This window comes from Mercurialis annua, linkage group LG7 (genome assembly GCF_937616625.2).
Source record: "Mercurialis annua linkage group LG7, ddMerAnnu1.2, whole genome shotgun sequence".
In the NCBI taxonomy this organism is placed as follows: Eukaryota; Viridiplantae; Streptophyta; class Magnoliopsida; order Malpighiales; family Euphorbiaceae; genus Mercurialis; species Mercurialis annua.
Genome location: NC_065576.1, coordinates 2,950,419 through 3,011,547, shown reverse-complemented (window position 1 = coordinate 3,011,547; position 61,129 = coordinate 2,950,419). Strand labels below are relative to the sequence as shown.

Sequence of the window (61,129 nt, the reverse complement as noted above, 5' to 3'; positions counted from 1 at the left end):
TATATTAAAATAATAAGTGTTTTGTCTTAAATTATAAAAATAAATACGAATATAATTCTATTAGTTAATAAATACATTGTCAATTAACTCATAGAGTCATTTATTAAGAAGGAATAAATTTGAAAGATAATAACTAAAGTCACGTTAAAATTTTAAATAAATAATTAATTAGAGATAAATATATTTTGTTAAATAGACAATTAAAATAAAAAAAAAAGGAGGGAGTAATTATTTTAACTGTTGAGATATGTAAATGCTTTAATGCTAAAGTTCAAGGTTATGTAATATATATATTATATATATGCCAAAAAAATTCACAACTCGTATTTTGATGGAACCTTCTTCAGCCTATATAATTTAATGGACATTTTATAATTCTACACACATTTCACGCGAAAATATGTGATTGGATTGATTTAACAGTTTCTTTACTAAAAAAGTATCAAACTTTTCCTGGAAACATTCTGTATCACATATTCATGTGTAGCATTTTATTGTTTTTCCTAAACGAAATGATGTTTCAATTATTTTTCATGAAGTCTTAAAAGAATGAGTTAATTTCTAAGTAAAAACTTTAATTGTAGTTATTACCAATCCAAGGTCAGTATCTATTTTAGAATAAATAGATTCAACTTCATAAATACATAAGCAAGTATTGAGAAATTGAGAAATTTTTAGATAGATCGAGTCTACACGTCATCCGTAAATTAAGTCATTCATAATGCAACACCTCATTAAAATAATGACAATATCATAATATCACCATTAAGATTCAGATGTATTTATTGCAATAATTATTACAAACCGACCAATACATACCCCCTGGTTTTGATCCTTTTTCTGAAAATAGTGGTTGTAGGGTCCAAGTAACAACCTATCACATATGAATGTCCAATATTACAAAAAAATTAAAGAAATTTTGTATGAATAGGAAATATATTAAAACCATCTAACTCGAAAATTTTGCTCAAAAAATAACGTAAAAAATGTTCTTTAAAAATAGGCTGAATCACCAAAAAATGCAAAACCTATACGTTTTGTGTCAATTATAGCCAAATCTTTAAAAATCACCAGATTTAGCCAAACCTTATATGTTCTGTTTCTTTTTAGCCATTTTTGAATCGAACCGGTTTTTCTGACACTGTGTCGTCCACGTCACCGCCAACTAAGCAATTGGCTGACATGGTAGCTGAAATATTTAAATAAGGTTTGGCTAAAACTGACACAAAAGAAATATGTTTGGTATTTTTAGGTGAATAAACCTAATTTTAAATTCAAACCAATTTTTAAATTTAATAATTAGTAAATTAATTATCATTTATAAAATTTATATATATCCTATTTAATACTAATTAAAATTAATTTTAAATTTTTTATTAAACCTAAATAAATCTAATAAATTTATATTATAATATATTTTAATGAATATGTAATAAAAAAAGTATTAATGTATTATTTAATAATTAATGTTGAATTAAATTTGGTGAAAGTGTTTAATGTTCATGATGATTTTGAACTTGATTTATTATTTTTAATGTTGTTGAGATCTTATTATGACTGAGTTTAGGTAATAAATAAAATAGTTATGTGTAAATTAAGGTAAGTTTTTTACTATGTCGAGTAAAATGACATATGCGTTTATGCTTATTGATGGAGTCTGCCTTCTGAACCGGTGAGCGAACCTGCAAAACAGGGTAGAAGCTAACCGGACGGTGGTTGTCCGATTAACTCTCCGATGCTAAAGTCAGTTTAGAGCTTTGAGCAGCGTTTTGAGTATATGAATGTAATTGTGATTCTAGGCATACCTCGTGCTCCTTTTATAGTAGTCGAATATACCTAGTAGAGTTGTATTAGGTAGGTGAATCCTACTTTGTAGGGATTCGGCCGTATCTTAAGGATTCTCCTGATTTGTCGAGATCTACCTTAATCTGATAAGAGTCCTATTTAGGAACGTCTTCCTAAATAGTCTTATCTTCCTAAAGTAGAGCTTATCCTTCCATATGTAGTGTTTGTGTCCAAATAGGACAAGGTTTCCATATTTAGTCGTTTATCCGAATCCCGGACCTGACGCGCTCTTGGCGGATCATGTGGGATTCGGTCTTTATTAGTGTATTACCGAATCTTAGAGATTCGGTATCTCCTTCATATCTTTCCGTCTTCAGGGGGAGTTCGGTGTCGCCTGAGAGTGGATCTCCTGCAACTCGGCTCCATTATACTTACAGTAGGATTCGGTATCCATCATTAGCCCCCCCGCAAGTGAGCTGAAGTAGTTTGGCATTTATGCCTTAGCGGATTTTAGCTCTTTTGGAGCTGAGTTCTTTTATGCGGGCGAGTCGCTTTGTATTCCGGGCGAGTCGTTTTATATGTTTGTGGGTGACGTTTCTTCTTTAGTATGATTCTGTATTGCCACGTGTTGTCCATCAGTAGAGGGTTATGACTGGATGAATGACAAGTGTCTTCGTGCGCCATTAGTATTATGGGATCTCGTCTTTTCAGTTTCTTTGGTTCAGGCTATATAATAGTTCATTTTCTTTCATTTTCTTTCTTTTCCAACCTTTGCTTTCTCTGCAACTGCTAACCTTCAATTTCTTCAAGCTTTTCGTGGGTTTCCTTCTTCTGCTGTCGAGATTCCTCGTTTTCAAGTTGCTCCTTACCTTTCTTTTAATCCTGCGTATTTGCTTGCGAGGTATTTTACCTTTTCTTTAATTTAATTTCCTGGTAGTTCTTCATTTTTGATTTTGTTCCTTCTGTTCTTGTTCTTCGCATTGTTCTTCGTCTTGTTCTCCTTCTTTTCCCTTCTTTTGATCTTTTAGAGTTTTAATTTTTTCATCATTCCGTGTTTCCCCCCCATTTAAAAATTTTAAAATGTCAGAAGTAACTGAGGGGGCGAAGGGTGCTCGTGACGAGCTAGAATATACGCGGAGCTCCTTGTCAAGAGAGCAGATACTCGGTTATGCCGAGGATTTTAGCTTCCCCGGGTCGTATGTTATTCTGAGGCCAGCGAAATCGTATCGGGCGAATCATAGCACGGATTCGCCTTCTAAGATAGTAATTTTTCACGAGCAACTTTTAGCGGGTCTTAGGTTTCCCTTAGAGTCTTTAATCGTAGAGGTCTGTCATAATTTAGGTGTTCCTTTGGGCCAACTGCATCCGAACGCGATTCGCCTTCTTTGTTCTTTTATGGAATCGTGCAGGGTTCGGATGCAGGAGCCTTCGCTTGCTCTTTTTAATTATTTTTATGTTTTCTCCCGCCGAAAGGGTGAGGAATTTATTTTTGCTGGTGGTCGACCGAATCGGTCTCTTTTTAGTCTTCCTTCTTCTTTGAAGGGCTGGACCCCTAAGTTTTTCTTGGTTCAACACTCTTCTTTCTCCTCTTTTTCGCGGAGTTTTACTTCTAGTAAGGTTTCGCTTACTAATGTACCTGATTTGGATGATGGGGAGAAGGACTTCGCCCTGTCTTTGCTGTCGGATTGTCGTTTTGACAAGCCCAAGCACAGCGTTCTTTTAGAGCAGTATTTAAGTCGCCGTGAAATACTTTTGGCGGATCTTCCTTTAGAAGGTATTTTTCTAATCTTTGTTGTTATGTTTTGTTTTGTAGGATGTCGACTTCTCTTGAACATTTGCTTGATAATTTTCATGTCGATATGACTGTAGATATGGGCGAGGTGACTAGCGGCGTTCCTAATCCCTCTACAACTGCTGTGCCGAATCCGACGCCTGATTCGGTGAATCCGGATCTTGATCCTGCTTCTGGAGATCAAGTTCCTGCTGCGACTTCCGAGTCGCCTCTGCTTCCTTCGAAGGAGTCAGGTCCTTCTCTGAAGGGGTTGCCTACCGCCGGCCAGAAGCGTCCTGCTGAGGACCAGGCTGGGGCTTCTACCAAGCGTCCCAAGAAGAAGAAATCTTCTGGGGTGTCTTTCGAGGAGGCACCTCGGTTTGCTGCTTGGGCGGACGCGCAAAATCCGCCTCGTCTCTCAAACGTCGCCATTCTTCATGCTTGCATGGAGAATATTATGATAAAAGAGGACATTGAGTCCATTGATCGCGAACATGGCGATAATTTGGCTGAGTTCGCCTGTCTCGGCGGTTTTTCGGTATGCTTCTTTCTTTTTTATATTATGATTTGTTTCTCTTTTTTCTTTTGTTTTTCTTATTTGTTGTTTTCTTTCGCAGGTGGTCCAGTCCATCGCTGTTTTGGAGCGCCGCCGAAGGGATGCGGTGGATCAATTGAAGAAACTCCAGAGAGATTCCGAATCCTGGCTCTCCGAGAAACAAAAGATGGAGGAGGAGGCTGGCGAGGCGACCGGTCTGATCCAACAGCTGAGGTCCTCCGTATCTACCAAGACTCGGGAGATTTCCGCTTTAGAGGCTCGGGTTCGAACTTTGTCCGAGGAAGTCGAGTCTCTACAATCTTCTTCAGGTGCTCTCGCTAAGGAGAGGGATGATCTGAAGAAAGAAGAGGGGCGTCTCCGCCGGCGATTGGGTGACTCTGGGAGCTTTTATTCCCAAGTCATGACTCAATACCGGTTGGCGATCGGGGCAAAGCTGCGGGAGCAGAATCCTGGCGTCGATCTTTCTGGAGTCAATCAGTTGGATCCTGCTTCTTTAGCGAAGGAGGTGAAGGCGAAGCTTGATAAGCAGAAGCAAGACGCTTTGAATAAGGCTTAGTTTTTATTTTCTCCTTTTTGTATTTTTTGCTTTTTAGTATTTTTTGCTTTCGCCTCTTTTTTTTGTATTGGATCGTGGGCGGATCCTTTGTAATTTTTCTTCTGTTAATATAATGATCTTTTGACCATTGCCTTTCTTTATTTGTAGAGTTAATCTAAACTCGTTTGTTATTTTGAGAAGTTAATCTAAACTTCTGCTGGTGTAATTTATTTGTAGGTCCGAATGGATCCTTTTATTTATTTGACTCGGACGAGTCTAAATTATTTTTTAACTAAGATTCAAACGACTCTTGTTAAGTTGTATGTATCAGGTCTCGAGCGAGCCTATAAAATTTGTTTCGCCGAATCGCTTTTTATTTCAAAAATGGAAACAAGTACAAGCCCTGAATTTATTGATAATACTTTCTCAGGTGTTCTACATTCCAATATCTGGGTACCATGGACCCATTTATTGTCTTTAGTCTATATGCGCCTTTGCCAGTAGCTTCTTCTATGATGAAGGGGCCTTCCCAATTAGCTTGCATTTTCTTTACTCCTGCGTTTCCTCTGCCAACTTCCGCGTTTCGTAAGACCAGATCGCCTCTTTGAAATTCTCTAAAATTCATTCTTTTGTTATGGTATTTTGCGGCTTGCTTCTTGTATGTAGCGGCTCGGGCTACCGCTTCATCCCTTCTCTCTTCTAGTAGGTCTAGACATAGTCTTGTTCTAGCCTCATTGGTTTCTTCTTCTAGATAGTTTACTCTGATACTGGGTATGCCAATTTCTACTGGTATTACTGCTTCAGTGCCGTAGGCGAGCCTGAAAGGTGTTTCGCCAGTTCTTTTTCTAGGAGTTGTTCTGTATGCCCATAGAACGCTGTATAATTCTTCTACCCAGTTCTCCTTGTACTGAGAAAGTCTCTTTTTTATGCCTTGTGCTATGGTTCGGTTGGTGACTTCTGTCATTCCGTTTGTTTGGGGGTGCGCCACCGAAGTAAATTTCAAATTGATCATTAGTCCTTTGCAAAATGCCTTGAACCGCTTGCAATTGAATTGTTTGCCGTTGTCTGCTATTACAGTGTGGGGTATGCCGAATCGGCATATTACTTCGTTCTTGAAGAATTCCTCTACTTTGGCTGCGGTGATGGTTGCGACAGGTGCTACCTCTACCCATTTTGTAAAGTGCTCTATTGCGACGATTAGGAATTTCGCTTGATGTTTTCCCGTTTCGAACGGTCCAACTATGTCAATCCCCCAAGTGGCGAACGGCCATGGGCTTTCCATTGATCCTTGAGGCACTGCCGGTACACGACTGATGTTGTCGTGTCTTTGGCATTTATCACATTTCTTGACTAATGCTTTTGCGTCTTCTTTGATGGTTGGCCAGTAGTATCCCTGGAGTATTGTTTTTCTTGCTATGGTGACTGCTCCTTCGTGCGCGCCGCATATTCCTTCGTGGATTTCCTTTAGGATGGATTCTCCTATCTGAGGCGAGACACACCTAGACCATGGATGAGTTAATGAGGTTCGGTAAAGAACTCCATTGTGAAAAGAGTAGTTGGCAGATTTTCTGATGGTGCGAATGGCTTCGACTTTGTCTATTGGTAACTCGCCGCAGTCTAGATATTTGATCAGTGGAGTCATCCAGGAGTCGGCCTCCTCGATTGCCATGACCTCTGTTTTTCTGGTGCTTGGTGATTCGAGAATTTCCTTTAGCTGCATTTTAGTGAATAGATCTCCGAGTTCTGACGCTGATTTGGCGATGGCGTCGGCTTCGGTGTTTTCCTCTCTCGGGATTTGAATGATTTCCCATTGTCCTCCTTGTGCTTCTAGCTGTTGAAGCTGTGTTTTGACTTGACTCAGGTATTCGATCATCCCTGTTTCTTTGGCTTGATATTCTCCCTTGACTTGATTTACCACCAGCTGGGAGTCGCTATAGATCTTTAGGATTTCCGTTCTTATTTCTAATGCGAGGCCGAGGCCTGCGATTAGGGCTTCATACTCAGCTACATTGTTGCTGGCGGCGAATTGGATGTTTACTCCATATTCAATCTTGATTTTGTCGGGTCCTTTGAGGATGGCTCCTGCTCCAGCTCCTTTTTCATTTGATGCTCCATCTACGTGGAGTTCCCATACCAAGGCTGGTTTGGGTTGGCCGGTCTCGGTTGGAGTTATTTCTGCTACGAAGTCCGCCAAAGCTTGTGCTTTCAGAGTTGGGCGAGGTTCGTATCTTATGTCGTGTTCGCTGAGTTGGATGGACCAGTGGACTAATCTTCCGGAGGTTTCTGGTCGTTGGATCGCCTTTCGCAATGGTTGATTTGTCCTTACTACAACATTGTGACTTTGGAAGTAGTATCTCAGCTTTTTAGCTGTGGTCAGTACGGCAAGTGCCATTTTTTCGATCTCGGGGTATCGTGTCTCCGCGCCCTTCAGGACTCGACTAATGTAGTAGATTGGCTTCATCTCGTTATCTTCTTCCCTTACCAGTACTGTCCCGATGGTCTCGTTCGTGGTGCTGATGTATAGGTATAGTGTCTCCCCTTTCAGCGGTCTGCTTAGCAATGGTGGGGTGACGAGGAATTTCTTTATTTCTTCAAAGGCGTTCTCGCAGTCTTCATTCCATTCAAATTTTTGTGTTCCTTTGAGGGCTTTGAAGAAAGGCAAGCATCTTTTTGCTGAGCAAGACATGAATCTACCGAGTGCTGTGATTCGTCCGTTGAGTTTTTGAACTTCATTTATGCTTCTTGGTGCCTTCATGTCCATAATTGCTTTGATCTTCTCGGGGTTCGCCTCTATTCCTCTTTGAGATATCATGAATCCCAGGAATTTCCCGCCTTGTACGCCGAACGTGCATTTGTCGGGGTTCAGCTTCATTCCAAACTTATTCAGTATGTTGAATGTTTCTTCAAGATCTTTTGCATGGGTTTCTTCCTTCTCGCTCTTGATGATTAGATCGTCTACATACACCTGGACTCGCTTTCCTATCTCGTCTTTGAACATGAAATTCATAAGTCTTTGGTACGTTGCTCCAGCATTTTTCAAGCCGAAAGGCATTGCCGTGTAGCAGTAAGTTCCTCCCTCCGTGATGAATGAAGTTTTTTCTTGGTCTTGCTCCTTCATCTGGATTTGGTGGTAGCCTTGAGCTGCGTCGGCTAGGCTATACATCGCGTGTCCAGCAGTAGAGTCCACTAGTTGGTCGATATCTGGGAGAGGGTAGCTATCTTTAGGACACGCTTTGTTTAGATCGGTGTAATCCACACACATTCTATTTTTTCCGTTGGCTTTCTTTACAATAACTACGTTAGCTACCCATTCGGGGTAGTGGACTTCTCGTATGAATCCTGCTTTCTCCAGTTTTTCTACTTCTTCAGCGATTATTTTCTGTTTTTCTTCCGAGAACTTCCTTTTCTTTTGCTTCACTGGGTTCGCCGCTTCTGCTACATTTAGATCATGAGTAATGACCTGGGGGTCTATTCCGACTATTTCTGATGCGTTAGCAGCGAAGGTTTTGACGTTGTTTTTCAGCATGGCTGTGATTTCGCTTTCGATCTTTGGGTTCATGTTTGCGCCGAGATTTACTCTTTTCTCCTTGTCGAGTTGGAGTTTCTTTGTTTCGCCTTCGGGTGCTGTTTCTTTTTCTTCGATGTCGTGATTAAGGATTTCTTCTATTGCCATTGCTTCGCCTGATTCTCTTATTGCTTGTTCGTAGCACTTTTTCGCCTCGGCTCGGTTTCCTTGTATCGTGATAATTCCTTGTTTCGTCGGTATCTTCATGGTTAGCGCCTTTATGCTCGTCACGGCGGCTGAGTCGTGGAGGAAAGGTCTCCCCAGTATCGCGTTGTACGGCAGGTCGATTTCTACGACGCTAAACCGTGTAGGTAATTCCTCGCTCTTCCTTGTCCTTCCTAGCTTGACGTCGAGAGTAGTTGTTCCATTGGGCTTAATTGGCAAGCCCCCAAATCCTACCACAGGCGTGGCATTTCTCTTTAGTTCCGCTAGGTCTCCTCCTAGGCTTTCGTAGGCCTTTTTTGTTATCAGGTTTATTGCGCTTCCTTCATCGATTAGGATTCTCTCAACGTTCCAGTGTTCGATGATCATGGCCACTACCAGAGCTTCGTTGTGCTCTTCGGCTATTCTCCCGAAGTCCTCTCCGTCAAAAGTCACTGGAGGAGGAGTTGAGAGTTCTGTTGCTTTTCGTTTTCTCCGTGTCGCTTGATCCTTCAGGTTTACTCTTTCAGAAGTCATCTTCTTCAATGAGATTTGTTTTTGAGTTCAGAAAAGCTCCTTCTTTTGAAGTTTAGTTAAGCTTTTCCCACAGACGGCGCCAATTGATGGAGTCTGCCTTCTGAACCGGTGAGCGAACCTGCAAAACAGGGTAGAAGCTAACCGGACGGTGGTTGTCCGATTAACTCTCCGATGCTAAAGTCAGTTTAGAGCTTTGAGCAGCGTTTTGAGTATATGAATGTAATTGTGATTCTAGGCATACCTCGTGCTCCTTTTATAGTAGTCGAATATACCTAGTAGAGTTGTATTAGGTAGGTGAATCCTACTTTGTAGGGATTCGGCCGTATCTTAAGGATTCTCCTGATTTGTCGAGATCTACCTTAATCTGATAAGAGTCCTATTTAGGAACGTCTTCCTAAATAGTCTTATCTTCCTAAAGTAGAGCTTATCCTTCCATATGTAGTGTTTGTGTCCAAATAGGACAAGGTTTCCATATTTAGTCGTTTATCCGAATCCCGGACCTGACGCGCTCTTGGCGGATCATGTGGGATTCGGTCTTTATTAGTGTATTACCGAATCTTAGAGATTCGGTATCTCCTTCATATCTTTCCGTCTTCAGGGGGAGTTCGGTGTCGCCTGAGAGTGGATCTCCTGCAACTCGGCTCCATTATACTTACAGTAGGATTCGGTATCCATCACTTATAAACATCATGATATATATTGATTACACCACAATGAGCTTCACTTTTTAAAGAAAAAAAATGAGAAAAAAATTACACTCGTTCTTTAAATAAGCAGTCTATTAAGTGATTATTTTTATATTTATGTGTGTATAGTTGAATTATAAACATTGTCGTATGTTTGGTGTGTATATTACTGTCAGACGAACAATTGGGTCTCAAACGGCGGCGATGTCAACGAGTCGACGACTGAAACTTAAAAATAAATAAATTTTAAGATGAATATGACATTTTTTTGTTTTTAATAGAATTTAAATTAATTATATATCCATCAAATATGTAAAAATATTTTATTAGAATTAATTAAATTTAGTAAAAAAAATAAATTAATTTTAATTAGCGTTAAATAAAAATATTATTTATTAAATATATTTGAATTTTATTATAATATAATTAACCATTTAATTATTTAATTTTAAAATTAGTTTTATTCACCAAAAAATACCAAAACTATACATTTTGTGTCAGTTACAGTCAAATCTTATTTAAATATTTCAGCTGTCATGCCAGTCAATTGCTTAGTTGGCGGTGACGTGGACGACAAGGTGTCAGAAAAACCGGTTCGATTAAAAAATGGCTAAAAAAGAAACAGAACATATAAGGTTTGGCTAAATCTGGTGATTTTTAAAGGTTTGGCTATAATTGACACAAGACGTATATGTTTGGTATTTTTTGGTGATTAAACCTTAAAAATAACGTAAAAAGTGTTCAACATAATACAGTCTGAATTTTAAGAGAAATTCATATGGAAATCTAGCATTATTATATTTTAAAATAAAAACAGACGTGGCAGACTCGGTCTACCTAAGAATTTCTCTTGAGGAACATATTAACCCGAATGAAAATATTAATCGCGATATTTGTGGAAATGTAAAAAATCAGGATCATACTCTTTTTGCTTTGTTCTTTTGCAAAATTGGCTTGGGATATGGTGTTCAACAAGTTTGGATTGTGTTGGATTATGCCAAAGACTTTTGAAGATTTTTTAATTCAGTAGAGATATTTAATTTAGCCGGGTGGTTATTTTCAACTTTAATATAAATTGGGATTCGATTATCTGGAAATTATAGAAGCGCAGAAATGAAAGATTTTTTAACAAAAGGCTTCAGATTCTTTGGCTATTGCTCAATGAATTTTGCTAGATCTGTTTTTATTTTTAAATATAATAATATTAGATTTTCATATTTTAGCATGGATTTCTTTCGAAATTCAGAGTATATCATGTTGAACTATGTTATAATCTCCTTTCTCAAAGTCATTATTTTTAGTGCACGCTTTTTACGTTATTTGTTGTGCGAAATTTTGGAGTTAGATTGTTTTAATATATTTTCTATTCATAAAAAAATTCTTTAATTTTTTTTGTAATATTGGACATTCATATCTGATGGGTTGTTAGTTGGACCCTACACAACCACAATTTTCAGAAAAAGGATCAAAATTAGGGGGTATGTATTGGTCTGGTTCGGTATAAAACCGAATTAATCGAATCCAAAATATTAGAAATTTCCATAATCAAAATCGAATTAAATTTTATTGAATCCGAACTGAAATAATATTTTGGTTTAATAGGTTATTTTGGTTAACCGAAATAACCGTATTTTATTAAAATTAATTATTAAAAAATAAAATAAAAAATAAAAACAATAATTTTAATATTAATTTATAACTAATGCGTTTCAGGGTCATCCAGTTACTAAATTCTAAAAAATTTACATAATTACCTCAACTTTTTAAAAAAATTACAAAAATAATATTATAATGGCCTAATCACCAAAAAAACCCTTACCTTTTAGCCCTTTTTCAAATGCACCCTGACGTTGCAATTTTGTCAGATACACCCTAATTCGCACCTTTGGTTTTCAATTCCACCCTCAAGTACTAAATTGATCTCTTCTCCATTTAGAAAAGTTTAAAATAAGTCATCCATTTTTAAATTTTTGTGTGAAAAAAAGTTCAAACGAATACTTATAAGGGTTTTTATAAATTTTTCCCGAGTGAAAAAAAGTCCAATTTGATTTTGAGGATGGAATTGAAAACCAAAAGTGCGAATTAAGATGCAGCTGACAAAATTACAATGTTAGGGTGCATTTGAAAAAGGGTTAAAAGGTGAGGGTTTTTTTTTTGTGATTAAGCCTATTATAATATATATAATTCGTTTATTTCAATCAGTTTGGCTAATTCAGAAAATTAATTACAATAATCATTTAGAATTTGGCAAAAAATAAAAAACAATATTTTTAATACTAATTTATAATTAATGTGTTTCAAGGGCATTTAGTTACTAAATTCTAAAAAATTTACATAATTATCTCAACTTTTCAAAAAAATTACAAAAATAACATTATAATATATATAATTCGGTTATTTTAATCAGTTTGGTTAATTCAGAAATTTCATATTCCAGGGACTATGGGTGTATAAAGTAAGCTTCTTCATGAACCAATAAAAAGCTAAGCTAGTTCCTTACATAAACATCACATCAAATTAACCAAATGGGAAATGAAAAACATTTTGTTTTAGTTCATGGAGCTTGCCATGGAGCATGGTGCTGGTACAAGCTAGTAACCCTACTTAAACAAGCCGGCCACCGTGCCACCGCCTTGGACCTTGGAGCTTCTGGTATTCATCCATGGCAGCTTGATGATGAGGTTTCTTCAATTTCAGATTACTTGCAGCCTTTGACAGATTTCATGGCTTCTCTTCCTGAGAATAACAAAGTTGTTCTTGTTGGTCATAGCTATGCTGGTCTCTGTATTTCTTTAGCTATGGAGAATTTTCCTGAGAAAATTTCTGTTGCTGTGTTTGTTTCAGCTTATTTGCCTAGTTTCAATTCTTCACCGGGAAATCTCATACAACAAGTAATGTTAATTATCTTCCACTTATTTTGATATACTAGTTTCCTGTTACGTGCTATGCACGTGGCTCGTAGTATAATTCGTCGCTTTATGTATTAATTAAATATATTACAATTATATCAATTAATTTTAATTATAATCGACATAAAATTAATTTAATAATATATAACTAAATTTTTATCTTTATTTTATAATAAGAATAATTGAAAATGAGAATAATAAAATTAAATATATAATTTCCATAAATTGAAAACTCGTAAATACACATATTAATGTAAAACTAAATTTTCCTTGAAATAAACTACACCTGATGTCATCTTTAGTTTTATTATAAGTTATATATTAGTTAATTAAGAAGAATTAATGAGCAAATTAATAATATTTTTTTAAGAAAGAGAACAAAGTTTAGATATGGAATGAAAAATTTATTTGTAAGACTTTGAACTGTAGAAGGAGGCAAACTTCTAATCATTAAACCACAACTCACTAAAAACCTTTATAACGGATTATAATGTATATCTATTATAAATAGGAAACCATAATGGTAAACATTTGTTTTAAAATATAAAACGTAATGAAACTAATAGTTAGATTTTGAGTTTTACAAGAATTTAGCTATCTTTATTTATAACTTATAATTAAAACTAAATTGGATATTATTTAGCTACCTATTCTAATTAGAACTTTAATTACGATAGTGATTAATTAAATAACTAATTAGTTAATGACTATAAAACCTTTGTTTAGTAGTAAACTGAAAAGGATTATTCAGTAAATTTGTCTGTCCCACCCCCATCCGCGCGTGCTACGCACGTGAGCTGTATTTATATGACCCGTTATATACATATATTAATCTTAATTAAATATTTATTCTCAAAATTAATTAAAATAAATCTAATAAATACATATTTAAATAAATTTTTAAAAATGTATTCTCTTTGACATAACCCCCAAAGGCGTTTGTCACAGTAATACTATAATCATGCCTTTTAAAATTTTATTATTATCTTTTCTTCATTAATCTATTGTTTCCTTCTAGATATGCAAAGTTCGTATATGACTAGCAAGATCATAAAACGTTCCTGTAAATTAAAGTCTTATTAAAATTTATTCTCTTACTGATTTCAACGTGATTTCATCCTACTCCTCAAATTGAAATTGCTCCTACCAAAATATATAACACTTTCCATGATACTTTGTATCGTAATTAAACTTCATTTCCTATCAATTTTATATTTAAATTAAACTTCTATTAATATTATAATTTATAATATCAATTATATCCTTAATGAAGTTTATTATCATAACTTTGTCTGTCCCCATTCTTACTGTGACCCTTTTTTGAATAATAATTAAATTTTTAAATTAATTTAAATAGCAAAGTAAATTTATTTAATTTAGTTCTTTTTCAAAATAAAAAGGAATTTTATCGTACATTTAAGATGAAAATAACAAAAATTGCAAAAAACTGTAAGTAATATACTTCTTTAGTAGGGGGATCAACTTCTTCAATTGAAGAAATCTGATCAAAATTTGCCATCAACTCTCACACTTTTCTTAAGAAAATTACAAATCAAACAAATCAGCACAATACAAGAAAAATAAATGCATCTTAAATGAACAATTGTCTACAATAACAAACTATTTAAAAGATTTATTCTTTAGGTATTAAACTTTCGTATAACTCAAACTCATGTATTTTATTAAAATTCTATTTAAACTAAAACTTCTATTGAAACCAAATGTTTTTTTTTTGAGGAATTGAAACCAAATGTTTGATATTATTTTTTATTTAATTATATATTATCAAAAAAATAAAATTATTTCTATTATAAATTATGATCATTATCTAATTATTGTTAATATACTCTATCAAAAGTTTTCTAAAAGTTTTAGAAGCTCAGAAAAATAAAAGTCTTACAAACTGCTTTGTTAAAACAAAACAGAAAATCCTTTCAGCTCAATAATTCCTATTAAGATGTGTACATGCTACAATATTTGTTTGCTACAATATATTTAAATCGTTGTGGCCTCAGAGAAATTCTCCCTAGCATCCTGTTAGCTCGATATTTTTTATATGAATCCTAATTATTGCTAAGTCTTATATTCCAATTAAACTTCTATTACAATTAATCTTGCACATTTTATATTTTTAATATCAATTACACCCTTAATAGAATCTATTATCGTAATTTTATTGTTAAATAAAATAAGCCAAATGAATGGATTTTTAAAATATTTATACATGATACACAAGAAAGATTAAAACTATGGTCATTTCAATATTTAATCGATTCTAAATTCGAAATTAAAAATGCAAGAAAATTAAACTAAATACATACCTTTTTTCAGAGCCAACAATTTTTTTTCCAGTTAGAGCAATATCAATAAAATTATCATCAGCCTGCACACCAACAAATTTTCCATAAAAACTACAAATTGTCAAAACAAATAAACTAAATCAACATAAATCTATAATAATGCCAACAACAAATATCAACATATATAAATATACGCTCATCAATACTAACAATAAATAGTTATGGATTTATGAAAATCAAATTTGGCATGAACACTAATCAATATATGGTTTATATTTATAGACACTAATAGTCCAACATTGCATCACGTACAAATACTCAAATTGAACTCCTATTTAAATAGAACTCTAATTTAATTATTAATCATTATCTATATCACGGAATTTTAACAGAGTCCTATTAGCTATATTATTTTCTATTAAAATAAACAAGATCATCACATCTCTATTATTGCATTTTATTTATATTATTTTAATGTGGTGTAATATATTTAATAATTAATATGTTTAGCTTTCTACCTGACAATTAGGACAATAAAAAACTAATATATTTGCTTAATTTATGATTTTATTATTGCATAGTAATTTTAGAGGCATGCCCGATACATTGGTAGTTTGGTGGTGGTAATCTAAATATGCTAGGGGAATTGGACACAATCACTACAACTTCTTGAACCAAAGGAGTTATCGACAAATCTTAGTATACTGAAATTAGAGTCCTATTAACTTTATTATTTCTTATTAAAATAAATATTAACATTAATTTAAATTGAATGTAAAAATCTGATATTAATAATATTGCTTTTATTCCTCTCAGAAAAAAATATTGCTTTTATGAATTGCAATATGCTATAACCCATTAAATAATTGGCTGTCATTAATAATTTCTAACAAACAAAAATAGTCCATAATACAAAATTTACGGATCAATGTTAGAGATTGACACAAATACCACTTGAGTACATTGTAGTTGCCTTAACCTCTTAAAATTATAGACGTAAACCAATTGCTTTAACTCTGATATTTTCCTCTAAAAAAAACTCTAATATTTTACTTTTACTGCTTTAGTTTTCTCACATTAGATTTAGACTTTTAGTAGAACTATACTAACTAATTTATATTAGTTTTATTAGGATTCGTATTTCTTAGTTAATTTACTCTTATTGTAATTATTAATGTATACTGATTCTGATATCGTAATTTTGCCTGTCCCCCCCCCCCCCCCCACACTTATAGAATAGTTATAGATAGATAGATAATCTGAAACTATTACAAAACAGAATTAACCGATGTATTTTGATTAATTCGGTGAAAAACTTTCAACTAATTTAGCAATTCGGTCTACTCAATTATATAGTTTATAGGCAAAACCTATTTTAAGGTCCATGTACTTTCCATTTTTTTCTTTACTTTGTCCTTAGGCGTTTTTGTTCTTTTACTTGATCCCTATACTTTTGAAAACAATAGGCTAAACTTATTTTGAGGTCCCTAAACTATACATTTTTGGTTTATTAGATTTCTTAACTTCTATTTGACTTTTTCGGGTCATTAAATTTTTATTTTTTGATTCATCAGGTCCTTCAATTTTTATTTGCCTTTCTTAAGTCCATAATTGTTTATTTTTTGGTCAATTGGGTCCTTAAATAGATCTTTGTTTAAGGATCTAATGAATCAAAAAACAAAAATTTAAGGACCAGAGAAAGTCAAATAGAAATTGAGGGATATGATGAACCAAAAAAATGAAAGTTTAAGAATTTGATAAAGCAAAATAAAAATTGAAGAACTTGATGAACCAAAAAATAAAAGTTTAAAGACTATAAAATGGGTTTAGCCAAAACAATATTATAAAATTCTTTTGTTAATAAAAGTAAATAAGTGTGAGGACCAAATAAAATTGCTTTTTAAGTAAAAGGATTGAGTAACGAAATAAAAGAACTTTGTAAAATTGCTTTCGAAAATACAAAAAGTAGCGAAAAAATAAAAACGCCTAAAAACAAATTAAAGAAAAAATGAAAAATATACAGACCTTATGATAGGTTAAGCCTAATTTATAATTATTCTTTGTATTTGTATCGGTTTAATCAAATTAACGGAATTAGCCGACTAATTTGGTCATTTTGTACATTTAAGATTTCAGTAATTTGGTTTTATTTAATTATTTAATTTAGTCGGTTCGGTTAAAGAGTTAAAATAATTTGGTTTATTTAGTTTGATTTTCATCGAACACGACCCAATGATCACCCATATGTAGGGGTGTGTACATATTAAACCAAACCAAATAATGGAATTGAACCGAAAGATTCAAATTTGGTTTTATTTTAATTTATAAAGAATAACAACTTTTTTAGTTCCGTTCAGCTTTAAAAGTTAAAATGGTCAAGTTTCGATACAAATTGGTCCAAAAACAAAAACAAAAACAAATAACAAATTAACTAAATTGGCTTTGATTAAGTTCGGTTATATATTTTTATAAGCTTGGTTCGATCATGTTTAAAGATTTTTTTTTAAAATTCTGTTCGGATTGAATTCAAAACCCCCTAAATGTATGTACTTAATTGATTTGATGATTTTTTTAAATAGACTCAAATTTGATAGTAATTTAATTTCCTCATTTTGTGTTTATCATTGTGAATTATTTATCATTAGTATTTCAAAAGAACTTCGGTGGAGTCATTAATGGATTGCCAATTTAAATTTGGCAATGGAATAGAAAAGCCTCCAACTTCAGCAATTTTTGGTCCAGAATACATGAAGATTAAGGTGTACAAGTATTGCAATCCAGAGGCAAGAAATTTATAAATTTATAAATTCATATTTAATAATTAATTTCATATCTTAATTAAGCAAATTCAAATTTAATTGCTAGTTATTAGTGGTGATGTTTGTTAATTGCTTATACTAATTTACAGGATCTTGAACTAGCTAATATGTTGATAAGACCGACTGGATTATTTGTCGATGATTTTTCCGGTGATTCTCTGCTAACGGAAGCGAAATTCGGGTCAGTTCGTCGAGTTTTTATAGTGTGTGAAGAAGATGAAGTGATGGATGAAGAATTTCAACGGTTGATGATCAAGAATAGCCAACCTCATGAAGTCAAAGTGATTAGGGAAGCTGGCCATATGATTATGCTTTCAAAGCCGAAAGAGCTTTATTTATGCATGGAAGAAATTTCTGAGAAGTATTACAATTAAAAATTACTCCCTTCGATTAAAATTTTTTTGTCGCATTTGAGATTTTTTTTAGTATATAATATTTGTCGTATTAGCATATCAAAAACTCATTAATTATTATTATTTTATGTTTTCCCCCATTAATTTATTAAAAAAATATAATAAACAAATAAAAATAGTAGTTATAAATGTAAATAAGTTTTAATATAGGGTTTAATTTAGTAAAAATATTTATAAATTAAAAAATATTAATTGTTTTTTAAATTTTTATATTAAAATCAAATAACACAAATATTATAAATTAGAGTATGGGGGTAATCAGATAGCAGAGAAAAATTGACTTATAGCACATGAGATAACTCAGTGGTATTGATTATTAGTTTATCCTCTCAATTTGTCATATTTCATCTTTTAGAGAGAAAGAGTGTGCCGTACCTTCCCAGAGCACTTCATCATACTTAATATTTGAAAAAAAAATCAACGCGTTTCCTGAACTTGTAACACGGGGTCATCTAACCTGATTTATATTTTTTTAAATAATTAATTTCAAATTTTTTTATTTTTTGATCAAATAACCCAATAATTTATATTTTTATTTTAAAAAATAAATTTAGGACAATTATATCGCAATAATTAAGAACATTTTTGCATCTCTCACATTCGATTTGTATTTTACGCATTTTAAAAATACAATTATGGGGCTATTTGACCCAAAAATGAAGAGTTTTGGAGTTAGTTGCTCAAAAAAGTATAAATTGGGTTAGATGACCCCGTGTCATAAGTTCAGGGGGTGCGTTGACCCTTTGTTCCTTAATATTTCATCCACCAATACTTAATGAATAAAGGATCATATTACCCCCTCAAATTGACGCGAAATATCATAAAAAGTCAATTTAACAAAAATCGGTAAAAATAGTCTTTATTTTATGGTCGAACTGATTAAATTGATTGGTCCATTTCAATTTTTAAACAAGTTTTCCAATAATAGCATAATTATATTATGTGTCACACTGACCTTCTCAAGAATAAGAAATGATAAAGAGAAAAGGGGCAAATACACTTCTAGCATTTGAGGTCGGGAGTAAATATGTCCTAAAATCTAAACAGGGGCAAATAATCCCCTAATGTCTTTAAAAGGGAAAAAATAACCCCCTAACATCATTAAAAGGAAAAAAATAACCCCCCAACATCATTAAAAAGAGGTAAATAAGGTCTTTTTCTAAATGGCGTGTTAACAATGAGTGTAAATTTTGCTAACATGTCAAACATGAGTCCTATATTGTATTTTCTAAATCCACAAATTGTTTTTTTTAGCTCTCTTAATAAAGGAAAAAACTATTTTAAAATTAAAAATTCTAAAATTCCAAATTCAAATTATTCAAAAATCCTAATTTAAGATACAAAAGTAAAATTGAAATCGTTTAAATTAAGTTTCTTGATTGATTTGAATTTGAAATTTTAGAGTTTTTAATTTTAAAATTGTTTTTTTTTATTATAAAGATAGATAAAAAGATGCAATATGTGGATTTAGAAATGTCATGTAGAATTCACGTTTGTCATGTCAGTAAAATTTACACACCGTGCAAACACGGTTAACACGCCGTTTAATAGAAGGGCTAATTTGTCCCTTTTTAAATATTTTAAAGACTTATTTGTCCCTTTTTAAATTTTAGGGGCATATTTGCTTCGGACCCCAAATGTTAAGGGCCGGTTTGATCCTTTTCCCAATAATAAACCATATTGTATAAGTAAATGATTACAGAATAAGACAAATCAATAGTAAAAATAATAGCAACTACAAAACAAGACAAAATCAATATTAAACGAATCAATTATCAACAAAAAAATGGAATCATAAAGCTCTAATAGATTGAAAAAGAGCTTATAAATCATAATTCATAAAGCTATGAAAAATAGGGAAAAAATAATGGAGACCACAAAGCACTTTGTTTTGGTGCATGGAGCTTCTCATGGAGCTTGGTGCTGGTACAAGCTCGTAACCATGCTCCGGTTAGCCGGCCACCGAGCCACCACTATAGACCTCGGTGGCTGTGGGGTTAACCCTAAGCAACTAAATGTTGAAGTTGTCTCCTTTTCTGATTACATGGAACCATTAACGGAGTTCATGGTCTCTCTTCCTCCAGAGGAGAAGATTATTTTAGTTGGTCATAGCTTTGGTGGGTTCAGTATTTCTTTTGCTATGGAGAAATTTGCTGAAAAAATATTGGTTGCAGTTTTTGTCACAGCTTATATGCCTAACTGTATTAACCCACCAGCAACTCTCATAAATGAGGTAAATTTTCTTCATTATATGCATGGCTCATAACTTAGGTTTGGATAAAAATCGAACCAAATTGAATAGTCAAATCTATAAATATGTTTTCGTTTGGTTTGATATAATAAAAAGATTATCAGTTTTGGTATGGTTTGATTTTGGATATAAAAGAATTTTTAGTTGATCTGTTCAGTTTGGACGGAAATAACTAAATCAAACAGAAAATTCAACTGAATTGATATGTTAATTTGATTTTTTTAATTTTGTAAAAAATTATTTTAGTTTGATGTAAAATAAATAAGCAAAAATTCTAGCACACACCTGGTGATTATAGCATGTAAATTAGAACTTGGAGAATGGTGATGTGAAATGCCATAAATAAATGGCGAAAAATAAGATGAGATGGATTTTAGACATTCATATAATCAATTATATTTTTGAAAAAATGATTTTAATTGCAAATAAATGGAAGTTAGTAGTTTAAAAAATAAGCTTAATCACCAAAAAAATGTTAAACTTTTACATTTTGTGTCAGTTATAGCCAAATATATAAAAATCATCAATTATAGCCAAATTTTATATGTTCTGTTTTTTATTCCAGTAATTTTTAAATTGAACCGAATTTTTTGTCCACAAGTCATTCATGTCACCTCCAATTCTGAAAAAATTAGCCGATGGCATACCACAAATCACTAAAATAAATTAATCAAATTAAATAGTAAATTAAGTAAAATCAAATCCAACTAAATCAAATTATTTATCAATTAATTATAAAAATTCATATTTTAATTACTTTAATATTATAAATTGAAATATGAATTTAAAATTGGTCAAACAGAAGGTATTAAAATGTGATTGTAATATTTATAGAGATTTTTATAATAATTTATCTTAAATATAATTATGCTACTATAATTTGAAAAAATTAGTTTTTCAAGTGGAGCCCATTGGATTCCATGTATGATTGCCAAGTCAACTTTGGCAATGGTTCAGAAACCCGACCAACCTCCTCTTCTTTCGGGCCGGAGTTCTTGACCAAAATGGTCTATCTGAGATGCCCATCGGAGGTAACTAATTAATTGTCCTATTTTACAGTCTCGTACTCATTTTTGGACTCTATAATTAAGAGTTTTAATGCTTCAAAAAATGATATTTAATTAATTAATTTACTATTTGATAAATTCAGGATTTGGAATTAGGTAAAATGCTGGTTAGACCGACAGGAATATTTATGGATGACCTGAGCAAGGAATCTCAACTAACCGAAGCTAAATTCGGGTCAGTGAACCGGGTTTTTGTGTTGTGTGAAGAAGATGCTGTGATGAAAGATGGGTTTCAGAAATGGTTAATAACTCATAACCCACCCAAAGAAGTGAAGGTTATTAGAGAAGCTGGCCACATGGTCATGTTATCCAATCCTAAACAACTTTTTCAATGTTTAATTGAGATTAGTCACAAATTTGTCTAAATTATCGGATTTGTACCTAATGCTAATAGCTTGCATCTAGGTCCTAAATATGGTTAAATTCAAAGAATTTATCTTTATTATCTTTACTAATTTATCAAAATACTTTTGCCATCATACAACAACTGTTACGGAAGATATAGAAGGAGGGGGCAGCGGGGGAGGGGGCAGAGACGGATGTAGGGTAGGGCCAGGTTGGACCCGGGCCCTACCTCACATTGAGAAAAATATATTAACCTAATTTTATATCCTAAGTTTATAGGTTAATACAAAAGGAAGTTTATGGGTTAATTATAGAGGAAATTAGGCCAAGCACTGTACATGTGTATTTTATTTCTAAATATACCGCCCGGCCCATCCTTCCCTATTATTACTGTAAAAGCTGAGTTTATTTGATAATTAACTTATTTTTCTTTTAATATCACTGTTAACTAACTTCATTAACACAGTGCTTCTCCTAACCACGAAGACGACGTCGACAAAGATGAGACCGACGAAGATGAGACCGCTGCTGAGGAAGACTACCATAAAGAAGACAACACGTTTGTTTTTGCTGCTCCTCGAATTTTCCGTTCATCGTCATCAACGCTGCTGCTCCTTTTTGTTTCTTCGAAGAAGAAAAAAAAAACGAGCGGTTCAAAAACGGCGATGATTTAATAGGCGAGACATGGAATTTCTGCAGCGGTGATGGAATTTCTTCTTCTGATGATGAGGTGCCGTGATCGTGATGTGATTATTTGTATTGCTTTGATTAATGGGTATGTGAAATCTGGTCACATTTTGATTGCACAGTGACTGTTCGATAAAATGCCTGAGAGAAACTCTATTTCTTGGAATGCCATGATTTTTGGAATTTTTGGGTATGTTCAAGTTAGCTTGATTTCTGGGATTTCTGAGATTCGAGTGTATGCGAAGTTTGTTAGATTGTACTGTAAATTGAAGAGAAGAAGCAGTAGATCTGGTGTTTCTTCTTTTTATTAACTAAAAATAAATTAATTAAATCGTTAGTAAATTGTTAGTGAACCGTTAGTAAACTAATAGTAAAAAATTATTAGTAAACTAATAGTAAATTAATCAATAATTTATTTTTATTTTATAATTCAAAAAATAAATTAAAAGTAAATTTATAAATTTTTTAGTAAACTACTACTAGTAATCCGTTAGTGAACTGATAGTAAATTTTTCTTGTTCTTGCTAAGTGTTGCTAAAACATCTAGGATTATAATTGAGGTTAATTAAACTCTAAAAGTAACATTATTTATATTATTCTCTATTTATAAATTTCAGGAGTCTGATTTATTATTCAGTAAAACGATAGTAAACTGTTAGTAAACGGTTAAAATATATCTATACTTTATATTTAATAAATTAGCTATAATTTTTAGTAAAACTAATAAACTGGTAGTAAACATATGGTAAATTAACTTATCTTTTAGTAAATTGATAGTAAACGATTAATGAATTAACTATACGGTTAAAAAATAAATTAATATAAACTGTTAGTAAACAGTTAGTAAATTGATAGTAAATTTTTTGTTAGTAAACCGATAGGATATTTACCGTATTTTAATAAATAAAAACCGTTAGTAAACTGTTAGTAAATTGTTAGTAAACTTTTTGTTTGTAAACCGTTGGTAAACTGTTAGTAACCCGATAATAAACTTACTGGTTTTTTAAAAATAAAAAACCGTATTTTTCAACTCAAAAAGTGTAATTTCGCAACTTTTAAAAGTCAAACCGTAAAAATCAACCCAAACTGGTCAAACCGTATTTTTCAAAATATTTATACACAGTATGGGTATTTTTGAAAAACTCTCTTAATTATATTTCCTAATTCTGCACAATAGTAAAAGCAATGAACGTACCATTTAATATATTGCTCAAACTTGATTAAAAAAAGTTCAGTTGAAAAATATGTATAATGAAGTCTAATATGCAATTTAGATTAGCCTCAAAAACTATTAAAATTAGAAAATGTACATCAAAGCGTAATTATTATATAAATCAACATAATCTTTTTTATATTGTACAAACTCTATTCAAATTAAACTCTAATTTTAAAATTTTCAACATATAATTTTCAAAAACATACTCTTAATTTTTTAATCTTTTTCCAATTTAGTAAATTTAATGTGTTTGTTTCCTTTTTATTAAGACAAATTCATTGTATTTAAAATAAAATAGAAAATAAAAAAAATCGAATTGATTTTTTTTTTGATATTGTTGACCTAATCAGAAAAAACTTATTTATTTATATAATGTTTTGTTTTATGATCTTTTATTTTTTTTTTCTAAATTAAGTTTGTGCCCTATTTTAATTTTGGGACTGGCTTCGTCACTGGGAGGGGGGGCTTTCTACAAATATTACATATAGTTTATAAATTTTTTATATTTACGATGTAATTTCTCTTATTTTTCTAAAATTTTCATATATAATACCTATTGTTATTTAGCCCCTCTAATATTAAAATCATAACTTTTGTTATTGAATGCGAGGATTCGGTAATAGTAATTACAATAAGCATGCACACATAATATTTTACCATTTGATCTTTTAATTATTTTATATAAATTTTTTATCAAATTTTTTTATATGAATTTTAATAAATAAATATATGTAACATTAGAAAAATGTCACTCATGATGTCATTGTGGATATTTTATATAATTTTATGAAATATAAGTTAGACTTAGCTCATTAAATTGTCTTTTTTCTCCCCAAAGATAAAAATCATTGATAAAGATAAAATTACAAAAGGAAGATCATTATAAAAGTAACGTATGATCTTTGAATTGTTAATTTAGAAAGTACTAACAAACCTAACACATAATCTAAGTAAACCGAAAGAGCGGCAAATCTAGTCATCGATTCCACATTAAATTTTGGCCGAACAAGAAGCAAGGCTTCCGTTAGAGCGGAACTTGGATATTGCCATTTACTCGGATAGGGCCACAAACACGACCCGCTTAATCCGTTGAAAGTTTGTATTTCCGATCATGCTTGTTAATGGAATTTTTAGAATTTAGATCAATAGCGTTTTAAATTTTAAATGTACAAGAGATTAACTCTAAAACCTGAACAATCACTAAAAATTCTTGAACGATATAAGAAAGAATACTATAAAAAATCCTACAAACTATATAGAAATTCGAGAATCCATACCGGATAGGTAGGTTTTCTATCGAAGAGATCTTATTGAAAAGAAGATTAAAACTATATATTACTTATTATTTATGATTTAAGTGGCAATTTGCCTCTTTAACTTGTAAGCAACAGGCAATTAACATATAAATTAACTTTGTGAGCAAATTAGTAACGAATTTGTTGATTATGAGCAATTAATCTCATTTTGGCAATTTGCTCCCTCAATTTGTAAGCAAATTGTTTTTTAAATGGTAATTTGCCCCCTCAACTTGTAAACTAATTTGCCCAATTGGGGTTAATTGTCCATAATTACCAAATTCGTAACTAATTTTCCCATAAAGTTAATTTATATATTAATTGTCATTATTTACAAGTTGAGGAGATAAATTGCCATTTAAGTCTATTATTTATAGACGGAGAGAAGGTGATTTTAATCTTTCAAAGTGTAAAGATGAAGAAGAGTTTTTTTTAGAGAGAAGAGAGACAATTTAGAGAGAGATTAAGGATACCTGGAACCTTGTGTTTCTCATAAAATTGTCTTTCTATATCATCAAAAAGAAGAAAATATACTCTCAAATCAATCAGGAAATTTTGATGTTTAATGCTTTTATCATGTGATAATTGAAGTAAAAAAACAAATTATGGAAACTTCTCCTTATTGTGGATTTTATGGTAAATGTACTAACTACTAAATATATACTATATTCTTTGCTTTTCGTCCAAGGCAACCCAAATAGAATAAAATCATAAATATTCAGTATGTTGACTCCATCCATCAATTGCTCTTTTGGTTAAAAACTTAAGTAGCAATTTCTCCTCTCAACTTGTAAGTAATGGATAATTAACATATAAATAAATTTTATGGGCAAATTAGTCATGAATTTGCATATTATGAGCAATTAGCCCTATTTTAACAATTTACCCCCTAAATTTATAAGTTATTTATCCCTCAATTGGCAATTTATCCCATTAAATTTTAAGCTAATTTTTCAAAATGGGGCTAATTGCTCATAATCAGCAAGTTCACGACTAATTTGCCTATAAAGTTAATTTATGTGTTAATTGCCCATTACTTACAAGTTGAGGGGCAAATTGTTACTTAAGTCTTTGGTTAAAAGTGATAAACTATACTAATTTAAACTACTCTACTCTAAATCTAATTAATTCTTAAATGGTGAAGTGGAAGTAGGTGATTATAATTAGTATTTAAAAAAAATCATTTAAAAAAAAAATCAAATTATCTACCACCGAGCTAGTTGCTAGAAAATAAAATAATAAAATTAATTAATATATCAAAATTTATAAAAAATATATTAAAAATATTTTAATTAAGAATACTTTAATCTCTTAACTATTTTTAATGATAAATTATCCCATAATTTGAGAAAGTCTTCTGAAATTTTAGGAATTATCAGTTTAATTTTATCAATATGTAAAAATTCAAAAACGGTCATTTATTTGAAAATTTGTTTTTCCAAATAAATTTTCATTTAGTGCCTAATAAATTTCATTCACTACATATTTTTTTTTAAATGTTCTGTATCAGAAATTTAACAAAGATGTATCGTCTATTCGTCTATGCATCTTTGAGGTATCAAATACATATCTACCATGTATTTTAATAGTAAAAATTAAATAAGTAAAATGAAAAAGGATAATATTTTTTAGGTAAAATTGAATGGACTTTTTACAAAAATATCTATTTTCAGCTAAATGTTTGCAAAATTATGCTCTAATTTTTTATTTATTTTTTGCAAAAGATGCTTTTTAGTAGATTATTGGTAGATCATTGGTAGCTTATTGAAAAATGAGGTATTTTAAATAAAAAATAAACACAAAGTTAAAACATATTTTTATAAATTTTTTAAAAAAGAAGAGCGCAGAGTGTAGTTTTTCCAAATCGAAAATCTGTTTTGACTTGAAGCATATTCTTAAAATTTAAATGATTTTTTAATAGTTTTAAGGTTAGCATTATGTTATTCTATTTTTTTTAATACTTATGTTCTTATCAAAAAATAATTATTCTCTGAATTTGAACTATTTTATCACAAAATATTTACTAATTTTTTAGCCATAGCATCATAATTATGGATATATCAATTTATTTTACTAAATAATCCGTTTTATTTATATTTTCTCTCAAATAAAAAATTGATTTGTCTATAATTTTTTTTTGCCACCGCTAATAATTACTCCCTTCATCCCAATAAAATTGTCTATTTTGGAAATTTTTTTGTTCCAAAACCCTTGTCCACTTTCAAAAAGTAACAATTTGTATACTCAACTTTTTTATATTACCCCTAATGAAAATCCACTAATAAATAAATTAAAAATAAATTGCAAGTAGACTCTATATTAAATAAGGGTATGACAAGAAAAGTAAGAAAAAATTTACAAAACCTATAAACAATGATTGTTTTTCTTAAACTGTTTGATAAAGGTAAAGTGGACAACTCTATTGGGACGGAGGGAGTATATTTTCGCTAACGAACAATTCTTTTCTTAAATTTTATTATTTTTGTAAAATTAATAAATAGTTAAATATTTTTTATTTTTTATTAGGATTCATCAAGTACATATAAAATATATATATTCGAATCAAGAATCGAAGATAATCAAAACTTTTGGAAATATAGATGGAAATATTTAAGGTCGGAAATATTTAAGGTCGGAAATATTTAAGGTCTACAATATCTTTACTTTTTAGAATATTTTATTCTTAGTTATCTTTCATATAAAAATTATTTATACTTTATTTATGAAAAAAATATTTTTTAACAAGGAATTATCAGTCTTTTATTATAAAATTAAGTAACTTATATTTTTATTTTTTAAAACATTCATGTATTTAGTTTAATTTTATAAAATAATATACAAATAATTCTGTACATATTATTGGTCTCAAACAACTTAATTTTATGCTAGGTTATTTAAAATAATTTAATTTTTTTATTTATAACTCAATTAAAAAGATGATGTAATAAAGGCAGTTTATTTAAGAATTTCCTTATAAAATAATGTTATACAAAAATTGTCGCCACATGATCCCAAAATTTTAACAAAATCTGAAGAACTCTTAAAATTTGTTTTAACTTTTGGGAAATTTTCACCTCGATCTAATCTATGAATTTTCTATGAATCTATCTAATGAGATGTTAAAATTTTTAATATAAATTTCTTTTTTTCCTCTAATTTTTTCTTTTTTCTCATTTTTTTAACATCTCATTAGATAGGTCTATTATTTTTCCATACACAGGATCTAGATAAAAATCTTCACTTTCTTGTCATTTACCAGATCACATAAAATAAATATTGCATACATTCCCTATGGTCAATAAGGCAGCACAATCTCCCTTCTTTTTCAAAAGACAGATCTTCTTCTTATCTTCAAAACTCTTAATACAATTCTTTTATTTATTTAATGTTTTAGAAGATTTCTTTTTAGAGAGTAGAATCCATCTTTTTAACCAGATAAATCACCACCTCATATATATCAATTTTTTAATTATTTTTTCCGTTAATTTGTTTTTTTAATTTCTAATTTTTCCTTCATTGGTGCGCATTAAAGAAATTTTCTTCTTATTTGTTGATTTTTTTGGTTGGATATGTAGATTTTTAGTCAATCAAGAGTTATTTTAAAGTTCCATATTGAAGATATTTAATTGAGGATGTTTTTGAAATTTAATTACAGAAAGTTAAAAATAAAGCATTTTCACATGTAAAAGCTTGAAAATTATAAATGGTGCAATAAATTAAAAAAATGGTGCAATATAATTTTAAAGTGAATAAACTTTCAATCCATCTTACTCTGTTTAAATTTTATCTTTTATCTTTTTTGATTTCACTTTAAAATAAATCAAATGTTAAAAGTTAATTTTTAGTTTGTTATCATTTTTCATTTCATTTCCTTTGATGCACTAGACTTTATCTTTATTGCATGACAAAAAAAGAACATCTATGGTCAATAATTAATAAATTAATCTAAAAGTATGAAATTAGAAGAAAAAAATCAGAATATGATGAAGTACGATCTCTTGAAAAAACTTAATTCCATATATAAAGAGCACATAGCACTAAAGCAGCCCTATAACATCCAAATACATGTGAAATAAAAAGAGTAAAACTACAGTCACTAATTAGAAAAAAAAATATGATAAAAAGGAAAAATAGCCAATAAATTATCGCCGAAAAAATGTATATATGAAGTAGCATTCTGTAAAGTTGTGGGGTCGAATTTTTTCAATACGCTAATTTTTTTTCTTTTTAAATAATAGCAATAATAAAAAATATGAGTAAACGACACGATGAAAAAGGCGGTCATCCATTCTATCTTTATTTCCACCCTTATTTAATAATTTTCTGATAAAATAATGTTATATAAAAATTGTTGTGGTGTGATTCAAAACATTAACAAAATTTGAAGAATTTGTGAAATTTTGTTTCTTTCTTCACTTTCTTGCCATAAAATAAAACCACATAAAAATAAATATTTTGCATAAGTGGCTTACATCCAATCTATCTCTTTGTGTAATAAAAAAAACAAATTAACCTAAAATATAAAAATAAAAATACAATAAGATATATAGGATAGGATAAAATAAAAATTAATAGACGCTCAGAAAATATTATTTTATTTTTAAAATTTCTTATTAGTATTATACATCTTTTAAAACTAGATTAAATCTATTTTCTTAATTTCGAATATTAAATAATCAAAATTTTCTTTTCTAAAAATTATTTTAATTAAATATAATTAAGAATAATGCTGAAAAATAATAATTTTGATTTAATTTGAAAAAAAATTATAGTCCAATGATCTTATATAAAGAGCACAAAGCAGCTTTACATGACATACTATCAAAATATGAAAAATCTTAAAAGCCAAAAGCATTTTGTCCTCGTACATGGGGCAGGCCATGGAGCTTGGTGTTGGTACAAAGTCAAGCCACTGCTCGAGTCCTCCGGCCACCGCGTCACAGCTCTCGACATGGCGGCTTCCGGCGTAGACATGAGGGCAATACAAGATGTTCATACACTTGAGGAATACACTAAGCCTTTGCTGGATTTATTGGAAAAATTTCCAATAAATGATAAGGTTATAATTGTTGGACATAGTCTTGGTGGCCTCAATTTAGCTCTTGCTATGGAGAAATTTCCAGAAAAAATTTATGTTGCTGTTTTCTTAACAGCTTTCATGCCGGACATTGATCATCGCCCGTCTTTTGTCTTGGATCAGGTACGTATATACGATATCCGTCGCTTAAAAAAATAGTTTTTACTCGTAGTTTCGAATTTTTTTGTTTTTATATAATAAATTTTTAATTTCAATTTACAATCATAAATTCTTAAATTTTGAATAAATGACGCCAAAAATTCTTTTCATTTAAAGACATCTCCAACCCAAAACCCATAAATGAATTTCAATTTACATACTTTTAGGTTTTTTTACAGTGTTTCTACTCCAACCCATTACCCCATTTTTCACACTAAAAAAATATTATCTATATATTCTCTTTTATATTCAATACTGCTACATTTAACATTTTACCATTTTACATATATATTTATATTTATATTTTAACCACATACATCCTCATCTATTAATTTATTTGATAATGTTTAAATAATATTAATTAAATATTAATTTTAATATTTAATATTTATTATTAACTATTATTTTAATTTCTGTTCTAGGATTAGTTTAATTTTAATATTTATCTATCCGCTTTAATGTTAAATATAACGTAATTTTTATGTTTCAATAAAATAATATGTTGTTTAAATTTTATGTATAATTTAATTTTTTTTTTTATTTTTACGAATAAAAATAATTTGGATTAAATTGTTAAAAAATTAATTAGTATTTAATGAAAAGTCGGACTAAAATGAGTATTTACAAAGTTAATTATATAAATTGTAATTAAAAAATAAACATTCAATTAACCAATAAATGAGTTGTGCGAATAGTGTATACCAAAAAATTAGTTTTTACTATTTATAAACAAAAAATGGGGTGGAAAGTGAGTATGGGTTGAAGTGGGAAAAAAAGACCCATATTTAATAATGAGTATGGGGTTGGAGATGGTTTAACTAATACCTTTATATGATGCATATATAGCAGATATTTTCACGTGTTAAAAGTTCTTTTTTTTCAGTATAGTTGTTTGCTGTTGTTTTAAACAATATTTTAAAAACCGAATAGGTGGCTGAACCAGTGAAGTCACGGGTTTCTGGTTGAACCGCTTCAGTAAAAAAAATTAAAAACTAAAAAGAATTAAAATTAGCGACAAATGTAAGTATACAAATAGGAGTAAAGGAGTCATGCCGAGTTTGAGTCAGACCAAATTCGGATTAAACCTTGAGTGTGGTATTTAAGTTCAAATATGAATGAGTTTAAATTTTTAAATTTAATAAAAGTATCATTAAAAGATTATCACTTTTAATTTATTATAAAAAACATTTACTATAAAATATTTTTTTCAATTTTATTGAGATGATAAATATCAAAATTTAGATATATAAAAAGTCGATATAATAAAAAATATTATCTTATGTGTAAGTAACTTATTTAATTTCGCAAAGCTTCATAAAGAATTGGTATAATAACGTGAAACTTAATTTAAAATATTTTAATTTTATTTATTTTTGAGAAATTGCTCTTTGGTATATTTAATTTTGGGTACAATATTGTTATGGCCCCCATCTTTTCTAATAATTTTTATTTTTTAAGGAAATATTTCTTTATTTATGGGAAGTCTTGAACTTCTTGTGATGGTGTTAAAGATAATTCCACATTATTTAGGAGAATAAATATAAATGAGTTTATTCCCCATTTTAAGGTCCTTTAACTTTCATTTTTTGGTTTATCAAGTCCTTCGACTTTTATTTGGATTTCTCAAATCCTTAAACTTTCATTTTTTAATTCATTAGGTTCCTCAACTTCTATTTGACTTTCTTAAGTCCTTAAATTTTATTTTTTGGTTCATTAGGTCCTTAAATGAAGATCCATTTAAGGACCCAATGAACCAAAAAATAAACAATTAGGGACTTGAGAAAGACAAATAAAAGTTGAAGGACCTGATGAACAAAAAAATGAAAGTTTAAGGACCCGAAAAAATCAAATAGAAGTTAAGAGATCTAATGAACTAAAAATGTATAGTTTAGAGACCTCAAAATAGGTTTAGCCATATTTTTAATAGATGGCCGGTAGGCTGTCCATCTCTACCACTTATTCAAGTTTGACTGGAGTTGTTGTATTTGGATTCTTTATTTCTTAATCATTAAATTAAGAGATTTAATAAGATACATATCTTTATTACTTCCAAAATGATATTATTCTATTAATAAACTATGATTACATGATATACCATTTTAATGTGGATCCGGTTTGCTATTAGGCTATGACACCTGACGATGTAGATTTCTTTTATTCATCATTTAAAATGTTTCTGTTTGATCATTATTGGTACTTTAAAGTTTAAACAAAGTTATGTACTGATTTATTTGTAAAGAAATATAATTATTTTTAGTTTACATATTCATTTAATTGTTCTATTTCTACTTTAAATAAATTATCATATTTTCATTAAATAGTTTTACTACAAATAAAATTAATCATTATATAGAATTAAATCGAACAGCAAAAGATAAAAATCAAATAATTTTTTTATCAGCATTCTCAACATTTATTTTTCTTTTATTATATAGTCTATGAACTTTAAACTGTAATGATTTTATCTTCAACTAATTTTAAGTATAATGTAATCTCCCTAGCATCGCAAAGTTATATTTTCATTAAAATTGAATGACATGAAAACCATATAAATTCATAGACATAACAAAAATATTTCAATAAAAATATGATTAATTAAAACACCATAACGTCGTTAAATTCTAATGAAAATTAAATTAAATTATTTTCTAGAATATTATTGATACAACAATCTCGTAGTGAGAGAATATATACTTACGAATTCAAATTTAAAGACTTTTGTGGAAAACGGACAAACATTGAAAAACAATCAATAAAAATTACCCGATAAAAATATTTATTTATTTCCCTAAAACTATTTTTTGAGACGATGTAAAAGCCCTCTAAGAGTCAAAATAATTTTGTTGCCTAATCATGATATTGGAAATGTATTAATCCTAACTTAATTTCATGCATATGTAAAGTTTAATGAAGGGAAATCAACCGAGCATTGGCTTGATACTCAATTTGCACCCTACAGCAGTTCTCTGCAGCATCTCACGACAATGTCGTTTGGTCCCAAATTTATGTCCTCCAAGCTCTATCAACTAAGCCCTATTGAGGTACATTTTTCTACTATGTAGTTGCAACGGATATATATTACATTTTCACTCAATTTATAATAAAATTGATATTCATAATGGATATATGGATTCATTTTTTTCGTATAAATCTAACAAGAAAATTTCATTTCGATCATTTTAATCCTCACTATAAAGACCAATGGTAATTAGTAGAATTTTAAAAATTGCTTAATTGATATGTGATGGGATATACAATGAAAATTACTATTTTTAAATAAAGTAAAATTTCAAAAAAAAGTATGTGTAATATTTTTAATAACGGTCAATTCAGACCGTACAAATTAGGACAAAGGATTAAAATAGTTTAAATTCGTTATTTAAAAAAAATCATTGGATTAATTATAACTACCTTTGATCATCAAAATAGACGTCAGATTAAGGCGTAATTGATCTAAAATTGACAAATTGATGACTTTTTTCAAATCCACGTACTTGAACTATTTTGACTTTTATTTCAAGTCGAAGAGTCAAAATGAACTTTTATTGATTTATCTTTCATTTGTCGTATTGAATTAATTTTTTTAGTTAGTTTTGTAAAAACGATTTTATATTTTTATCATATCGCTCTAATTACACTCTGCAATTTCGGGAAGGATTTTGAATTGGCAAAGGCTTTGGCAAGGCCGTCGTCGTTGTTCATAGATGATTTGTCAAAGACGAAAAATTATACAATTGGAGGATACGGATCCGTGACGAGAGTTTTTATTTTATGCGACGAGGATAAAGGAATAACTGAAGAATTTCAGCGGTGGATGATCGAAAATCATCCGGTTAAAGAAGTTATCAAGATTGACGGTGCAGATCATATGGCTATGTTTTCAAAACCAAAAGAATTGTGTCATTGTCTCTTAGAGATTGCTCATAAGTATGCTTAAATATCTTGGTGATATGTCAACTTTTTAATTCTTGAATTTAGGCCACTAAACATTATGTGATATCATAATAATGTGGATATAATTGTAAGGGAAGTTGTTTTCAAATTTAATAAAAGATAAATAAAATTGTAATCATAAGAGGTAATGTTTGTCCATTTTCAATGTAGTTTAAGATTGTGATCAAAATGAGTACAATACTATGTCACATTATTCGTGTCTAGAAAGCTATTTTTATGCCGTCTTAGGTAATGAATGATGATGATATTCAAAGATGTAAACAACTTGTTAATCAGAACATTAGTGATTGCTACTTTTATAATGACACCTGGCCTAAAACAAACTCTCCTTGTCTCTTATAAAACTCTAGCCATCAATAGATTCTCTCATATTTTTTCTTCGGTTACAATTAATAGTTTAATTTTCCGTTCTTCGGTTACAATTAATAGTTTAATTTTCCGTTGACAGTAGAATGTCAAAATAGATCATGACACGATAATATGATTTGTCTAACACGTAAATTTGACGAATCCAAATTGAAGTTTAGCGAGTTTGTGTCGAAAACGTTTCAACTCATTTATGACACAAAATAAATGGGTTGTGTCATGGGTTGACTCGCGAACTGATAGGTGTATTTTACTCCTATTTAGAGTGTATTTTCCGCATGTTTTCATTATATTTTATCACGGTTTTATGGTATTCTAAATGCCTTATTATGTGTTTTAGTATTTCAGGTACTTGAGAGCATTGCGGAAGCATTTTGGTGCAAAAGTTGGAAAAGTCGACAAAAGAGATGCGGAAGCTCATTTGCAAATCTGAAAAGCTGACCCCCGTGCACTATTTGACAAATTTGGACCAGCTAGAAGCTTCAAATGAATTTGTGTTCTTCATGAAAGTTAAAGTAGACGTCCTAAGCTTTCAGAATCGACTCAATCGAACATTTCTACACCGAGTTATGAAGGTTTGAAGATCGCGATCCGGAGCAGCAAAAGACAGCTCGAATCGAGCTCACCTAGTTCACAATGGAGCTCGATTCGAGCCACATGAAGCTGAGCTCAGAATGGCTGAGCTCGAATCGAGCTCCTCACTTGGCCAAAGTGAGCTCGATTCGAGCCAAGGTTAAAAAGAGGGGGGATTTCTGATTTCAAACATCACAAGACTTGATTCAATTGCCATTTTGGGCCCAACACATGTGTAATGAATGTTTTCCTTTCCTCTTTTGTGGGTACTATAAAAACAACATTAGCTCTATTTTTAGGTCATAACTTTACTCTAGAAAATTATTCCCTTTTGCTATTACTTTTCTTAGAATAGAATCTCTTTAGAATTAAGTGCTCTGTAGCTTCCTCCATTGTTGAAGCTCTTGAAGCTTTATTTGCTTTGTATGAACAAGATCTTCATTATTATTGCAAGATTATTTATTATTGAATCTTCATTATCTCTTGTGATTGATTGTTCTACTCATTTAATTAAGGTAACCCATCTTTACTTTCTAATGCTTTATTACTCTTATTCATTGATTGCTTGTGTTGCTTTAAGTATGAGTGGCTAAACCCCCCTTGTTAGGGGGTTGGTATGATAACCTAGGGTTGTATGATTGGTTGGTTCATAGTGTTGTATGCTTATGTCTTTCTCCTATTGCTTATTGCTTGATTAGGATTAGCTACCCTAATCATGTTTAGAGTTTGATTAATACACCGAGAGGTGGTTGATTAGATTGTCTAGGTTTGAAAATCTAGATTTTAGAGCGCCACGAGAGTGGATTTGAACCTAGGTGGCCCTAGAGTGGATTGATTAATCGCTAGTTAATGATTTGGTTTTGCCGTGTAACACGAGAGTGAGCTTGGTATTGATTAGATGATTAGATAGCGGTTTTGTCATTCTTTGAGGCTCGAGAGAGCGGGAATGATGTTTTAGACCTCGCTCAGTCCTTAGCAACTTCCAATTTGACCCACCATGAAATGCATAACCTAGATGGGATTACCAATCCCTTGACGTTTTCCTTTTATTGAATTACTTCTTTGATAATTAGTGTTTCTTTAGTTGTTAATTGCACTTTCGTGCTTAGTAGAATTCTTAGTTAGTTATCAGATACTTGAAACTTCAACCACTTTTGTTTTGCTAAACGAATTGGATCATAACTAGATTTCATTCTCGTCAATCGCTCTTATTTCACTCATTGTGGGTTCGACCTCGTATTTAACGAGTATTACGAGTTGGGTTTATTCTCAACACGAACTCATCTAACCCACCTAACTGTTTACAAATTATATAATTTACAATATTATAAAATAAAATAGTTGTTATTATATAAAATATAAAATAAAATTATTATATTTATTATATTAATATTTTATAATTTGAGTAATAATTGATAAATTTAAGGTTAAAATTATATTTATATGGTTGAAATATTTTAAAATGTTAAGTGGGTCGTGTTAGTCGTGTCATGTTAGCCATGTAATTGTGTTAATCGTACCCGTTTATCTTCATGTGTTGATCGTGTCGTGTCACTCGTTTAAAATTTGTGTTGTGTTAGGGTTGTGGATTTTGACACGATTAGTTAAATGGGTCGTGTTCGTGTTAACCCTGATCGTGTCAATAGAATGGGCCGACACGATACGAACACGACCCACCAATTCATTTTGACACTACTAGTTGACGGTAGCCATTTTTTTATGTTGTTTTAATTGATAAAATAATAAATAGCTAACTTTTTTATCTTAATGAATTAAAATTTAGGATTTTACCGCCCCTAATTACTTGACACCGCCCCTAAAAATACCTTTTTGCCCTTGTTTAAAAAAAATATTCTCAATTACATTCGAATACGTCGATGAAAATGACGGATAACAATTACAATTCGTCGGGTAACGAGTACCGACATTCCGCAACAAATTTTTCCGACTTTCCTGACGTAAAATCGGTTTTTTAAGTTTTTTTATTAACTTTTTAAGTGGGCCGACGCCACCTGCTGAGACGTCCTATGGGGAAACGTCATTCTGGGACGTCTCCCCAGTTTGACGTCCAAACGCCAATCGGACGTCCCCGGTCGGCGTCAGCCCGGAGGACGGACGCCGTCCGGAGACGTCCGTCCCCCAGGCTGACTGTCACGACCCAAATTCATGGATCGCGACCGGCGCTAGGGAATGGGAGTGGTTGCTCCGAAACCCGTAGCAAGCCTAAAAACCTTTATAAATTTTTCGCGTTTTAAAACATAAAAAGGTTTGCAACCTCGTTGCGGAAACACTTTAACACCTTTATTAAAAACGCGATCGCAATTCAAGATCATATATCACAAATGATCTGTTTTCAGAAAATATCGTTAAAAACTTTCTCTCGTTTAACGTAAACACATTTTTGAAAACCGGGTCTTAAGACCCTGATTGTATTTAAAGAAACTAGAGCGCAAACATCAATCTCAGTTGACGCACCTGCTCTGTTTCCAATACAATTATAAAATGCTAAAGACATAAAACCAGTGTATCTCTCAAACAACTGGTCATAGCATTTAGATAACACGCAGCTTTTCAAACATATATTATATACAGTAGTTCAATCAGAGTTTATCAAAATAGTTTGAACTACTGTAAACAGAAAGACAGACTTCCCGTACCCAACTACTTGCAGCTCTAGAGGTATGGTTGACATTGACTTCCAGAATTATTGTGGAAGTCCGACCTTGTACTTGATAACCTGAAAGATGAATATTGGGGAGGGTCAGAAATATAAATATTTCTGAGTGAGTTTACGTATTTACAATTGAATATTTAAATCGCATATATGTAAAGCATTTGTACATATCAAAAATATTACTAACTACTTGATCCAGATGAAACCCTACAAGGCAGACTATTGTATGGGTCTCAACCTACACAACATGGGCCTTAGACCGTGAACTGAATCACTGCCGTCTAAGCCGGGTGTCTGGACCGTAACCGTGAAACTGCCATCACAGTACTGCCTGTGACCGTAACCGTTACTGCCGTCTCAGACTGTTAAGTCAGGGTCGCTAGCACTTCCAACGCCCAATGACATTAACTGACCTCTATGTCAGACACAGGCTCGTATCTAGCGTACTACTGGTGATCACACAGTCCTATTGAAAACCAATAGGAAGTTTGTTCCAATGGATCTTTCATGGTTAATTATACTAGTGCGATTTGTTATTTAAAAACAGTTTAAATATAAATATTCAAAAGTAAAAACCACAAAGTAAAACTCACAGAACCGATGCCCCCATTTTAAAAACGTAAGCTCCCATCAACCTCGTCAGTCAAACACGTTGGTGTTTGGCTCGTTAGATCGACCACTCGTCAGATCTAATTTAAATTCAAATGTCAAAACAAATCAGACATTGAATTTCTAACTCTAGTTCTATCGTATAAACGATAGACATTAATACCATTGCTTATAGACACTCTATAAACATAATGTATAAACTAATCTCAATATTGAACTTCTCGTTCAATTCACAATACCACTCTTGGTATAAACTCATAATCCCTTTTTCATTTATCGATTTAATCGATCGATAAATTAATTAAAACGTCGTAACGTTTTAATAATTTGAATATCTTTACTTTAATAAACGTTTTAACTCTTAAAACGTCCTAGTTCGCTTTTTAATAGTCCACTTAAATTCTTTTCGGATCGATTAGAACTAACCAGATCGAATCAAACCGAATTAGGGCGAAAGCCCAAAACTTATTCTCCCACTAGCCTACTGTGCGTCCGCACAGTAGGGACTGCGTTCGCACAGTCTACTGTGCGCTCGCACAGTAGGGACTGCGTTCGCACAGTCTACTGTGCGCTCGCACAGTTTCAATACTGTGCGCCCGCAAAGTACGGACAACCCCGGAATCATTGATTCCGGGTCACACCGTCCTACTTCCAATACTCTGAAACATCCAAAATTACTAATTCCATAACAATCCAATCCAATTATGTAATTAAAACGTCGAATCGATACGTACGTGATCGATTCGATACGTTTACCGTTTAACATCGAATATATAATTAATATATATCGAAATAAACTTCGTATACGAAATTAATATTTCGATTACTAATGGATTTGTTGAAGAATCGGAGTCGGAATCGCAAAATCGGATCGAAACCCCGAAACCTAACTTGCGCTGCCACTGCTACCTATAAGCTAGCACGTCACGAAGAAATGAATTGGGGCTGTCCCCACTCTTTTCTATTTATAGGCAAACTTAATTGGCTAAATTGCCATTTAATACTAGCTCAATCATGCACTTTAACTCTAATTTTAATTTGTCGTCCGTAGTCCAAACAGAGACTAATTCCAAATTTCGCAAAACTTTACCCAAAAATTCAATAAAATATAAAACGAATAAAAATATAATTTTTATTCGCATTCGGCTTATATTTTATTTTTAATAAATTCCAGAAGATTTATTAGGTCCAAATCAGTCCCACTTGAATAAAATTACTATATCCAAATTCCATAAAAATTTGACGGTAGCTTCGTCAAATTGTTTCGCGAATATTAACATCAAAATTATTCGCTCGGGACGTATAAATTATTTTATTTTAATTTGGACTAACTAATATATTTAATTAGTTAATAACTGCAACTAATTAAAGAAAAGAAATCAAGGACCAAACCATCCCTTTTTCATATCTTGCCCTCCACTCCACGCATCTCACCATTCCTCTTATCTTATCTTTTTTATTATTATTTATTTAATATATATATATATATATATATATATATATATATATATATAAATATATATATTTAACTTATTATCTTTAATTACTCGTCGAGACTTCCGAGTTTCGACATTTTAATTTCGGGGTTTTATCCGAAATAATAAACTCTCCAATTAGAGTGGTATATTGATATATTAATTATTAATATATTTTTATCTACGACGTCCAGTCGTATTCACTGTTCTATTAATCCCGTTTATATTCCTTTATTAAAATTTAAATTCCCAATTTAAATTTTAAACTCATATTATTACCATACTCTTTTACGGATACATATAAATTAAATTTACGTTTAAATTTAATTTACATATTCCGAATTTATAAATCACTTTCCGTAATTTAATTTAATAACCTTAAATAGTCAAATCTTACTATTATCCTTTGACTACTAAACTTAGTCTTTTCGAATATTTTTCTTAATATTCGAAACCTCAAAATATTATTTTTAATATTTTGATTACTCCAATTTGACCTCGTGGCATATTCTAATCACTTAAAATTACGGGGTATTACACTGACGCCAACTGGGGACGTCCCGGACGGCGTCCGTCCTCCGGGCTGATGCCGACTGGGGACGTCCGGCCGAAAATTTAAAAAAAATATAAAAAACATCAATACGATAAAAAAAATTAAAATGGAATGCTCACCAGCAGTTCCCGACCTCTATCTCGTCCAAAATCCGACATTTACACTATAGAATATGGTTTTCATTTGATAGTTTGAATGAATTCAGAGAATTTGTTTTTTTTTTTATAAAGAAAAGGGTAAAATGGTAAAGTTAGGGGACAGTGCCTAGTAAAAAGAGACGGTATTTAGTAATCCAAAAAATTTATCGACGAAATATATATACAAGGAAAATCAAGAATCGAAGATAGATTTAAAATTTATCAACAAAAAAGATGGAATGGTTTATGGCTATAATAATTTTATTTTTAATATTATATTTAATTTATTTGCCTTTTTTTGAAAAGTTTATTTTTATCCTTTATTTATGAAAGAGTTAGTATTCTTTTATAAAAAGTTTGTTGTCCTTTTTAATGAGGGATTTGTGAGGTGGTATTGAATCGCGTTTCATGGATTTAATTGAGTTTTTATTTTCATAAGTAGATCTGCCAATTAGACAGTATGTTGTCTTTTGCATGTCAGGTCATCGGATTTAATTTTAAATTTTTTTTAATTTTTTTATAAATTTAATTGTTTCATATTCGATTTACTTAAACTTGATAAATTAAAAAAAAAACATTAATGATTGCTGCTTTTTAGAATTAGGCTAAATGATCTAACTTTTTTGATTTTTTTTTAATTCTAACTACTTTTTTTTTTAATTTACAGTACTTTTGGAAAGACTTAATGATACTAAAAAGTCATATTTTTTAGTTTTTACAAATTTATTCAAAACTTTTAAAGTTATAAATATATCCCAATTTAATAATTATGTTACAACTCTATTCAATTGATTTAATTGTCTTAATTTTCAGTTGAATTTTTATATTGACTTTTCAGTTAGAAATAATTTTTTCAAAATTGCAAAATATAATTTCAAATCAAAAAAACTCAAAATTTAATTTAATATTTTTTAATTTTTAGTGGTTGAAATAAACAATAACAAATTGTGAAGCTAAAAATAGAATAAATAAGATAAATAGATATTATATAAAGTTAAAAGTTTGGCACAATCAATTCAATTAAGAAAAATTTAATAAAATTACAACAACACTGAAATAGATTTACAATTTTATTTTTATTTAATATAATTATAAAAGAGCACAGATTTTTCATGCTGCCTAAACTGCATAAATGCACTTGAACATGCCATGTAGTATGCGGAAGTGAAAAATTGTTATACGCAACCGTTACACTGTCGTTCATATAACAAACCAATAATATAATAGTCATGTGTAAAAATTAATAATAAAATAATTAAATGATTATTAAAATATTCTTTATGGAAAATGCTCATTAATTTACTGTAAATATGATATGATATAATCAATGCATGAGATAAACACTGAAGTATATAGAGCTGCCACACTTGCTTTGTTTCTTCCCATTAAATGATTTATTAACCAATTTAATTTTGGTTATCAACCAATTTAATGTTGGTTAACTAACTCTTTTCAAAAAAATTGGTTTATTAACCATCTGAAAAAAAGTTAATTAACCACTTTAATTCACTACAATTGCATGTTTTTTAGGTTCTAAAAAGTAACTCTTTGTTATTACACTTGTATATTTTAATTTTTAGCTTAATTATTTAAAATTTACCTACCTTTAATTTATTTTTTTGTTTATATCCTAATCTAAAATAAATTCATTTATACCTTTAAGTATGTGTTTATGTTTCACCACCATCCCAATTTTTTTTTTTAAAGAATTATTGAAAACAACTAAATACAAAAGTTATTTTATACTTTTTTCTATTAAAAAACATACAAACAAGTCCTTTATCTTTAAAAATGTTTAAATACGTCCTAAAAATTAATTTATTTTGTACATTTAAAAAAAATACTTCCGTCGAACCCGTCACCCAATTTTCTCAAACCTGCCGCCCGATGACCTCGAGTCCGCCGCCGTGCTCCTTCCATGGAAGAAGAAATTTATTCCTCCTTCTTTTGAAGGAGGAATAGATCGTTGTGGAAAAAACTTTCCTCCTTTCATGGAAGGGGAACGGCGGCGGATTCGAAGTAAGGCGGTGGGTTCGAGAAAATCAGGTGATGGATCTGACAGTAGCGATTTTTTAATAGAAAATATAAATTAATTTTAAAATTTTGTGAGGAAGAATGTCTTTTTGTATTAATAATAATTTTATCGTTTAATTAGAATATATGTTAAAAAGGAAGGGTTATTTTAAAAAAAAATCAAATGAAAAGAGGTCAATTTAATGTCTCGGGGGTAGAGGTGAAACATAAATACATACTTAAAGGTATAAATGATTTTTTTTAATCAGAGTATAAACAAAAAAAAAGTTAAAGTTGGGTGGTTTTTAAGTAATTAAACCTTAATTTTTAGACAATGTCATTTAATATATATGTTTTACTTTCACTTTTAAATTTTTATATTGTGTTATAAATACAGTTTCAATTCTTATCTTTTTCTTTATAAGTAATTTGTTTTTCTGAAAGAGAAGTTATAAATCCCAATGTATAAATCATTTTCTACCAGGAGAAAAATATTTTGCTTAATAAAAGTTTAAACCTCGCATTTCATTTAACTTTTTCTAACTAATATATTAAGTTTTGTTCTTTAAAAATTATTATTTGTGGAAAATTGTATTCTTTAAAAATTATGGTCTTTGCTCTTCTTTTCCCCTCCTTATGTGCAGCGCCTGGGCCATAAAGGCCCAATCGCTGCTCCAGCTAGCACTAGGAATATGGGTTGGACTTTCCATGCTGGGCTTTTAAGTCTAGATGGGCTGGAACAGCCCAGTAGCCTAGGAAGATAAGCTTCTTTCCTGAGGTTTAGATCCTATTTCTTTTACTAAACTATTAAGGGTGATTTACAAAAATACCTCAAAAACTATAAATATTTGTCAAAAATACCTCAAAAACTGAATATTTATTAACGTACCTAAAAAATTTATATATTTATTTTTTTACTCCGCAGTTTATTTTTTTACTCCGCAGTTGCAAACAGTTTCAAAAACACAATTTGAAACTGTTTTACAAAACGGTTTAAATACAGTTTCTAATATAGTTTCAAAGACAGTTTTTAATTGGGTTTATAACTGTTTTTAAAAAAACTAGTTTCGCATTACGTGCTATGCACGTGGCTCGTAACGTAACTCGTCAATGAACATATTAGTAAATTTATTATAATTATATCAATTTTTTTATTTATAATTAATATTAAATTAGTTAAGAATTTTTTTAAAAGTAAATATAATATATTCGGCTATTAAATTTTTTCCACACTGAATTTATTCTTTTTTTGGTTTATAATAAACTTAATTAAATAATTAATTTAATTTTATTAATAATATCTTTAAAAATAATAAGATAGAAATTTTAATAATATTACTAAAAGATATGTATTCCTACTAATTTGGAAACAATTTAGTTATTTTGTACATATTAAAAACTAAATTGGAGATAATTTAGCTACCTATTCTAATTAGGACTTTAATTACAATATGGAGATAATTTAGCTACCTATTCTAATTAGGATTTTAATTATAATAGTGATTAATTAAATAACCAATTAGTTAATGACTATAAAACCTTCATTTAGTAGTAAACTGAAAAGGATTATTCGGTAAATTTGCCTGTCCCCCCCCCATCCGTGCTTTTATATATAGTATAGATATAGATAAGTTGAAACTATTTTACAAAACGTTTCATATACAGTTTCTAATAGTTTCAAACGGTTTCAGAAAATAATTAAAATTTGAAACATTTATAAACCGTTTCAAAGACGGTTTTTAATTAGGTTTCAAACGGTTTATAACTGTTTTTAAAAAATAATTTGAAACCGTTTTAAAAAACAGTTTCAATTACAGTTTCAAAAGGTTTCAATTTTTTTAAAAGTATACATCTTTGAAACCGTTTATAATACAGTTTCAAACAGTTTAAAAAAAACGGAGTATTTTTACAAATTTTTTCAGAGTAAAAAAATAAATTTTCAAAAGAAAAGGTAAAAAAATAATTTTTCAAAAAACGGAGTATTTTTACAAATATTTTTAAAAAGGGAGTATTTTGTGCAAATTCCTCAACTATTAAACTGTAATTGATCAAAAACAAAAAATATTAAACCATATGAACGCCAATTTTTTTTGTATACGTACTCTCAATCAAGCAAATATAGCGACCGAAAACTCCGCTGCTAATATACCTTCATTTGATAAAATGAAATTTATCGATGAATATTTAAATTCTCCAATTGATTTTCCGTACTAATTAGCTACTGATTTAAATCAATAATTTTATTTTAGCTATGGATGGTTTTAGTATTGCAATCCAAATTCTTTTACGATCATTAAAATTATAAAAACACCGAATATAATATAACTAATTTTTTGTGAACTTAGAATTAGAAAATACAAAAACCCCAAAAATAATTGTAATTAGTGATTAAGAAATGCTATTTTGCTTATGTAAATACAAACAATTAGCTCACTTTCAGATCCAACTACTCAACTCGATTATTGCTGTCTGCGGAATTTTTAATTTGCAGATTTGATCCAGAAATATACTTTTCTAAAAGAGACATAAATGAAACTTAAAAATGATAAAAAAAAATGTATATAATACTACCAGAGTAATAGCAGGCCAATAGGCCATTGAACATCACATTAAAATAACAAAAAAATGGTAGCCTTCTCCAAAGTCCACTCTCACCTCCCCATGTGAACTGACCCAATGAATTATTTCTAGATGTGTTCGTAAACTAAACAAATCGAGTAGATGAATTTGATTTGATGTTTAAAACTTAAATTTTCGGATCAGTTCGATAATAGATATAAAATTTAATTAATTTTAATACAAATCAAATTAAAATAACTGTACTAAATAGAAAAAAATCAACAGAATCAACTGGTTCGTTTTGAAAAATCTTGTCTCAGCTCATTTCGATGTTTAAAAAAATTACCGGCTCGAACCAAATGCAAACCCCTAATTATTTAGTACAAATTGATCCCCCTCTCTACACATATATATACATGCACGATGCTAAAACATGTGAGGCAATAAAAGAAAATGGCAGAGGAATGCTACAATAATGGGAAGCATTTTGTTCTAGTCCATGGTGCAGGAGGAGGAGCATGGGTGTGGTACAAGGTCAAGCCGCGACTCGAGGCTTCAGGCCACCGTGTCACGGTGCTAGACATGGCGGCTTCCGGCAAGCACCCCAAGACATACAAAGAGGTCCATTCATTTAACGAATATAATGAGCCTTTGATGCAATTTATGGGGTCACTACATGAAAATGAAAAAGTTATATTAGTAGGTCATAGTTTAGGTGGTATGAATTTGGCTTTGGCAATGGAAATTTACCCTCAGAAGATTTCAGTTGCTGTTTTTGTATCAGCAGTTGTGCCTGATACGTTGAACCAACCATCATACGTTTTCGACAAGGTACGTAATATATAACACATATTTAGTTTTTACGGTTTGAAAATACAAACTTCTATTTTTAGTTTTCATAATTCGACTCACCAATTGTTATATTTGATTTATCGTTGATAATTTAGACGTCGGAATCTATCTTAGTGTGCCTTTTTTCTGGTTAATGACATGCCACTATAATACCGATTGATCGGATTATTAATTGGTGATTCAAATTGTTAAGAAGTGTAAGCCTATGTTTCAAACTGTAAAACTAAAAGTTCGTGTTAAAATTATAAATTTCTTATTTAAAATTTGAATCACCTATAATCGGTATCAATGAAGACATTGGAATTCATTTTACCATGTCTTTTGTTTTTTGGTTTCGACATGCCACATCAGCATCAATTGATCAGATTTTCAGCTAATACCTAATAAATTTTTACTTTTTCAACCATAAGCTGTACGAGACGGCTTTACCGGATGCCGGAAAAGATAATCAAAGATCAATGGAAGAAAGCACCAATGGACCAATAATGTGGGTACACTTTGGTTCCAAATTTCTAGCTTCTACGATCTATGATTTAAGTTCCATTGAGGTACATGCTATATTGTTATTTTACATTAATTTTAAGGGCTTAATTAGACTCAATTTTCATGGTGCTAATAATCAATTTGTGTGATACTTATTACTTGAAGGATCTTGAGCTAGGAAAAATTATGTACAGACCATCGTCATTTTTCGTATCAGATTTAGCTACGGCCAAGAAATTCTCCGATGAAAAATACGGATCGGTTCGACGAGTTTATATTGTGTGTACGGATGATAAAGCCGTCTCAGAAGAGTTTCAGAGATGGACCATAAAATCCAGTGGGATTGAAGATGTGATTGAGATTGATTCTGATCATATGCCAATGGCTTCCAAGCCGCACGATCTTTGTCAACATTTAATTGCAACAGCACTTAAATACGACTAAATATATTCAGAATCGAGCTATTCTAAATTGTGCAATTCATACGGTCCGTTAAAACTTCTATGAATAAAAAAATATTATCATGTATATGGGATGAAATAATGCTATTTGTATATTGGCGTCTGTTTCACTTTTTTGGGGGTCAAAATTGTAGGATTAATTAAACTAATTAGAGTTTAGTCCTATAATCTTCTTTATATGAAATAATGTCACTGAAAATGAAGTTATACCAAACATTTCGAACAACTTCAGCTTGCATTGTCATCTTAAGTAAGAAAATAAAATATAAGATTTAAATATGAATCTGTCCCTTGAAATTATAAGTGATGATTAAGTAGTATAAAATTAATTTTATTACCAAATTAATCAAATTTTCATCCATTGTTATCAATTTTCTCCCTAAACACGCACACGAACCCTAACTCCCGTGCGTTCAATACGAGAAATTCTTGTGTGAACCAAGTTCGCCATATAAAATCATGAACCATCCATTAACTATGTGAGACGTGCTAATAGTAAATGTGATAACCAATCATTAAATACTATATTAATTATATTTTAACTATAATTAATTAATGTGATATTCAAAAGTTTGATTATCACATTTATTATTGATACGTGTCACACGATTAATTGATGTTTCATAATTTTACGTGGCGAACTTGGTTCACACAAGTATTTCTTGTTCAATTGACATTCTTGACTAATTTTGATACTATATAATAATCAATAAATTTCTAATCAATTTGATACTAAATTAATTTTTATGTGTTTATTAACAACACATAAATTAAGAAGAAAATTTAAAATTTAAGTTTAAAATAAAGTGAATGAATCAAGCAATATGATGATTCTATTCAATAATCCTTGGAATCAAAACATAATATATCAATTTTAACATTATTAATTTCATGGATTAGTTGTGCATAGTGTCGCAAGTTGCATTATTTTATTTAAAATTTAAATGAATACAAATAGACAGCTTGCTACTCATTTTTTTATTGATCAATCAAAGTTCCTTCAAACATAGCTAAAATCACTAAAAAAATAGAGTTTCAATAATGTGCATTCGAAAATTACATTTTATTATACAAATACAACTAACACTTAGTCAAAAACAGATATTATGTAAATTATTAATATTTTCTAATTTTCGAATTACCTCAGCACATGAACAATTTAGAAGTATTTCTGTCCAATCTCTATGAGGTAAGAATAAAATTCTTGAGTTTTGGAAAACATGACCATGTGATCAGAGCCCGAGATTATCTTCCATTCATCCGGAGGATTATTTTCTACCATCCATATCTGTTCTTCTGCATTTTCTTCATCGCACACGACGAAAATTCGACGAACCGATCCATAATTCTCCTTCGTAAAGTGTATTTCAGTTTGTTTATTTCTGAATACAGGTACCGGTCGGACCAAAAATGTAGCTAATGCCAAATCCTGGATCATTTTAATAACGTCATAATTTAAGTAATGAAGAATTTTGTACAAATGTCATGTATAGTTTCATTTAACTAATCTCATTTTTCGGATATTTTCTAATGTTGGTTTTAATGAATTATTCAAATTCTATCTAACAATTGCTACAAGATCAATTCATACATCCTATTCATTTTTAACTGATAAATGGGGACGGACTGTAAATTCATTGGCAATATGTCTCACGCAATAATTAACTTGTTCAACTTTTGCATAGCGAGACAGATAATAAATAATTACCTCCCGTGGAGAAAAACGATAATACTTGGTTTCCATGTACTTGGGACCAAGGACCACGGCTGTTGGAGGACTGTCGGGTCCATTGCCGTAGAACAATTGATTGTCCATGCTATCGCTGAATTTTTTAGCATACTGTACATTCGAAATTACATAAGTTTCGTTACGTCCTTCAAAGTTCTAAACTAAAATGAAGTTCGTGAAACTCATACGAAACATTTCGTGCTATTACCTTTGCGGAAATAGCACTAGGACTCAAGTCAGGGCCCGGCATGGTAGCAGCAGCAAACACGGCTGCAGAAATTTTCTGCGGAAACCTTTCCATAGCCATAGCAATACCGGTGCCAGCCATACTATGGCCGACTAGAACGACTCTTTCTTGTGATGGCAGAGATTCCATAAAATCAAACAATGGTTCGAAGTAATCGGAACTTGAGTGGAGCTCGTCTACTTGCTTCGGATTCACACCAGCAGCAGCAAGGTCTAGAGCAGTAACATTGTGACCAGCTGATTTTAGGAGTGTAAAAACCTTGTACCAGCACCAGGCTCCATGACAAGCGCCATGAACTAATACAAAATGCCTCTGTTGTGGATTGCTTTCCATTTCTTTATTTACTAGGAGATTAAAGAAAATTTTATTTGAAATTTGGCCGAAAAATTACGCTATTTAATCCAGCAAGCAATTCTGGAGATCAAAAATGACATAAGGATAACCAAATATAGAACTTACAGGCTATGTGGCTTGGAAACGAAAACACCGAAACGAGAAAAGCTGAAACGAACAGAATGATTGAAAGGAAGCTAGAGGATAACATCGTTTGATCCTGAGACAAGAGGGATGCAAGTGTGAATTATGTTAGTATGTCAAGGTGCCAGAGTAATATGTAAGTTTTCGAATATGACAATAAAACGCCAAAACGTATAATTCGAAAAAAAATCGAGCAACTTAGTAGCCTACAGGAAACTAAAAGTTCTAAGTTACGTTTATCGAGCTGCTAACCAATCATATCAATACTACTTCACATCTACACTTAATCTTTATCTTTCAGATTATAAGTACTCTGCATTTCATGGCACATGAATATTAGATCCATAAATAATACCAATGTCTAGTAATTATAAACAAAAACCTCTCTTTTACCTAATTACTATAGCTATTTGGTTCATAAAATAGGCTCGGTAAATAACAACTATTCCGTATAGAATAGCTATTTCTCATTTTCGTTTATGGAAGGATAAAAAATTCTTCCATAAACGAAAAATTCTTCCCAAACATAAAAAATAGTTATTATTTCATTTTTTATCTATGTTATTGCATTCATTAACCAAACATAGCCTTAATATAATGGAAGTTAATCAACCAATATGACATGCTTGGTCTAGTCTACACAAATTATAATTTAATAAAATCACCATTTTCACAAACTTTTATCCACAAAACCAGCAAGCATATATATAAAACTGTGACATCTATTAAATTAAGGATAGTATTATCTTACCCATAAAAAATAGATAAAATCAAGTTTATAACTTCACTCCATGGATGTCATGAAGGCTTGGCTTCTTTAAATTGAATTCCAGTTTATCTGTTTACATGAAATGGACTTAATAAATATCATACACTGCTGAAAAACAAAACCATCAAGTGAATGGTTCTTAAGATGCCAGGTACACAAAATATCTCGACAAATATTTAATTGTCATTTGGTGCAAATAAATCCTGAAAGTTTTAAAATAGAACAACTGTATCCTTAGAAATAAACAAAAATATAAGTATTAGTATTACCTAAAGATCAAAGATTATATGTGTGTATAGATATATCATTTTATTTATTATATAAAAAAAAAATTAATATGTTATTCATAAATAAATTTAATTTAATTTTAATTAATATAACTTTAATTATAAAAATATAACATTGCAATTCGTATATACATATTGTTCTGTTTAGAAAAAAATATAAATTCTTGACAATAAAAAATATAAATGTACATGCTAGTTCGGTGTTTGATTGTAGCTTTTTCAAATTTAAAAAAATAAAAATACTAGTATTTTCAATAAAAAAAATGTAGCAGTTAATTAATATTATTAAGAGTTTATAGATTTGGATAGATTACAAATTTTGCACATATTTCTGATGAAAAAATTAAATTAGTTAGATATTTGTATTAAATATACGAGGATGGAGATTCCCATAAGTACGGAAAGTACAATAGAAATAAAGACGAGGATGAATTTATCTTTGTTAATGAAATGAAATTCACTAGAAACGGGGATGGGGATTGCTTCCCCATCCAGTCTTCGCCTATTGTCATCCCTAATTCATTGCGAAAATGTCAATTATAGTTTAATTAAAAGAAATGGTTTAAAAAATCATTTCTAATTTACAAAGTTATAAAAAAAACTAATTGTTAAAGAATTTTTTTATATAAAATTACACATTAAGTAACTGAATACGACATTTGCTTAAATATAAACTCCCAATATCATTTAATTAATATATGTTCGAATTAACCAAAATTTTATTATTAGTTTAATTTTAAGGCACAAAAAATTTTGTTTAATCATCATTAAAATTGATTTAATTGATTATAATATCAATCATTCATCTATACCTAAACAATCGATATTTTATAAAAACAAATTAATAAAAATTAAAATTTTATTCAAAAATATTAATAAAAATTAAATTTTAATGATTTATTTAAGGGTTAATGTTATAAAAATTCACCAACTTTACACGGTTTCTCATTTTAATCACGTAGTTTAAATTTTCTCATTTCCTTGCATGAACTATCACTTTTTCTCAAATTCATACACGGTGCTGAGGTGTCACGGCTCCATTGGTATAATAGCAACAAAAATAAAGAATATACTGTCAAAAAAATTCTACTCCCTCCGATCCAAGATATTTGTCGCATTTGATTTTTTTTTTAATTTATAATATTTATCGCATTTGAGAAATTTAATTTATACACTTAAAATAGACAATAATGAATAGTCAAAAATATTTAGAGGCAATCTCGAGGAGGCAAGAGCAAAACTCTTGTGGTTGTGAAAACATGACCATATGATCTGAATCAGATATGAACTTGATTTCATTAGGAGGATTGTTATGGATCATCCATCTCTGAAGATCCTCATTAACAATGTGATCTTGGCCGCATACTATATAAACTCTAGCAACTGAGCCATACTTTTCCTTGCTAAATTTTACTTCACTTTCCACTGCCTCATTGCTAAAGATAGGGAATGGTCTTATCGACATCATTCCAAGCATTAGGTCCTACATCATTTCATCAATTTTTGCTCTTTTATTATAAATAATAAATCATTTATATTAATTATTAACATGATATAAATAAAATACAATTTAGTAAGGTTAACATGCAATATCTTTCCGTTTAAAATATGATGATTTAGCTATCACATGAATGTCTATAATAAAAAAAAAATACTTTTATTAGAAGATATTTTAATCATTAACGTGACATCCATATCGAATTTTATGTGACACCCGGCCATGGCTGCTTTCTAAGTACCCGAAGGGTGAGCCTTTGGAAATAACCGATAAAAAGGAATCTAGATGCGTTCGTTTTTTCAGTTTCATGTGAAACTTTAAGGTGAGATATGATTTTTAAAAAATGCACAATTTTAAAAAGGAAAAAGGGTCATTTATGCCCTTAAGGTTTGGCTTTAGGATCAAATAAGCCCTCAACGTACAAAAAGGTTCAATTATGCACCTAACGTCTTAGAAAATGAACAATCAGGCACCCGATTTGGACAACCAGACCCCTAACATTTCATTTATGCGTCACAATTAAGGGCCTGGTTGTCAACATTTTAAGACGTTAGGGGCATATTTGAACCTTTCCGGACGTTGAAGGCTTAGTTGATCCTGGAGATAAACCATAGGGGCATAAATGACCCTTTTCCCTTTTAAAAATCATTATTTATGAGATCTTAAACTTACCTCGGGTGGGGAGAGCTGGTATAAACAAGCAGACATAGTCTTGGGCCCAGATAGTCGAGCGGTTGGAGGGTTATTAGGCCCATCATCAAACAAAAGCTTCGTGTCCCATATTGAAGGGTCAATTGTAATTCTACTACTATACTGCATAGTTTTTCAATGCACATAGCACCCATTAATTTCAATTTTCATCTAATAAAAGATATAGGTCAAATGCTGTAAAAAAGCCAAACTTTTTATAAAAGTTTTATAAAAGTCCTGACCTTTTAATTTTGTCGATTTTGGCCAAAAAACAGATTATTTGATTTTAATTGTGGCCAACTCTCAATTTAATTTCAATTTGTCTATGTGGCACCTATGTGACATGCACATATATTAAAAGATCAGGATTTTTGTGAAACCAAATAATCCATTTTTAGCCAAAATCGACAAAATTAAAAGGTCAGAATTTTTGTGAAACCAAATAATCATTTTTTGGCCAAAATCGACAAAATTGAAAGGTCACGACTTTTGTGAAATTTTTGTGAAAGTTTTGGCCTTTTTACAATATTTGGCTAAAAATATATGTCAATCTCTGACTTTTTCATTTTATTTTAAAGATAATTTTCCATTAAATCTTTCTTTTTTCTTTCTAAATTTTATAAACAAATTCTATAGAATAAATTCACTAAAAAAACACATAATAATAAATAGGAGTACATATAAAAGAAAACAATTTAAAAATTACACCAAAATCCACACTATTTTAGTATAAATTAAATTAGTTTCATAACTCTAAATTTATTTGTCTATTTTAAGCAACCAAATAAAAAATACTATTATTGATGAATATGAAGTAGGGGAATTAAAAAAATAAAGAAACAGAAAAATGAGAAAATATCTAAATAAATACGGTGACTGAGAGGAGCAAACTTGCCTCTTCCATAACGGTGTTGTAACTCAATTCCGGTCCCGGCATCGTCGCCGTGGCAAAAACTGCAGCTGAAATTTTATCGGAAAATCTCTCCATGGCATCACAAACAGCAACTCCACCAAAACTATGACCAACCAAAATCACTCGTTCTTCCGACGGCAAAGAATCCATAAATTCCGTCAACGGCTCAAAGTAATCAGCGACGGATTTAATCTGATGCACCTGCTTTGGATTCACACCGGAAGCAGCTAGATCTAGAGCTGTTACTTTATGACCAGCTGATTTCAGAAGAGCAGAGACCTTGTACCAGCACCATGCTCCATGACAGGCTCCATGGATCAACACAAAATGTTTCTGCTTTTGCTCTGACTCCATTTCTTTTTTCTTCTGTGTTTGGCTTCAGTTTTGTGTAAATGACATGAATTATTTTAAATTAACAAATTTATGGTGTATGTTAAATGTGTTAGTCTGGTCAATATGTTTGTAGAATGTAGCGTAGGGCAATTAACTCAGAAGGCCACTGAATTCTTTTGTTTTTTTTTCATTTCTAAATTTTAACTTTTTTTTAAGTACTAAAGTTCATTTTTTTAAATGTGTTTTTCCGGCGAAAATAATAAGATGACAGCCGGATTTCGACATTTGGAAGCCGAATTTTGCTAATTTTATCTTATAAAATTATCAAACATATGTAATTTCATTTTGAATGGAATATTTTAGATCAATTATACGTACATGAGAAATTTTAAGGTAAAAAATAAATAAAATTTGACTATCACTTAAGTATTTTTAGCTTGATTTTAAATTAAAACATGAAATTTGAAACTTGGCAATATTATTAAGGCTTAATTATTTAAAAAACCTCCATCTTGTAATATTTTTTCGTTTATACCATGACTTAGGAAAAAGTTCATTTGTACCTTTTTTTGATTTTTTGTTTTCAACTCTACCTTAAAGCACTAAATTGAACTTTTTTTATCTAGAAAAGGCTTAAAATAATCCTTCATTTTTTAACTTATTTGTATTTTTTCAAATAGAAAAAAGATGATATAACCCTTCTATTTAATTACTTTTAATATTTTCATCCTATAATTAATTAAATTGTGAAAAAATAAAATTTTGGGGTACAATTGAAAACGAAAAATAAAAAAAAGAGTACAAATGAACTTTTTCCTAGGTCAGGGTATAAACGAAAAATTGTTTCAAGGTGGGGTTTTTTTAAGTAATTAGGCCTATTATTAACCAACTTTCATTTTTAGCAAATTGGAAAATCGACCAATCATGCAACAACATGTGGCTGTATATTACAACGTCAGTGTTTTTTTAATTCGGTATACTAATTTGCCAGAAAATGAAAGTTAGTTACTGACATTGTCAAGTTTTAATGTTCGTATTATAATTGTAGATCAGGGTAAAATTAGTAATTTAATTTGCAATTGACTTTTTATATTTTAGATTTGTAAAACGATCTTTAAATTACGATGTGCCTAGTCTTACACAAGCATCTCTTTATGTAAGATCATCAAAAATAGTTTGATCCCTTTTTATTTTGAATTTTGTATGATCATAACTGCTTCTAGTTTGGATTAACGAAATCATCTAGTTAAGCAAATTCTTCACTGAAATTAGCAAGAATTTTGGCTATTATGTAATATTCAAAAATATTTAGAGGCAATGTCCTGGAGACAAGAGCAAAACTCTCGAGGCTGTGAAAACATGAGCATATGATCAGAATCAGATATAAGCTTGATCTCATCAGGAGGATTGTTATGGATCATCCATCTTTGAAGACCCTCATTAACCATCTCATCTTGGCCGCACACTATATAAATCCTAGCAACTGATCCATACTTTTCCTTGCTAAATTTTACTTCTTTTTCCACTGTCTCCTTGCTAAAGATTGGGAATGGTCTAATCAACATCATTCCAAGCATTTGGTCCTACATTATTTCATCAATTTCTTTTTCTTTTATAATGATATATCAATAAATAGCACAAGAACAAATCATTTATGTAAATAAAGTTTAAACCAAATAAAAAATTATTCTCCTCCCGTTAATTTAAAAAATCTCTTTATTATTTCACACAAAAATCATTTACCTCTAATGGTGAGAGTTGGTACAAATAGGTTGACATAGTCTTTGGGCCAAATAGTCGAGCGGTTGGAGGGTTGTTAGGCCCATCACCAAATGTAAGCTTCGAGTCCTTCACCGAGGAATCCAATTTTATTCTCCTACTATACTGCAGTTTCCCAAATTACACTTCAATTATTACATCTGATAAGAATATTCAAAAAAGGGTCTTCATATATTACCCTATTTTATACTCCTTTGTTTATTACCATTTAATGAATTTTCATCAATTTCATCTAATTATTAAATAAATAAAGCATGTTAAAAATAAACTAATTTAAATTTTCTTTTTTATAATTAAGAAGGGAGAATGCTTATGGAAGAAACTGAAATCACGATAGCGTATTTAATATTTGACATTTAAAATATAACCATGAAAATATCACTTTTATATTTTATAAAAATAAAAATATTAGCACATTTAATATTAATTAAAGATAAAACTATCAAAATATTCTTTTATGAACATTAAATATAATACTTTAACAATAATTAACTTTTAAAAAATTTCGAAAAACTTATAAAATTATTTTAATAAATTAATTATAATGAACAAAAGATTTTAAACTATTGACGGAAATAAAAATAAAAAAAATTATTGTTTGCTTTTTAAACAGAATGGACGTATTTCAAATGGGGCAATATGTGATTAAAAAGTATTATAAGGACTACATATTAATTTGCTCAAAAATACACTAAGAGTATAATAGGATTATGATAAGATAAGATAAAACTACTCAAAAATGCAACCACCGGAGGAAGCAAACTTGCCTCTTCTATAACGGCGGAGTAACTCAATTCCGGACCCGGCATCGTCGCCGCAGCAAAAACTGCAGCTGAAATTTGATCAGAAAATCTCTCCATGGAAACAGACACACCAAGTCCACCAAAACTATGACCAACTAAAATCACTCGTTCTTCCGACGGCAAAGAATCCATAAATTCCGTCAACGGCTCAAAGTAATCCGCTACTGATTTAATCTGATTCACCTGCTTTGGATTCACACCGGAAGCAGCGAGATCTAGAGCTGTAACTTTATGACCAGCTGATTTTAGAAGAGTAGAGACCTTGTACCAGCACCATGCTCCATGGCAGGCGCCATGGATCAACACAAAATGCCTCTGTTTTTGCTCTGACTCCATTTCTTTTTCTTCTGTGTTTGGCTTTAGTTTTGTGTGGAGAAGATGATGCGTTTCTTTTGTGTTTAAAAGAAGGTGTTAACTTGCAATTGGAGCCATTGGATGTGACAATTTTAAAATTTAATTTAATTTTTGTGATATCGAACCGTTCATTTATAATGTTTGAATTTCTTTGTTTTTTTTAAAAAAAAATTATAAATATTACTATTAGTTTCCAACATTTAGATGTTAATAGAGTTTATTTACAAATTAAATTCCAACATCACACTTCTACGACGATTTAGAATGTTACATCATGTCTCTCTTTATTTGACGCTCTTTTGCATTGTATAGTTTGTAGACATTTTTAATGAGATAAAAGCCACAAAATATACAAAATAGCTTCGTTCTATATGAAACAACATAAAAAATGCAAATGTATTACACGGTGACAAAAATTAAAAGGCTAAGATGTATAATGCAATATTTTAAAATTAAAATTAATATAAAAATAAAACATTGAGATTGGATATGTAAATAATCCGGTTAATATTATAAAATAAAAAGGGTATTGCTATTCGCCGCCCCTTTTTACTTAGCACCGCACAGGCGAAAGACATTTTTACCCTTTAGCAAAATTTCAAAAAAAAAAGTTCTCTCAACTCATTCGAACACACTCGAACAACTACGTAAAAAGTCGAGTAAAATGACGGATAACGAGTATAATTCGTCGGGAAACGAGTACCGACAGTCGGAAACAAGTTTTCCCGGCTTTTCCGAGGTAAAAATTAGTTATTTTAAATTTTTATTTAAAATTTGTGAAGGGGGACGATTGAATTTCACGTCCTCTCCAGAGGAGGGGACGCCAGAGTTTGCCGTCCTCTCCAGAGGAGAGGACGTGAAATGCAACGTCCTCTCCTCTAGAGGGGACGCCAATTTTGCAATTTAAATTAATATCACGCAATAGGTACAGTAAATTTCTAGAAAAAATTGGGCAGCACTTCCCCTAAAAATGAGCATCACCCATTTTTCAGTGAAGTCCTGCAAAGAAATTACAATTGGCAAACCAAAACACAATCCACATTAAACAACTAATTTGTCTAAATATTTTATTAAATAACCTAAAACAATTAACTTATCCTAAATAACATTAAATTTACCTAACATAATAATGAGACGTAATTAAAGAATTATTAAATGTAAAAAATATAACAGAATATCGCACCTGAAACCATAGCCCCAGCAACTGGAATCCGAAGAATATGCCACACGTCATGTAATGTGATGGTCATCTCCCCGAATGGCATGTGAAAAGAGTTTGTATCTGGCTGCCATCGCTCCACAAATGCAGAAAGGAGCGGGATATCCAGATGATCAAACATGATAAACGGGAGATGTGATATCTCAGTCCCGTCTATCAGCACCTTAACCTCCTCTGAGGCCGTCTCATACCACTGTCTCAGCTTCTTCAGAGCTCCATGTCTAGTCTGACACTTCAGCACGCCTCTGTCCGCCCCATCCCATAGCCGAGAAGCGACATGCCCGAGAAAACTAGGAATAACAGTGTCATCCTCGGGTCCACCAGGTACTGGACCAGTAACGGTCCACACGTCAACCTCTTCAGGTCGTCTGTTCGACCCTGAAAGTAACATTAAACATAATTAAATTACATTTAATTTTTTTAACAATATTATTAAATTAATTATAATCATTTAATTATATTTACCTGATGACAAGTCGCCAACGAACCGACCACCTGCACCCTTTTTCCGTTTAGAAATGTAAATTTTTTAACTTGGCTCGTCCTCTGGCTCGTCCTCTGAGCTCACAAAATCATCAGACTCTCTAAGATCCTCAACAGAAATGCGGACGTCATCGGGAGAAGTATGCGCTTGTTTCTTCCGTCGAGCCGAGGCAGAAACTTTACGCGTCGTAACGTGACGGGCTCCCGATCCCCCTAATTCTGGGGCCAAAAACGTCTTCCCCATACGCTTTCTGCCCTGCAGTTATAATAATTTAAATTATAGAAATAATATATATTAAATTAAATAAATTTCTAAAATTATTTAATTTATTTCAAATAATTATTTATTTTATTGTTTTTTATTTTAAAAAAACAATAATTAGATTTAAATTTTTATTTTTTTTAAAAAAAAATTTCAAATTTTATTAAATTCCGGAACGGGCGTCCGGCGTCCCCTCCGGAAGAGGGGACGCCGGACGCCCACGTCCCCTCCGGAAGGGGGGACGCCGTTTTCGCACGTTCCCTCCGGAAGAGGGAACGTGGGAAATCCACGTTCCCTCTTCCGGAGGGAACGTGGGATTTCACGTCCCCTCCGGAAGAGGGGACGCCGGTTTCCGGCGTCTCCTCCTCCGGAGGGGACGTAAAATCCCCTTTTCTCTTTTTTTTAATTGTTATTTTTTTAAAAAAAACCAAAATTAATAAAAAAAAACTTACCGGAGGTTGTCGATTTCTATCTCGTTCCAAATCCGAAATTTTCGTAATATATGAATTTGTGAAAAGTTGAATGAGTTGAGAGGATTTAGGTTTTTTTTATGAATTGGTTTTCTATTGAAAAAGTGAAAAGGGCAAATATGTAATGTGGTTGTGCGGTACTAAGTAAAAAGGGGCGGTGTTTAGCAATCCAGAATAAAAAACATGGTAGTTGAAAACCCTCTCGTTAGTTTTACATATGGCCGTATTATCCCGATTTCAATAAAAACATAGAATTTATTTCATTTTCATTTATCTCATTTTCAAAATTTATTTCGTTCTGTACTTAACATATAATGCACATCAAACTATAACAATGTTGTCCAAACTTAAAGTTCGAACTTTACATTCAACACAAAGAAAATAGGCCTACTGGTAAAAAAAACCCAAACCTTTACGACTTGTTGCAATTATATCCAAACTTGTATATTTTTGCAATAATATCCAAATTGTATTTTTTGTTGCAATAATATCCAAATTGCATTTTTTTGTAGTAATAATAATCAAATTGATGGTTAAACTTGTTGTTTTCAATTAAGATATTAGGCTATTATTATGTTTTGATGTATAATAATATAGTAAAACTCCCAAAAAATGGCAAAAAAACTCAAAAAAATTCACACAAAAAGTGCAATTTGGATATTATTGCAACAAAATAATCCAATTTGGATATTATTACAAAAATTAAAAAATTTGGATATAATTGCAACAAATCGTAAAGGTTTGGGTTTTTTTTGCCATTAAGCCAAGAAAATGTAAAAAATATAACAGAATATCGCACCTGAAACCATAGCCCCAACAACTGGAATCCGAAGAATATGCCACACGTCATGTAATGTGATGGTCATCTCCCCGAATGGCATGTGAAAAGAGTTTGTATCTGGCTGCCATCGCTCCACAAATGCAGAAAGGAGCGGAATATCCAGATGATCAAACATGATAAACGGGAGATGTGATATCTCAGTCCCGTCTATCAGCACCTTAATGTTAGCAAAAATACTAACTTGTAGTAATCCGGAAATACGGAATCGATCCCACGAAGACAAGAGGTTTAAAGTGAGCGAACACGTAAATAGAAATTCAATTCGGAAAGCAACGATCAATTGAAGGTTCAAGTATCCAATTACTAACTAAGAATTAAACTAACGTGAAATTGCAATTTAAACAAGTAAAGAGAATTAATTATCAAGAATCTAATTCAATAAAAGGGGAATGTCAAGGAGTTAGTAATCCAACCTAGGTTATGCAATCATGATTGGTCAAGTGTAAACTACTAAGGACCGAGCGAGGCCTAAAACGTCATTCCCGCTCTCTCGAGCCTCAAGGAATGCCAAAACCGCTATCTAGTCATTTAATTACACCAAGCTCACTCTCGTGTTACAAGGCAAACTAAAACAATATCAAACGATTAATCAATCCGCTCCAAGGTCACCTAGGTTCAAACCCACTCTCGTGGAGCTCTAAAATCTAGGTTTTCTAACCTAAAGGTCGATCTAATCAACCACCTCTCGGTGCGTCAATCAAACTATGACATTGATTAAGGTAGCTAATCCTAATCAAGCAATGAGTAATAGGAAAGAAACAAAAGCATACAACACTAAGGACCAACCAATCAATCAAACCCCTAAGTTGTCATACTAACCCCCTAACAAAGGAAATTTAGCTACTCATATTTAGATTAACACAAACAATCAAGGAATGAGCAAAGTAGAACATTAAAGTAAGAAGAATTACCTTGATTAAATAAGTAGAGCAAACAACCATAAAAATAATGAAGATTCACAATAAGTAGCTTGTAATAAAAATGAAGATCTTGTTCTCATAAAGCAAATAAAACTTTCATCAAGCTCCAACAATGGAGGAATCTCCAAGGAGAAGATGGCTAATCTAAAAGAGGTAAAAACTAGAGAATAATCTAAAAAATGTCTACCACTTGTTGTGTACCCTAAAAAAGATAATGTGCTATTTATATGGG

The 61,129-nt window shown here is 30.8% G+C and overlaps 9 protein-coding genes across 10 annotated transcripts; 5 read left to right on the top strand and 4 right to left on the bottom strand.

Annotated features, from left to right (window-relative positions):
- The first annotated feature begins 3,588 nt into the window (after positions 1-3,588).
- On the top strand, positions 3,589-4,913 carry LOC126655115 (uncharacterized). The gene is made up of 2 exons (XM_050349114.2): positions 3,589-4,094; positions 4,174-4,913. Exons 1-2 carry the CDS (start codon positions 3,600-3,602, stop codon positions 4,666-4,668), a joined length of 990 nt encoding a protein of 329 aa, XP_050205071.1. The 5' UTR covers positions 3,589-3,599; the 3' UTR covers positions 4,669-4,913.
- A 7,092-nt stretch (positions 4,914-12,005) lies between these two features.
- LOC126654915 (methylesterase 10-like) lies at positions 12,006-18,000 on the top strand. The gene is made up of 3 exons (XM_050348921.2): positions 12,006-12,467; positions 17,431-17,568; positions 17,694-18,000. The coding sequence occupies exons 1-3, from the start codon at positions 12,102-12,104 to the stop codon at positions 17,976-17,978; spliced, it is 789 nt and encodes a 262-aa protein (XP_050204878.1). The 5' UTR covers positions 12,006-12,101; the 3' UTR covers positions 17,979-18,000.
- Positions 18,001-19,789: 1,789 nt separating this feature from the next.
- On the top strand, positions 19,790-22,709 carry LOC126654712 (methylesterase 10-like). 2 transcript variants are annotated; one of them, XM_050348661.2, is made up of 4 exons: positions 19,790-20,250; positions 21,162-21,299; positions 21,419-21,510; positions 22,147-22,709. In XM_050348661.2, exons 1-4 carry the CDS (start codon positions 19,864-19,866, stop codon positions 22,352-22,354), a joined length of 825 nt encoding a protein of 274 aa, XP_050204618.1. In that variant the 5' UTR covers positions 19,790-19,863; the 3' UTR covers positions 22,355-22,709. The 2 variants fall into 2 exon arrangements, with proteins under 2 accessions (XP_050204618.1, XP_050204619.1); XM_050348662.2 differs by having other exon boundaries at positions 19,793-20,250; positions 21,419-21,610; positions 22,147-22,247.
- Positions 22,710-29,680: 6,971 nt separating this feature from the next.
- Positions 29,681-34,206, top strand: LOC126654667 (salicylic acid-binding protein 2-like). Its single transcript, XM_050348601.2, has 3 exons — positions 29,681-30,078; positions 33,018-33,155; positions 33,770-34,206. Exons 1-3 carry the CDS (start codon positions 29,689-29,691, stop codon positions 34,049-34,051), a joined length of 810 nt encoding a protein of 269 aa, XP_050204558.1. The 5' UTR covers positions 29,681-29,688; the 3' UTR covers positions 34,052-34,206.
- An 11,165-nt stretch (positions 34,207-45,371) lies between these two features.
- Positions 45,372-47,049, top strand: LOC126654963 (salicylic acid-binding protein 2-like). The gene is made up of 3 exons (XM_050348968.2): positions 45,372-45,858; positions 46,290-46,427; positions 46,528-47,049. Exons 1-3 carry the CDS (start codon positions 45,481-45,483, stop codon positions 46,804-46,806), a joined length of 795 nt encoding a protein of 264 aa, XP_050204925.1. The 5' UTR covers positions 45,372-45,480; the 3' UTR covers positions 46,807-47,049.
- A 794-nt stretch (positions 47,050-47,843) lies between these two features.
- On the bottom strand, positions 47,844-50,158 carry LOC126655256 (methyl jasmonate esterase 1-like). Its single transcript, XM_050349359.2, has 5 exons — positions 50,028-50,158; positions 49,259-49,352; positions 48,761-49,143; positions 48,532-48,663; positions 47,844-48,252 (listed from the first exon to the last, which is right to left on the bottom strand). The coding sequence occupies exons 2-5, from the start codon at positions 49,341-49,343 to the stop codon at positions 47,983-47,985; spliced, it is 870 nt and encodes a 289-aa protein (XP_050205316.1). The 5' UTR covers positions 49,344-49,352; positions 50,028-50,158; the 3' UTR covers positions 47,844-47,982.
- Positions 50,159-51,443: 1,285 nt separating this feature from the next.
- On the bottom strand, positions 51,444-53,925 carry LOC130014480 (methyl jasmonate esterase 1-like). The gene is made up of 3 exons (XM_050349360.2): positions 53,416-53,925; positions 52,503-52,643; positions 51,444-51,815 (listed from the first exon to the last, which is right to left on the bottom strand). Exons 1-3 carry the CDS (start codon positions 53,785-53,787, stop codon positions 51,531-51,533), a joined length of 798 nt encoding a protein of 265 aa, XP_050205317.1. The 5' UTR covers positions 53,788-53,925; the 3' UTR covers positions 51,444-51,530.
- Positions 53,926-55,034: 1,109 nt separating this feature from the next.
- Positions 55,035-56,783, bottom strand: LOC126655257 (methyl jasmonate esterase 1-like). The gene is made up of 3 exons (XM_050349361.2): positions 56,313-56,783; positions 55,510-55,650; positions 55,035-55,349 (listed from the first exon to the last, which is right to left on the bottom strand). The coding sequence occupies exons 1-3, from the start codon at positions 56,682-56,684 to the stop codon at positions 55,065-55,067; spliced, it is 798 nt and encodes a 265-aa protein (XP_050205318.1). The 5' UTR covers positions 56,685-56,783; the 3' UTR covers positions 55,035-55,064.
- Positions 56,784-57,690: 907 nt separating this feature from the next.
- LOC126655605 (uncharacterized) lies at positions 57,691-60,092 on the bottom strand. The gene is made up of 4 exons (XM_056103605.1): positions 59,943-60,092; positions 58,456-58,660; positions 57,886-58,299; positions 57,691-57,701 (listed from the first exon to the last, which is right to left on the bottom strand). The coding sequence occupies exons 1-4, from the start codon at positions 60,090-60,092 to the stop codon at positions 57,691-57,693; spliced, it is 780 nt and encodes a 259-aa protein (XP_055959580.1).
- Between the last annotated feature and the right edge of the window lie 1,037 nt (positions 60,093-61,129).

Excerpts from the sequence above, each read along its gene's own strand:
- LOC126655257 (XM_050349361.2), bottom strand. The coding sequence starts at position 56,684 with ATGGAGTCAGAGCAAAAACAGAGGCATTTTGTGTTGATCCATGGCGCC. Across the intron at positions 55,651-56,312 it reads ACTCCGCCGTTATAGAAGAG|TATAGTAGGAGAATAAAATT; the intron begins GCAAGTTTGCTT and ends GGGAAACTGCAG. Across the intron at positions 55,350-55,509 it reads ACCAACTCTCACCATTAGAG|GACCAAATGCTTGGAATGAT; the intron begins GTAAATGATTTT and ends GAAATAATGTAG.
- LOC126655115 (XM_050349114.2), top strand. The coding sequence starts at position 3,600 with ATGTCGACTTCTCTTGAACATTTGCTTGATAATTTTCATGTCGATATG. Across the intron at positions 4,095-4,173 it reads CCTGTCTCGGCGGTTTTTCG|GTGGTCCAGTCCATCGCTGT; the intron begins GTATGCTTCTTT and ends TTTCTTTCGCAG.
- LOC126655605 (XM_056103605.1), bottom strand. The coding sequence starts at position 60,092 with ATGTTTGATCATCTGGATATTCCGCTCCTTTCTGCATTTGTGGAGCGA. Across the intron at positions 58,661-59,942 it reads TTCCAGTTGTTGGGGCTATG|GGCAGAAAGCGTATGGGGAA; the intron begins GTTTCAGGTGCG and ends TTATAACTGCAG. Across the intron at positions 58,300-58,455 it reads CGAGCCAGAGGACGAGCCAA|GGTCGAACAGACGACCTGAA; the intron begins GTTAAAAAATTT and ends TGTTACTTTCAG.
- LOC126654963 (XM_050348968.2), top strand. The coding sequence starts at position 45,481 with ATGGCAGAGGAATGCTACAATAATGGGAAGCATTTTGTTCTAGTCCAT. Across the intron at positions 45,859-46,289 it reads CATCATACGTTTTCGACAAG|CTGTACGAGACGGCTTTACC; the intron begins GTACGTAATATA and ends TTCAACCATAAG. Across the intron at positions 46,428-46,527 it reads ATGATTTAAGTTCCATTGAG|GATCTTGAGCTAGGAAAAAT; the intron begins GTACATGCTATA and ends TATTACTTGAAG.
- LOC126655256 (XM_050349359.2), bottom strand. The coding sequence starts at position 49,343 with ATGTTATCCTCTAGCTTCCTTTCAATCATTCTGTTCGTTTCAGCTTTT. Across the intron at positions 49,144-49,258 it reads GTTTCCAAGCCACATAGCCT|TAAATAAAGAAATGGAAAGC; the intron begins GTAAGTTCTATA and ends TTAATCTCCTAG. Across the intron at positions 48,664-48,760 it reads CTAGTGCTATTTCCGCAAAG|TATGCTAAAAAATTCAGCGA; the intron begins GTAATAGCACGA and ends TCGAATGTACAG.
- LOC130014480 (XM_050349360.2), bottom strand. The coding sequence starts at position 53,787 with ATGGAGTCAGAGCAAAAGCAGAAACATTTTGTGTTGATCCATGGAGCC. Across the intron at positions 52,644-53,415 it reads ACAACACCGTTATGGAAGAG|TATAGTAGTAGAATTACAAT; the intron begins GCAAGTTTGCTC and ends AAAACTATGCAG. Across the intron at positions 51,816-52,502 it reads ACCAGCTCTCCCCACCCGAG|GACCTAATGCTTGGAATGAT; the intron begins GTAAGTTTAAGA and ends GAAATGATGTAG.
- LOC126654712 (XM_050348661.2), top strand. The coding sequence starts at position 19,864 with ATGAAAAATAGGGAAAAAATAATGGAGACCACAAAGCACTTTGTTTTG. Across the intron at positions 21,300-21,418 it reads ATCTGAGATGCCCATCGGAG|GATTTGGAATTAGGTAAAAT; the intron begins GTAACTAATTAA and ends TGATAAATTCAG. Across the intron at positions 21,511-22,146 it reads CTAACCGAAGCTAAATTCGG|TGCTTCTCCTAACCACGAAG; the intron begins GTCAGTGAACCG and ends TCATTAACACAG.
- LOC126654667 (XM_050348601.2), top strand. The coding sequence starts at position 29,689 with ATGACATACTATCAAAATATGAAAAATCTTAAAAGCCAAAAGCATTTT. Across the intron at positions 30,079-33,017 it reads CGTCTTTTGTCTTGGATCAG|TTTAATGAAGGGAAATCAAC; the intron begins GTACGTATATAC and ends GCATATGTAAAG. Across the intron at positions 33,156-33,769 it reads ATCAACTAAGCCCTATTGAG|GATTTTGAATTGGCAAAGGC; the intron begins GTACATTTTTCT and ends AATTTCGGGAAG.
- LOC126654915 (XM_050348921.2), top strand. The coding sequence starts at position 12,102 with ATGGGAAATGAAAAACATTTTGTTTTAGTTCATGGAGCTTGCCATGGA. Across the intron at positions 12,468-17,430 it reads CGGGAAATCTCATACAACAA|TATTTCAAAAGAACTTCGGT; the intron begins GTAATGTTAATT and ends ATTTATCATTAG. Across the intron at positions 17,569-17,693 it reads ACAAGTATTGCAATCCAGAG|GATCTTGAACTAGCTAATAT; the intron begins GCAAGAAATTTA and ends ACTAATTTACAG.